General features: G+C 32.3%; 6 protein-coding genes across 10 annotated transcripts in view; 3 read left to right on the plus strand and 3 right to left on the minus strand.

Moving 5' to 3' along the window:
- Positions 1–354: 354 nt before the first annotated feature.
- LOC129898771 (E3 ubiquitin-protein ligase RHF2A-like) lies at positions 355–5,317 on the plus strand. The gene is made up of 9 exons (XM_055973441.1): positions 355–451; positions 1,156–1,287; positions 1,369–1,415; positions 2,444–2,506; positions 2,603–2,711; positions 2,804–3,177; positions 3,594–3,701; positions 3,814–4,151; positions 5,087–5,317. The coding sequence occupies exons 1-8, from the start codon at positions 449–451 to the stop codon at positions 4,118–4,120; spliced, it is 1,143 nt and encodes a 380-aa protein (XP_055829416.1). The 5' UTR covers positions 355–448; the 3' UTR covers positions 4,121–4,151; positions 5,087–5,317.
- Positions 5,318–5,900: 583 nt separating this feature from the next.
- Positions 5,901–9,974, minus strand: LOC129899368 (succinate dehydrogenase subunit 6, mitochondrial). Its single transcript, XM_055974316.1, has 3 exons — positions 9,688–9,974; positions 7,643–7,745; positions 5,901–6,253 (listed from the first exon to the last, which is right to left on the minus strand). Exons 1-3 carry the CDS (start codon positions 9,880–9,882, stop codon positions 6,102–6,104), a joined length of 450 nt encoding a protein of 149 aa, XP_055830291.1. The 5' UTR covers positions 9,883–9,974; the 3' UTR covers positions 5,901–6,101.
- A 6,687-nt stretch (positions 9,975–16,661) lies between these two features.
- On the plus strand, positions 16,662–21,213 carry LOC129901240 (protein STRICTOSIDINE SYNTHASE-LIKE 3-like). Its single transcript, XM_055976369.1, has 4 exons — positions 16,662–17,178; positions 19,292–19,567; positions 20,112–20,279; positions 20,663–21,213. Exons 1-4 carry the CDS (start codon positions 16,745–16,747, stop codon positions 21,063–21,065), a joined length of 1,281 nt encoding a protein of 426 aa, XP_055832344.1. The 5' UTR covers positions 16,662–16,744; the 3' UTR covers positions 21,066–21,213.
- An 8,551-nt stretch (positions 21,214–29,764) lies between these two features.
- On the plus strand, positions 29,765–35,742 carry LOC129901420 (putative axial regulator YABBY 2). Of its 5 annotated transcripts, XM_055976586.1 has the most exons (7): positions 29,783–30,023; positions 30,164–30,321; positions 32,402–32,521; positions 32,890–33,025; positions 34,614–34,662; positions 34,763–34,838; positions 35,491–35,742. In XM_055976586.1, exons 1-7 carry the CDS (start codon positions 29,915–29,917, stop codon positions 35,551–35,553), a joined length of 711 nt encoding a protein of 236 aa, XP_055832561.1. In that variant the 5' UTR covers positions 29,783–29,914; the 3' UTR covers positions 35,554–35,742. The 5 variants fall into 5 exon arrangements, with proteins under 5 accessions (XP_055832563.1, XP_055832561.1, XP_055832564.1 ...); XM_055976589.1 differs by having other exon boundaries at positions 29,783–30,321; XM_055976587.1 differs by lacking the exon at positions 29,783–30,023 and having other exon boundaries at positions 32,893–33,025.
- A 6,971-nt stretch (positions 35,743–42,713) lies between these two features.
- On the minus strand, positions 42,714–55,070 carry LOC129900412 (ubiquitin carboxyl-terminal hydrolase 8). Its single transcript, XM_055975385.1, has 13 exons — positions 54,773–55,070; positions 53,421–53,669; positions 52,665–52,806; positions 50,993–51,052; positions 50,820–50,915; positions 49,536–49,871; positions 48,865–49,005; positions 48,568–48,738; positions 47,062–47,319; positions 46,716–46,864; positions 44,380–44,928; positions 43,501–43,774; positions 42,714–43,219 (listed from the first exon to the last, which is right to left on the minus strand). Exons 1-13 carry the CDS (start codon positions 54,859–54,861, stop codon positions 43,103–43,105), a joined length of 2,631 nt encoding a protein of 876 aa, XP_055831360.1. The 5' UTR covers positions 54,862–55,070; the 3' UTR covers positions 42,714–43,102.
- A 16,810-nt stretch (positions 55,071–71,880) lies between these two features.
- The window catches only part of LOC129901296 (protein FAF-like, chloroplastic), a 2,140-nt gene continuing 1,931 nt past the window's right edge, over positions 71,881–72,089 (minus strand). Inside the window, exon 2 of the mRNA XM_055976435.1 lies at positions 71,881–72,089. This exon is cut by the window's right edge and continues 1,706 nt beyond it. The gene's annotated coding sequence lies outside the window, so the exon portion shown is untranslated.

Genomic DNA, 72,089 nt, shown 5'->3' on the forward strand with positions numbered 1-72,089 from the left:
TTAATTTTATTTTTAAATTATTGATAATTTTAAAAATATTTTTTTATTTGACTAATTAAATTTAGATATATTCTGTCATATGATATAATAAGTGGTCTCAAATTCTTGTAGAAGCAAAAAACTCTTAATAAAAAATCAAAAAAAATATTTAAAATATCTCTAAACTTGACGAAAATTTAAAAATATATTTTACTCACAGTAAGATTGGAATTATATTTAAATTTAATTAATTAAATAAAATGTGTTAATAATTTGATAATTTATGCAGAGTTTAGGAGTGTTTTTAATAATCTCACGAAAGAAAGCAAATAAATAAATATAACAAAATAAAGAACAAATAATCAAAAGGAAAGTTAAAAGTCGTCCTCTGCCTCCTCCTTTCATTTTTGTGGTTTACTTCTCGAAACCCAAAATTCTCCTGATCAACTTATTTGATTGAATCTTCTTTATGGTAAGTTGCCAGTAGTTATATAATTTTGTGAATTTGATTAATTCTAGTTACTGGGTGTCTTAAATTGAGCTTCTTTTACTAATTGGAGTAGTGGGTGAACACCTTTTTTCCCCCCCTTTTTCCATTTTTCTGTTCAGATTTTTGAGTATCTGCGCGACTCTGATGTGGGTTTCCATTTATTTATTTTTGTTTGTATAGTGGTCTTGGAAATAAGGGATAGTATAGTGAAAATTTTTAATTTGTTATATGGTGTTTATTTTTATATTAAATACTGTATTAGATTATGGTGGGTTTCTATTGAACTCTTTTCCGTGCTGGGATTAAATTGTTATTCACAACTTTGTTTAAGAGCATGGAAATAATGGGGTTTAGTTCTTTGAGCTGCTGTTGGATATTTATTAATCAATTATGAAACTCTATTCCGGGACCAGCAAACTGGGAAAACAGCTTTTGCTCGATACCGTATTAAGATGAAAGAGTGACACATTGTATCGTCTTTTTAGCATTTGATTCTCACATGTAATTAATTAGTCAATTCCAATTTCCCAGTAAAAGTGAGAGCAAGTAAGAAAATTATTTGGTGTTAAAGGACTTTCGTTAGGTTTTTGTAAATTTGCGAATGAGATTAGAAGTCAAAATGGTTGTTGCTTTTTTTGGTTTTTTAGTAAAGTTGAGTGATGTTTAAAGTTTTGATCTTTTGACAGATGGAGGAGGGCAAGATGTCTGAGGATATTTTAACATCAGCTGCAGCATTTGTGGAAGGCGGAATTCTGGATGCCTGTGATGATGCCTGCAGCATATGCCTTGAAGCATTTTGTGATAGTGATCCTTCTACTGTACGTATTGTTCACATTATCCTGTGTTACTATGAACGGAAAGGGCTCTATCATCAAGTAACATAATGTTTCAATTTGCAGGTGACTGGTTGCAAGCATGAATTCCATCTCCAATGTATTCTTGAATGGTGGTCTAAATGATTCCTATTAATTATATATCTCATGTCTAAACTGTTCTTTTCACTTATCTCTATGATGCATAATGCCTTTTTATGACTTGCCCAAAAGACGACATTTTGGGCACTTAGATGGCTGCCTTAGGGCCTTTATTGTTCCTCTTGTGTTATAAAGATGAGAGCTGTAGGATTTCTTGTGGAAAATGTAGAATTCCCTATAAAGTGCCACTGGTGGGAACCCATAAAATAAACGTAGATTATTTTGACAACGTCCAAGAGCACAATACTGCAATCAAGAATGATTATCTTTTATGTGATATATTACTCTGTTGCCCAACTTTGTATTGCATGGTTTTCTTAGAGGATTATATGCTCCTCTGAGCTTGAAAATGTAAGAGAACGGTGGTGACATGATTTCAGAATTGTGAATTTTTCATATAAGTAGTCCGTCCATAAATAAAATGTATGTTACGTTGGTCACTCACTGCTTGTGATTAGAGGATGTGAAATATAATCACAATTGATGACGGAGAAAAGGGTGTCACACCCGTAGTATCTTCCATGATTTTTGGTGTTTCATTTCATCTATTTAGCTTTTGTACCAGAGTTCCCACAAAAGATTGGTTCCTTGTTGTGTCTGTTACGAACGATAAAAGAAAGCCAAAAAAAAAGACTCTTTTTTTTTATATAAACAATAGAAGTGACTTTTTGAATCACCAAATATCTCCTATTTACCATTGTTCCAACCAAATCCATTTGGAGGTTAAATGTAAGTGGTTTTGATCAATTGAGGTGCGACTATATCCGCTATTTCTGATACTAAAATTAAATAAAGATCAAGCTGGAGCATATTTTTTTTTTTTTGAACAAAGTTTTATTCCTTACAAATTGTAGTTCACTGAAAATTATCAGTTGATAGATTATGATTTTTTTGTATTTTTGACTGTATATGCTGAAAATTCTGAGACTAAAAGGCATGAATGGAGCTTTTGTTTGACAGCACTAATATCCTGAATAATTCTGGAACGTATGTGATGTAGGTGTCAGAGAAGCTCCCAGTGCCCCATGTGTTGGCAGCCTCTCAGCTTGAAAGACCCTAACAGGTTCTGTCTTATTCTCAAATGAGCCAATTGTTTGTCACTCTATGATCTTCCTTAATCCTCATTTTGAGGCTGTTGATAAATGTGCTTCTCTTACAGCCAGGAGTTGTTGGAAGCAGTAGAGCATGAACGAAACATCAGGATGAATCCTCCTAGAAACACCACAATCTTTCACCATCCAACTTTAGGAGATTTTGAATTGCAGCATGTTGGCATTTCTTAAGTCCCCACAATTTTTTTCTTCTTATAAGCTGTTTATGGTCCATTTTGTGACAAAATCTTGTGGCACGTTTCTTTCAGTTACCGGCAAGTGCAACTGAGTCTGAGCTTGAAGAGCGTATCATTCAGCACTTAGCTGCTGCTGCTGCCATGGGAAGGACACGCCACCTTGCCAGAAGGGAAGGTCTGCGAGGTAGGTCATCAGCTCAAGGTCGTCCCCATTTTCTGATGTTTTCAGCTCATCCAAATGCTCCTCCTCTTGCTGCTGCTTCATCTTCTACTCAGAGGAGTGGGGGTGAACCCACTCCTGAAGTCTTGGTAGCTGGTCAGGATTCTGCAATTGTTTCTGAACAACCAGTTATTCAACCATCTTCTTTTCAAGCTGATCAGGTTCCTGCCTCTGGGTTAGGATCAAATGCTGCTGTTAATCAACTTGGGACTTCCTCAAACAATAGGTATGTTTGTGTCTCAAGCTTGGTTTGGAGTTCTGGTGGTTTTCTCTTTTCTTTTACTCCACATGAGTTACAATGTTACACTTACATATTATAGTCATGGAATGTATCTTTCAAAAATACAATGAGTTCACAATTACTACCACAAGAAAGCCACCACCCTCGCAGCCTCGCCCTTTCCAGATAGGGGCACAAGAAAAATGCCTTCTCGTGGATTTTGCCCTTTTTGATGGCTATCTCATGCGCCTTAATTCCCATTCACCATAAATGTAAAGTGGGCAAACAAGATGAAAACATATCATAAATGTTGAATCATAGAAAAGAGGGGGGGAGGGGAAAGTAAAGGTCAAGGGACAAAAGACAAATATGGCTAATATATTCTCTTATTTTTTGCTTATTATTGAGTTATGGTATTGTAGGAGGAATCCTCCTCAATCTTCTCCTAACAATCAAGACAGAGCCGGACCATCAGATTTTCAGTCCTTTTCAGATTCTATTAAGTCTCGACTTAGTGCAATGTCAATGAGGTATATGGAAACTGTAATATCATCTCTTATAACTCTTCAGCTGAATTCTTAAACATCCGATAATTTATTTGCTTGTTAGCCCTATTTACATGTTTTGCTCGTCGTGTTTTAGATACAAAGAATCTTTAACGAAAAGTTCAAGGGGTTGGAAAGAGAAATTTTTCTCTCGTCATAGTTCAACACCAGACTATTGTGCCGAATCTAAGAATGAAGTCAGTGCAGCTATTTCCACTGTATCAAACCTAATGGAGCATTTGGAAACCACTGATAGCAGAGCCAGTGCTGCCGAATCAAATATATTGGAGGACACTTTACCTATCGGACGTGCTGAGCAGCATACACCTGTGATTGGTGATACCCATTCTTTGAACGAGGATACTAGGCAAGCCCCATGTGCTGCAAGTTCTGGTTCGAACTAAGTTTTGAATGACTCATATCACTCTCTTAAAGGTAACTTGTCTTCTTCTAAGAGTTCCAATTCTTTTAAGTTTCTCTATCCTACTCCCTCCTCCCCTCCCCTCCCTTTCAAAAAAAATTTGAAGAAAGAGATAGAGAGAGATCCAAGACAAAACAAAAGGGGAGGGAGAACTGTATGAGAAAAAAGAGGGTTTCTCCAAGAATATAATATGCTGATGGTTTTTGTCATCTCCAATGATTTTGGCACGCAACCACCTAGTGCTTCTGGATACGATGGTAGGAGCTACCTATTGTATTTCAAGTGCATACTGATTAGTGAGACAGAAAAGCCTTGTTGTGTCGAAACAAGTTGATATAGCAGTTTACCATTGAGCACACTGACTGACCTTAGTTGCGCGACTTCTGCCGCTTTTTGGAATATCCACATGACTAGAACATATCTCTATTGTGAGATTTATATTTTCAAAAAATGTGGACAGAAAGAAACCGTAGCTATTTTAAGGTTGAGGATAGACTTTTCTTTCCTTATCTTTATAAAGTTCAGATGTCCGACAGAACTTGCATTTTTGGTAAAGCAAAAGTGCAATGCAAGGGTCGGAACACATGCTAGAGTTCTTGTACTCTTTTCATGTGTAAAGTCCTAGAATTTCATAATCACTTTTCTAACATGTTAGTACCTTCTTGGTTCCAGAGAGATTAAAAATATATATTTTGCTTATAGAGAAACCGAGAGAACTGTGATCAACAAGAATTTGATGATGAGGACTAAGAGGACAAAGGAGTTTTAAGTGTGTTCCTATGACTTCCTCTTAGCACTATACTGAATTCTTGTAGTCAACTTACAGAAGATGACCAAAACTTTCTGCACTTCTCTTGCCTTGCATTCTATTGTAATTTCTCGTTATGTTTTTTTTTTTTTTTTTGCCAACGTAGTTATGTTTATTACAATGAATTTACCCCTCCTGCAGGTGGATACCCCTGCCAACATCAGTGATATATATGATTTGCAACTTATTGGTTCTGTGGTGAACGCTAGTACGTTGTAGTTCAACACTGAATGTAGCCTGCTTCAATAAAATTGGAGGATGGATTTCATCATTTGGTCCAAGCCGTATATATGTATGATAGTACAGATGTAAATTGGCCTGTTCTGGGTACTGAAAAGTACTGATGAATACAACTGTTTTATTTTAATTTTACATGAACCCTCCTTTATAATCTTCGTTAAAAATTGTTAGATCAATTTTTTTCTGGAATCTAGTTAACATTGCACGTTCACTTTTAACACAAACCTCAATCTTGAGTAACATTGAATCTGTTACATTGATTAGTCATTTTCTAGGTGCCCTTTCTTCTGTAATGTTTATATTTATGATTTGTGTCATATAATGAGCCTTCCTAGCGTTATAAGCACTAAAGCTTATCAAAACTTTCTAATGGTTTCATTCCTTTCTCTTGCTAATTTTTTGTTGAGACATTTGTGTATCGGCTTGCAAGTGGTTACACAAGATAAAAGGCAGATGAAACGACTGGCAAATCAAGTGTTGGCAACTTTATTTTTTGCTTTTTTGTTTTGAAGCGCAAGAAGTACATACGTATTGGTAGCAATGACGACCCGTATAGCACAACCAATGATGTTTACTTCGTTGTTGGTCGCGTAAGCATGCTCTTATTGTCTCAGACAAGCAAACGCAGCAACCCTGGCATAATTTAATAATGGCTGTTCAGATGCTTAAATTTCGAGTTGGAGAGAAATAAACACCAACTTTGTACACATATTGATCAATTTTGTAAAGAAAACTGGCAGAAGCTGCATTTCTACTGTAACAATTCAGTACGGAAAGATAAAACAGGTAATCCCATAGCGTCACTGGTTACAATTTGAACACTGCGATTGATTCTTATTCCTGAACGAAGTTCATTGACATTTAACACCAAAACCAAACTTGAAACTGTCCTTCAACGCGGGATAAGATACGAGAATTACTGTCCTTCAACCTTGTTCTGCCACCATTCCATGAATTTAACCTGAGCAGCCATGGTGTCAAGCCTATATAGCTGCAGCCAGTGGTTGGCAACTTCCTGTCCAAAGGTCCAGCCAAAGACAGCACCAGCTCCAAGAGACAGTGCAGTACCTACCAAATGGAACATCAATAAGCAACAAAGTCAATCATCTTAATCAGTACATTACCCCAACCCATTCTGTTTCATGTTCTCTGCAAAACTTATGGTATCAAATCAGTGATATCAAAAAACTGATTTGAAATCTCTGCAAACTTATTTGTACTTGAACATACATCAGATTTCAACTTTGACCAAAAAGAATCATAATGATTAAAATAGTCGCAGGGACATCAAATCAGTTTTTTGAAGGCACTGAAAGTATAGAACCTGAACTGTATCAACTTTGACCAAAAAGGATCAGAATGAATAAAATAGTCAAAATACTACATATATCTTCCCCAAATATGAAATTGTGTGACAGTTGGTCCATGCAAGATCTGTTGCTTTCTTTGGGCTGACCATGTTTGTACTTTGTTCACAAGGAAAATAAGGAGGACATAATCTATCCTTACTGTTTTTCATTTGAATATGGGCAAAGATGAGCGAAGAAATCAAAAAGTAAGATCAGAAGTTGCCACATCGGTGGAACATAGTAAAACTTTAACTGTAAAAGAAGACACAACAGATTTGAAGATGGCAACAGTCAATTTTAGCCCACAAGTATGCAGTCAGAGGTAGTAAAGAACAGAGCAAGAGAATCATCACGTGTAAAGGTTTTCTTATGGGGATCAACACACTTAGGGAAGATGAAATGGAATCTAATATACAACTTTCTTTCGTTTTGATTGGTGGAATCTGACATAGAACTTAACACGTCAAATGTTCTTCAACTCGAACATTTCAATACGAACACTTAGCATCTCACATATACGATACCTAGAAAATACTTAATCTATTTGAAAAGACATCATTGAAAATCATGTGACAAAAGCTTCTTGTAAAATCAGATTTACCAAAATATTTATGAATGAAGTTACAATCCAAGGTAGTTTCCTGGAGCCTCTGGTATTTAAAAGACTTCAATGCTCAAACATTGGGCAATGAATTATCACGTGTAAAGGTTTTTTGATGGGGGATACACTTTGGGAAGACGATGATATGGAATCTAATATATACAACGTTTTTTCCTTTTGATGGGTGGAATCTAACATAGAACTTAACACGTCAATATTCTTCAACTCGGACATTTCGATATGAACAATTAACACTCTAATATAGACGATGCCTAAAAAATACTTAACCTGTTTGAAAAGACATCGTTGATAATCATGTGACAAAAGCTTCTCGTACTATCAGATTTACCAAAATATTTATGAATGAAGTTACCATCCAAGGTAACAAATTCCTGGACCCTCTGATATTTAAAAGACTTTAATGCTCAAACATTGGGCAATGCATTAGTAGTAATATTATGACAGCAATGTGGGTGGGGGTGGAGTGGGGAATTAAGTTCAACATACCATGCAAACTCCTGGAATACTTCCAAGTTACACCTGCAGTTGAAACAGCTCCAATAATGCCTCCTACAGCACTAATCTTCACCGCTTCCCTAGCAGTCTTCAGCTGGAAAAATGAAAAAAAGAACAACAGCTCGAATTGGTCAAAAGGGAAAAAAATTAGAGGAACCGTTTCGTCCAACAGAATCGAAGCAGAAACAGTAGGATTATCAGAGGAAAGTAACACAAAAATATGCAATTTCTAATCATCTGACATTACCAATATACCCAACACCCTCCTGTGTAAAATGACAGACTGACCAACAAGCAGTTTACATGCACGAGAGAGAGAGAGAACAAATGTCAATTTCATTCAGGGTAGTGGTAATACATCAATAATAGTTTGAAAACCGTGTCCAGCAGCTCAAATCGAGACATAGAGATGAACAGGGATTAAAGCAGATAAGCTGAGGTTGGGGACAACTTCTCTTCTTATTCCTTAGGAGGCGCTGGTTGTGAGGGGGGAGGAGAATCAACAGAAATTGGGGATAACCCTCCAGAAGCATACTGCCAGAAATATTGAGACTAGTTTCCATCTGTATGCCTACTTCTTTTTCTCATTCCCCCTCTCCCTGACTTCTCTCAAACTATTTGGAACAAGGAAAAAGAAGACAAACAAAGAACAGTTTCAAAACTCTTCTCCTTTTTGTTTGCATGGATTGAAGAAGAGAAAAGAAAATCAAATAAAGGAAGTTACCTCAACAACCTAAAACTATATGTGAACAAGATAGACATAGACAAGACTTTATGTTTACAAACAACATACCAGTGTAGTCCCACTCAAGTGGGGTTTGGGGAGGGTGACATGTACGCAGCAACAACTTCATGTTTCTCAAACTAAAGTAAAAGAAGTGTTGTTATTAACTTTTTTCCTGATTAGTAGTATTTATTATCTGCATATGCTCAAAAGAACTATAAGGAAACATGGAAGGAGCCTGATAATGAATGCCCATAGCTGGGATACTCTTCTTATCTACCAGCTTATGAATTTGGAGCACCAGCAAAAAATAGCACATTCTTGTGTGACCTTGCATGCTCAGTGGTGCAGTTATGTGGACTTATATTTCTTCTGAAAGAGATAGACAGGGCAAGAGTGATGGTGTCTGAAAGCAAGGGGAACTGTCTATCTTTTTCAGAAGAAATATTAGTGGTGTAACGTGTAAGGATTTCCATAGTGGTGTAACGTGTAAGGCAAGATTTTTTTGAAAGAAAAGATGTTTGACTTTTAAATGATAATAATAAGAAGAGAATGACTGGAAAATCATGGCTATAGAAAATAAACTAGGAAGACAGCGAACGGAGAATCATTTTACCAGAGGAACTCTATATTTACCAGCCAAAGCCTTTTCTGCACACTCAATTTCACGTGGGAACACCATCTGCCATCTGAATTCTGAGCATTAATGGTTTAATACACACATATTTGACAACTTAAGGTGTTCAATAGGTCACAGCTAGAGTTCATGTGTCTAAATGAAAAATAGTGTTAAGTATAAAGGGGCCGTCAATCTACTAGGACTCTGGAGAATCTACTCCAAGTATAATTTCACCAACTATTAAGACAAGCTAAATTAGTATGTGACTGCAAGAAAAATAAAAGGAAGTTTTTCAATAAAAATTTTGGCGATTTGAGAATGCAACAAAGCCACAAGATTCTCAAGGACACCACTCAATCCAAGAGTAGCCCTGAGAAGATTACCTAAGCTAACTTCAGCTAGCACTAGGAAGAAATGCACTTCAAATTCCAGAGAAAGCATAAAGAATATAATCACAAAATTACCCAACCAATCCAAATTAGGAAATAACCAGGAAAAAACTGCACAACAATTGTGTCAATCGAAAATCTAACAGCAGAAACCAATTAACCAAAGGTATTAGATCAAAAGAGACGAATCAAAGAGGACCCAGATGGGTAAGCGCCTTTATATATATGTGTGTGTAAAAACACACAAAATCAAATGAAATGTAAGCACATGAGAAAGATTTGAACATAGAAAAAGGGAAAATACAGTGGGTCCGTGAAGTGGGTCGGAAGCAATGAACTCCTCGACATCAGAATCAGACCAACAAGGAAGTGGCTTGTCACGCTTGATGAACCTTGAATAGTTGTCCAAAAAGGAAAATCTTTCGCCCCAAAACTCCTTGTATCCTTCCCAATGTCTCCTCAGGAAGGATTCGGATGATGATGATGAATTCTCACCCATTGTTAATCAATGATTTCTTCTTCTTCTTCTCAAAGAGTGCTCCTTCTAGAATTATTCCTAGGTTGGTGTGATACAACTGATGGTGATTCTTCTCGCTCTTCTGCTTTTGACACACCCGACCCGACTCCTGATACGTGGATAACGGTTCGCTGGTCCCGGGTCGGCCCACTATCTGGTTCTCCACACTACACATGTCATTAAAATAAGTAATTATCTTTCTTAAAGTCATAACTCATGGCATTAGTTTCAGTGAACTCAGAGCCAGATTCAAAATTTTAAATTTTTGGGTGTCATGCTATTGATGTCTTGCATTATAAAAAAAGTATTAAGAAAATATACTACACAGCAAGGTTTAAACTTGCAATCCTATGGTGGTAAATCTGAGTTTTAACCACTGACACCATAGGACTTATTATTTCTAAGGGTGACACGTTTAGTATTTTTACTTTCTTTATAAATATATATGTATATAGAGATTTTCAATCGATATCAGGAGATGGTGTGGCACCCCCTCTGAGCTACGTAAATTCGCCCGTGAGTGAACTTTATCCTGTATAACAGGGTTTTAAATTATACCAACTATAATGTTATATTCTGTATTTTTGCACATTGGACTATTCATGAGCTTAACGGACATAAATTCAAGGACTTTTAATTTTAAATTTTAAAATGACACGATTTGATTGTAAATGACAAGTTATATGGATAATATATGTGAAGTTAAAGACAACTTAAGAAGGACCCTTGAGCCAAATCAAAGTGGAAGCCATCAAATATTTTTTTTTTTAAAGTCACGTTTTCGGGTAGGCTGACTTTGGGAGGCCATAACCCATTTAGTATTTGAGTATTTGGGAAAACTCTCAAAATGAAAGTTGTAGACAATTGAAATAGCTTTCCAACCATAGATTTTGGGTCGAGAGGCGACATTGGGATAAGAAGATATGGACGTTTTAAGAAGAAAAAATTACTTGATTGAGTGCTTTTTAAAAATTAATTACTGATTTTAGTGATATTTTTTATTTATTACCATTTATAGCAATATATAGCAATATTATGATAAATCTATACTTGTATTAAAAGTGAATTATGCATACAATATAAATGTATTATAAGTGTTTTAAAATATATATTATGTTTGTGTAGTAAGAAACTAACATAATGTATTATAAGTCTATTAAAATATGTGATAAATGTATTATCCATCTATAAAAACTTGTATTATATATGTTTTATAAATAGTTCTCTGCAATATGTATTAAAACTGTATTATAAATGTATTATAAGTGTTCAGTGAAATTATTTTTTTATTGCTATAAATGGTAAATATTTTCTTAATATTGTATATTTATGTAAGTTTCCCTTTTAAGAAAGAAGGGTCAAGCTGAACAGTGGATTCAGCCCAACCTGACTCCAACTCGGGCCAGGCCCAATCCCACACCCTTTAAGGGATATTTTCAGCCTCCCTTCCCCATTTCAGACCAAGAGTACCCAAAAATTTCCGGAGAGAGAGATAGGGGAGAATCCTAGAGAGAAACATCAATTTCGACCAAAATCTAAGCCCCGAATCCCGAAGCTCATGAAGAGAAAAGTGTTGTACGTCGCATTGCCTTCAATTCGAGCTAAAAATCAACCAAGAAGAAGAGTGTTAATGTGGTTGTTGCATACTTAAGGTAATATTAAAGTCCATTTTTCATTGTTAACGAGTTTATTTAGAATTTTAACGGATTAGAACGGAGAAAATAGCGTTATAAACTCGCTTGTCATTTTGTTGAGATTTATGGATTAAGAGGCTATTTTGGGTGGATTAAATTGATGGAATTAGTTGAGTTATGATGTATAATAGTTGTTAATGTTGTTGATGAGTTGTTGTTCTTGAATTTGGAAGAATAAAGTGTATGAAGATATTGTATATATTTTGGAGCGGTTTGTTATAATATTTGTGGCTGTTTTGCAATGATGTTTGGGGACTATTTTGTGGTTATTACGAATTATTTTGTGGGCTGAAATATAGAAGGATTGGATGTAGTTATTTTTGTTGTTATACTATGGGTATATAGAAATAAAGGAGTGAATAAAAGCATTAACATTCGAATGTATATTGTGTTGTTTTGAAAGTAACTTAAGGATGAATTTAATTCTATATTGATATGAAATTATTGGTATTGTTGTTGTTGATATTTTAATTGGTGTGTGGCTAAATTGAAATTTCGAGGATTATTACATTTGCAGGGGAAATGTTGTCCAAATTTTGTTAAGTTTCATTTGTACTTGGCTTAGTTAGTAAGTGATGTGGATATCTAATTGTGGACTATGTTATCTTAATTTTAGACCCACAAGCTCGAGAAGTAGACGTTGGACATTTAGATAGAGTTCAAGGTATGTAAAGCTATCCCTTCTTTCTTTTTGGCATGCCTTAGATTTAAGTAATGAATTATATGAGGTTGGGGTAATTCTATTCATAAATTTCGAATGTAATTCACGATCCTTAATTAATTCTTGATGTTAGAGCTCCTAATATGATTGAGCTATTGCCCCTCAAATTCTCTATATATCGAATAGTTGCTGGTGTATAAAAGTCTCTATTTTTACAGACTTTATCATAATTAGCATCCTTAACTTACAATAGTTGTTTGCGTCATCGTGTTGCATTACCCATACCAGGTCCGCGACACGAACTTTTCGCCGACCACGCTGTCTAGCAAATATATTCAAGCTTCAGTTTTGATCGATACTTGTTCTAGGTCCGCAACGCAGACTTGTCGCGAACCACACTGCCTCGCAAATTAAATTCAAGCTTCAGTTTTGATCTTTACTTGTCCCAAGTCCGCGACGCGGACTTGTCGTGGATTATACTGCGTCGCACTTGAATTCTTAATTTCTCTTGATTTATTCTTCATGGCCATGTCTGTGATGCGGACCTGTCGCGAACTACATTACCTTGGCCAATAAATTCCATACTTTAGACATTCGAGTGTTACGTATTCTATTGAGTCTCAGATGATGATCTAATTGTATATGGTTGCTCATGATATTCTACTTGTGCATACTGTTATTACCTCTTTCACCGAGTCCCGGACCGGATATGTTATCAACTTATCATGTACAGTTTTACCATATTATTCACCGAGTCCCTTACTAGATGGCTGGGTATGGTATATGATGATATGATGTTATGATGATATGATTATGACACCGAATCCCATAATGGGCCGGGTACGATAAAGTGCACACTACTCTATTCACCGAGTCCCTTGCTAGAGGGCCGGGTACGGTATATATATATACATATGACGATATAATGATATGATTGTGACACCGAGTTCCATAATGGGCCGAATACGGTATATGATGATGATACACATGATTTCATTTCATAAGACGCAGGTACAGTGGTTTATTAATTATTATACTTGTCTCCTGAATCTTTATTTCAGATGTGATCTCCTTTATGGTATTTTATGTTTTATATACTCAATACGTATTCCGTACTGACTCCATTTTTTCGAGGGGCTGCATTTCATACCCGCAGGTACAGATACTCGTTTCGGGAATCTGCCAGCTTAGGATTTCCACTCAGTTATTTTGGAGTGCTCCATTGTATCGAAGCCTAGATTTTGGTACCAATCCTCTTGATGTATATATATGTTTATTCAAGGGTACGACGGGGGCCCTGTCCCGACATATGATACTGTTGATATTCTTAGAGGTCTGTAGACATATGTGTGGGTTGTGTATAAGTTTGTTCAGCTGTGTCTATACGATGTGCTGTGGATATTGATATGTAATGACAGCCTTGTTGGCTTGCATGTCTTTTGATGATATGATTGGTGGTGAATCCCCAGGAGGCAAATGATAGGGACGTGTTTATATGAAAATGTTATGAACCATAGGAGTTCTTATGTAAGTTATCATATTGTTCGTAGTTCAGCTTGACTACATCTTATAGGTATGTATATGGGTGTCCAGGTCGGGCCTTAGTCACAGCCTACGGAATTGAATCGTGACATATAACGACAAAATAATTTATCATAGTAACTTTACCATCATAATGAGTGACTTTATTATTATCACAAGTGGATATAGTGTGCAAATTATGGATTCACTCCAATTTAATAGCTGTGATGTAATATGTATATAAGGATTTATTAAACAATCATAAATTTCAAATGCATTAAAGTAAATAAATTGTGGTAGAATCACTAATACTAATTAGTTTTCGATGACAACACTTGTTGATCGGAGCTCGCTGGCTGATTGAAGACTAAAATTAGGGGAGTAGGTAGCTCATACCAGCCAAATAATAGGCATTTTTTTTCATATTCAAGTGTTAAATTTTAGATTTGTCTTTCGATGTTATAGTGAATAAATATTGATTACTTTAGTGTCGTGCAGTTAGGATGGCAATGGGGCGGGGCGGATTGAAGTAATTATTTTTAAAATTAACGTGCGGGGGGAGGGGAGATGTCGTTTTATGCGGGTTTAAGGTACCAAATAATAATCTAAAGAAAATTAAATCTTTGTAATGACTAAAAATTAAAGATATAAATTTTTATATTAAACTTTGACTTTAGTTTTAATTTTTTTTAAAATAAAAATAAACTAGACATGTCCAGTGTGTGTTGTTAGTTGTTGAAATCTTAATTAGAAAAAGTTAATTAGCGATTAAGAAATAATTGTTGAAATGTTAACTAGAAACAATTAATTAGTTGTTGATGTTGATTAACGAAAAATAAAAAAAGAATTATGAATTTTATTTTTCATATTAAACTCAATTAAAAAAAACTTGAAAATTTATGTGGCAGGGTCTATGCAAGGCAAAGCGGGGCAGGTCGAAAATGAAATAAATCGCCCCGCCCCATGCCATCCCTAAATGCAGTTAAAATTGTTTCTTTCATCCTAATTTATGTAGCTTTATTGAAATTTTGAAAATTAATTATAAAAAATTTAATTTAAATTTTCCTATATGCTTAAATTTTTTTATATGTAATACATTATTAGTAATTTTTAAATATATAAATTTTCTTTCAATTGCAGGTTATTGCTGACAAAATTAGGAGATCTTCAGGTCAAGCATGTATAGCAGGATCAGTAGGGCCAAGTAGTTGAAGCCCTCGCCAAGGAAGAAATTTTTTCATAAAAAAAATCTTGCTAGTTCTTTTCATATATGCAAAGTTTATTTAGAATGGTGGACATAAGGGTTAGGAGATGCGTGTTTATTTTAGAGAACCAGTTCGGATTTATGTCGGAACGCTCAACTACAGAAGTCATACATCTTATGAGGAGACTAGTAGAGCAGTATAGGGAGAGGAAGAGGGACTCGCATATGTTATTCATCGATCTAGAAAAAACTTACAATAAAGCTCCACGAGAGATACTATGGAGATGTTTATAGGCTAAAGTTGTATATGTGGCGTACATTAGGGTGATCAAGAATATGTATAAGGGTGCCAAAACCAGGGTAAGGACAGTAGGAGGGGACTCAGAGCACTTTCCAGTTGTGATGGGGTTGCATCGAGGATCAACCCTTAGTCTATTTTTATTTGCCTTGGTAATGGATGGATTAACGCAACAAATTCAAGGTGAGGTGCCATAGTGTATGCTTTTTGCGGACGACATAGTCCTGATCGATGAGAGTCGTAGCGGAGGTGACACTAAGCTGGAGAATTGGAGACATACATTGGAGTCTGAAGGGTTTAAGCAGAATAGGACCAAGACATAGTACTTAGAGTGCAAGTTTAGTGAGACACCTCAGGAGGTTGGCGCGAAAGTTAGGCTTGGTGACCAGGCCATCCAAAAGAAAAATAGTTTCAAGTACCTTGGGTCTATCATGCAAGGCAGCGAGAAGATTGACGATGATGTCACACATCATATTAGGGCAGGGTGGATGAAATGGAAGCTCGTTTTCGGTATGCTATATGACAAGAAGGTACCACCACAACTTAAGGGTAAGTTCTACAAAGTGGTGGTTAGACTGGCTATGTTATATGGGACGGAGTGTTGGCCAGTTAAGGTCTCTCACGTTCAAAAGATGAAAGTAGCCGAGATGAGAATGTTAAGATGGATGTGTGGGCATACCAGGAGCGACAGGATTAGAAATGAGGCTATTCGGGACAAGGTAGGAGTGGCCTCGGTGGAAGACAAGATACGAAAAATGCGACTGAGATGGTTTGGCCATGTGAAGAGGAGAGATACAGATGCCCCAGTGCGGAGGTGTAAGAGGTTCATGGATGATTTCAGAAGAGATAGGGGTAGGCCGAAGAAATATTGGGGAGAGGTGATTAGACAGGACATGGTGCAGTTACAGCTTACCGAGGACATGACCTCAGATAGGAGGGTGTGGAGGACCCATATTAGGATAGAAGGCTAGTACGTAGTCTCGTTATTCTTCAGTATTAGTAGGCGCATTAGCGCACTATAATTTCTTGTGCTCTGACTTCTGTTATTATCTTTCTATTACTTTTTATACTTTGATTACTCTATTTTATCTGTGTCGCTTTCATTATTTGCGTTATTCGTTATTTGCTTTTGCATAACACTTTGAACTTCTTAGCCTTATCTGACATCTTTTTATGCTTCTTTCGAGCCAAGAATCTCTTTAAAACAGCCGTCCTACCTTGGTCACTTTATCCTCCCCAGATCCCACGTTGTGGAATTTCAATGGGTTGTTGTTGTTGTATGAAAAGTTTATTTTTTGGACAAACATCACAATTCACAGGGACTAGTTATGTAAATTTTATTTCAATTATTTTTAAAATTCCATATTTAAATTCACAGTTAAAATTCCCCAGTTCATTGCAGGAAGAACAAACCCCACAGTATTTAAGAATCCAGAATGTCGTTTGGTGGCTAACTTATACAGTAAATGAATAAGCACCCTTATAGTAAACACCTTTCAAAATTCATACCCACAAACAAATTTTGGAACTCATCTCAAAAATTCAAAGACACGAACTTTTTTTTTCCGGCGATGAGGCCGGCGGGAGTATTTGCCGGAGTATTTCTTCTGGTGGCATTGTACTGTGCGTTTGACCCTTTTAAGCACAGTGCAATTTCTGAAATCAAAGACTTTAAAGCTTACAGAGTTGATCCACCAGCTTGGTCTGGAATCCCAGTAGATAAGGATACCCAAAACTTGCTTCAGAAATCAGAAATCAAATTCTTGAACCAGATTCAGAGCCCGGAAAGTATCGCATTTGACCCAAAAGGTCGTGGGCCATACACAGGCATAGCTGATGGAAGAATTGTGTTGTGGGATGGAGAGAAATGGACTGATTTCGCATATACCTCTGCTAATAGGTGAGTCTATTCCTTGTTTTCCTCTATTTTAATTGTTTTGTCGGATTTTGATTTGATACATAGTTTAAAAAAATATTTCTTTTGAATTTTACGGTGTTAAACTAAGATCATCATGCCATATAAAAAACTGAAATTAAAAAGTTGTTAAAAAGAGAATGAGACATTTTATTGATCCTGTAGAAATGTGCTAATTTTTCTAGAAAAAATATGATACCTCAACATGCAGATGTTGTTTTATTTTACATAATATGAAAGTTTATTTTGATTTTATGATAGTTGATTTTTGAATGCACTCAACTAATAGTTATTATCTCAAATAGTTAATATTTTTTATGTCAAATAGTCACTTTTTTGTTGAAGAAAATTGAAATAAAGAAAAAAAGATTACTTTCTGAGATAATAAATATTAAATATTGACTGACCATCTGAGAAATCAATCCATTTTAAGGCTGACCGGATGTATTTGTCTATGGAAAAAATTGATGAAAGGAAGTAAAGACCAGCATCCTGTTTGAAAATTTAACGTTCTTTTTAGTGTATCTTCTAAGACACAGAATTTCACCAAAGACTTCAAGTTCAACTACATTACAAATTTCATGAACATTTTCTTGTGGAATAGATTCATTAAGTTCATCCACAAGCTAGTGTATTCCTATTTGCAAAATATTTCATGCTCTTAATGAGAACCAGCAACATAAGTATCCTTTTGGGCAAGTGGTTGAATATATAACATCCTCAAGTACAATTTCTTTTCAGTCTCCGAGGGACATTGAAGACTTGGAACTACATCGATAGACAAAGCATTAGGTAGGTATTAGATCTTCACTACTTCTAAAACAAATGGAATGAAAGAGGATATTGAGGCTTTTAAAGAAGTGGACCTTAGTGTTGAGCATATGCTGTGTTCATTCACTAGAGCTTTTCTCCACCTTATCTTCATCGTAGAACAAGCTATAATGTAACTTAATAACCTTGAGTCAGATTGAGGAAGTTACAGATAAAATGAATTCCGTCTATCAATAGGTTAGAAGCTTATTTACCTAATATTGACAGATCTCCAACATAAGTTTAATGATGGAATGTTGATTTCGATGAATTTCTTAGTCGAAACTTCAGCTTTTGACTCAAATTGTGGGTGTTTATGATTATTCAATTATCCTGTTGACTCACTGCTTGTCACTTTATTATGGTAGCTTACCACTTGGTTTAACAACTTCTAAAGCATGATTCACACCTTATTACAATGATATTCTTTGTTGCTATGCCCTTTTGATGATAGCATACTGTAACGATGAGATATGCTGCATTTCCCTATTAATTTATGTCGTTGCTCCTAACTATTATGATTTGGCTTGATGAATATACCCATTACACAAGCTGCCAGAACCCAAGCCTCTACCTAATAGATATTCTCTAACTAAGTCAGATAAAGCACGATCTTTATTATATGACGTAGCATATTTAAGCACTGGAATCAGATTGGAATCAATCTCATTTTCAGAAACTTTCTTGCTTTTAGTCAATTCAGGATAGCATGTGAGCACATCAGGAAATGATCTTCAGATTCTAATAAGAGGAAGTGAATTTCTAACAAAAAGCTACAAAATGTCTCAGTTTTCTAAGCTATCTGGCTTGAAGTTGTCAGGAAAGCTGAAAGGACCATAAGTTCCTGCTCCACAGAGAATTAGTATTTAGTCCTGGACCTAGCATGAAGAGTTTTCATTTCTAATTTGACAATAGATCTGTGTCAGGGGTATGGCTATTGTTTCTTTATCTTATCGTTAATCTGACTTAAGTTCTTTGATCCTAGTATATTCCGAACTTCTAATCTAATTGAAACTGCAATTGTGATGTGTTAATGATGGTCGATCTTCCATGCTAAAATTCTGTTTAATCAATTCTTAACATGTCATAACTTCTCTTGCCCTTGATGAAATTATCTTCTATAATTGTGCTGCATAGTCATCCTATAAAAAAAGGGCAGCCCGGTGCACTTAAGCTCCCGCTATGCGCAGGGTCCGGGGAAGTCTCAAATTGCTTTTTACAATTCTCTTTTTGATTCTGGTCTACTTTCTCTGATTTTCTAATGCATTCTGGTAGTCTTAATTTTCAGGTCTGGCCTTTGTGACCCAAAACCATCACCCCTGAGCTATTTAGAAAATGAACACATCTGTGGTAGGCCTTTGGGGTTACAGTTTGATAAAAAAACAGGTGACTTGTATATTGCAGATGCATATTTTGGGTTGATGAAAGTAGGGCCTGAAGGTGGACTAGCAGAAACATTGACAACTGAGGCTGAAGGAGTACCTCTGGGATTCACAAATGACCTTGACGTTGATGATGAAGGAAATGTCTATTTTACGGATAGCAGCACCAAGTACCAACGAAGGTAAATTGTGAGTTTACTGTTTCTTCGGTTTTATGTAGATCTCTTGATATAGTTAACCTTAGATCCCAACTCAAGAATAGTATAGACTTCATCTTAAATGCATTGGGGTATTCAGAAATTTAAACGCCTAATGTTTGGCAAAAACTTGAAATTGACAACATGATTTGAGAATGAAGAATTCCATTTTATTATTAGTTCTGATTAATGCCAAATGGGAGACAGAGGGCTCCCTATCTTTAGTGGGGAGAAAAAATGGTTTCTTTTGAAAAACAATGCATCAAGGACAGAAAAATAAAAATTAATGCCCTACTCTGATAACATATAGTGAATAGATGATCATCGAGAAGCTTAGATTTTAACATGGTTATGTGGTTGCACCTAACTTTGCTAACATTTCTTCTTTTTGATAAATACCCAACTCTGCTAACATATAGTGAAGATGTTTATATCTGATTCGGAAAAACTTTGCATTACCATCATAGTTCAAGTGTCATGTGTGTTTCTTCTTTAATTAGAATATTAATACCCACCCCATCTTTCACAGGAATTATATGCTGCTGGTTTACTCAGCAGAAGATAGTGGGAGGGTTCTGAAGTACAATCCTAATACTAAACAAACCACTGTTCTTGTTCGGAATCTCCAATTCCCAAATGGTCTGTCACTAAGCAAGGACGGTTCCTTCTTTGTATTCTGTGAAGTGGCCAAGGGCAGGTATGCTTCTCAACCTATGTATTAGCAATTTAGCATGTTTACAGTATTAAATAGACATACAAGGATCCAATACATAGTCCTAGTGCAGCTCCAGCATCAGTGTTCTCCATTCTAGAAAATGTTTTGTTGTTTAGGCATATGCATGCCAAGTTCTAAGTACATGCATATATCTTTATATTTGAATTCATACTGACAACATATATAATATATCCAACTTGGTAATAGACATGATGGAAGAACCAGCCTATTTTGGATTGGCTTTATTCAAATTCTGAAATATCGAAGTTCCTGTCTTCTTTGCCTTTCTTAAAGAATCATGTTGCTGACTTCACCTTAAAAGTTGTGGTATTAACATATAATGGAACGATGTGTTTCTCTTATAGGTTACAGAAGTACTGGTTGAAAGGCGAGAAATCGGGGACCTCAGAAGTGATGGCAATCCTCCCAGGATATCCCGACAATGTCAGCACAAATGAGAGAGGTGAATTTTGGGTAGCAATCCACTGTCGCCGTACCATTTACAGCTATATAAATTCCATATACCCGCTACTTCGTCTATTCTTGCTGAAGCTTCCTATACCAGTAAAGCTCCGTTCTTTCTTGCACCTTGGAGGCAAGCAACCCGCTATTGTTGTGAAGTATAGCCCTGAAGGTAAGCTGTTACAGATATTTGAAGACGAAGAAGGGAAAGTAGTTAGAGCTGTAAGTGAGGTTGAGGAGAAAGATGGGAAGCTTTGGATGGGAAGTGTGTTGATGCCTTTCATTGCTGTTTACCGACTAGAATGAACTAAAGACTTATCCTTTTTCTTTCTTTCTTTTACTTTCTTTAAGGATTGAGTTGGACAAAAAACTCTCTTATTTAGTTCTTCATGGTTGTTTGTAGCTTCTATTTTGTGAGAATAATTCAATAAAACTCTCTTTCTAGTTCCCTATAGTTTTGATATTCCTGTTGATCATCATGACAAGAATACTCATAGGAAGTCTTCTTTAGTGGAGTCTCGTTACTTTGATATGTTAAGAGAATTCAAGTCTAAAATGTTTCCACATTTTTTCTAACTCTTGTAAATGTGTTTTCGTACAGAAAATTGAGCATTTCTCACAGATTATTTGCTAAAGTTCTTGTATTGTTTGAATACTTGATAAACGGGAATTTGTTGAAATATAGCATGCTACAAGTGAATATTTACAACAAGAATGGTCCTTAATAGAATAGCTCAAATGAGTTTGAATTAATTAATCATACAAGTATTTTTCGAATAAGACATCTCAAAATAAGTGGATATTGCGAGCTTGACCGAATAAATTGTAAATTATAAATCTAATATACTATGCACACTTCTTTTTGTTGATGACTATTTGACAAGAACAAGCATAATCAGAATGTTCTCTCTTATTCCTAGAAGATATCACTATTTCTCTATATTGGGAGTTGCAATTTTCTTTTTAAAATAGATTTACATGTAGTGTAGAGAATACATACGAGCCCTAGTCTAATCAATTGAAGTAATCATTACTTACAAATTCTTTTACTTTTCAGGTGACGCGTGCACATTGACTGTAGTAGTTGACTTTTGAGGTTTGTTTGGTAAGGAGAATTTTTTTCTACAAAATATTTTTTTTAAAAATAAGTGATTTTTTAAATTTAAATTTTGGTGTTTAGTTAAAAAGAAAGAAATATTATCCTAAAAGCAGTTAGATATAATCTGACAAATATTATGACATCATATTCGACTCCTAAGCCAACACAAATCAGATTTTAGACCCCATTAAAGACCTAAGTACTGACCTTTTAGAGATTCAACTCCTAATCCTAATCCTGATCTCAACTCCTGAGTCCGACGCAAGTCTTGATCCTCTCGATCTCGATTTGATATACAACTTTTAATTTCCAGTATCGGTATCGATTCGAGACTTGACCGTGACAAAGTTGGGGTCAGGAGTCGGATCAGAAATGAGAGTCGGATGGTGAGGTTGAAAAAGAAATTTGAAAAATATTTTTCTTTTATTTTACGAAGAGAAAAAAATAAATATTTTTAAAAAATATTTTCTAAAATATTTAATCCAGCTAAACATCAGAAAATTGTAAAACATTTACTCAATACCAAACACACATTGTGTAAAGGTCCTCTACAATACCCATAGCTTGAAGCTAGTGATAATGAATTAATCTGAGGTCATTGTTATGTAATCAAATACTCAGTACATCACTAATCACTATTCATTACTCTCTCCGTTCATTTTAGTTTTCATTTTTTTACATGTTTTTTGAGAAAATATTGATTTTATTTTTTTATATTTTTTTAAATCTCAATTTAATATATTTTTTCACAAAATTAATCTCTTTTAATATTTATTGAGTAAAAATAAAAAATGAAAATTAATATTTACTTTTAAAAAAAATAACAATGATTTTGAATCAGTTATTTTTAATAAACACGAGGACTAAAATGAACTTAACGGAGGGAGTACAATGTCCTAATGTAATTATGTGTAACAGTCTTCCTTACGTGAACTAAAAGGGTCCTACCTATTAGCCTACTTCAACTGCAGTACTAAGCTAGATTTTAGCTCCTTTTAATTAATGGTCTTCACATCATTAATTGTTTTCTAGTGTTTCTTTTTTCTTTATCATTTGAGTAAACAAAATCATTTGGAACTTGGAAAATGTTTTTTTATAATAAATATATTACTTATAGTGTTAGTTGGAGCAATAATAAGTATAATTAATGTTAAATATAGAAAATGGTATATGTTCATAAGTGCGTAGAAGTTATTTTCCTCCTGATGTGAAATGTTTACGTTTATTTACTTTTTAATGAAAATCATTTTCCTAAAAAATGACTTTAATCTCACTATCATACCAAACAAACCAAAGTTCTAATCTATAAACTGAAAGGGGATGATATTTTCCAACTTGGCTATATACTCGGCACAAATTTAAATTAATTAATCGAAATGTACGTCAAAGCGATACCATAACATATACATCATCATATATATGACGATGCAAAAGTGGTTGCAATAGTGATGTTTTATCGATTAGTGTTTAATATTGTGCGTGCAAAAGAATTTTATTGATTATCAGTAGCAGAATGATGCATTAATATTCCCAAATGCACTGCACTAAAATCTTCTTTCTTACCATTGTTTTGAACACTGACTTTTCATGCTCAATACTAACTTACAAATAATCATTGAGCTTTGTCACCTTATATATGGTAAATAAAATTGACACCTTCTTTTCTTTTCTATTCTTTATTTTATTTTTCTCGGAGCTAGGGATGATAATGATGCGAGCCGGTGTGAATTTAGACATATTTAGACATACGCAACGCAGTGGGGGTGGGGCGGAGTGGGTGAATAAATATTACTTCCTTCGTTTCGATTTATTTTTTTTGGATTTGCGTCAAAGTTAAAAATAAAAGTAAAGATTACTTTTGAATCTTATAATCTTATAGTATTAAATATATGTCAAATGTACCAAAATGATATCTAATCATGTGGTCTTAAACATGTCATATGAAAGATAGGAATTAAAGAGTTACAGAAAAAAAAAGACATTCTTTTTTAAACATACTAAAAATGAAAATCGAACAAATAAATTGAAATGGAGAGAGTTTAAATTTTTACAAAAAGGAATTTTTTTTAGCAAGGTGGGGCGGGGCGGATGGACGCGGGTGTGGGTATAAGGCGAATAAACCGGAGTGGAAATGCTATGTAGGGCATGGTGAGCTGGGTTGAAATTTTGCTGGTCAAGAGAGATCTAGAATCCACATCACACTCACGTACATCGTGCCACATAGCTTGCCATCTCGAGCCGTACTACAATAAAAATTACTTTTAGCTGCAACTAAGCTATATATTGCCGTTGATTAATTGCCGCTGATCTCTTTTGATTAATTGTCGCTAAAGATATTTTTTGTATAGTGCCGAAGCTATATTTTTGAGAACGAATTTTGGTTTAAAGCAATTCATGAGTATTTTGTGCTTGCTTGTTTGTTAATTTGTAGTTAATTAAGACTAAACCTTGATGACTTGGTTCCATCATGTGAATAATAAATAAAAGAAAAACTGAAGATGGAAAATGAAAAATTAAGAAAGGTAATCTACTGGGCCAAACATATTGTTGATTCTTGGAAAGTGTCACCATCGTAATTTCCTAATCTGGAAACAAGTTAAAAGTAGGGAACTCAAATTGATCAAAGTTCAATTTACTAATGACTTAAGAAGTAGTACTTATTAATTAGGTTTTCGTAATTAAGTTTAAATGGACTCAATTTGAGTCTTGAGAGTATTTCAATTTATTAAAGGTGGTTGTTTCTCTAAATTATTGGCTTATTATTCTTTTGTTGGGCATTTTAGAATCAAACATGCAACTAAGTATGTATTTGGACATGCGATTTGAGATTATAATTTTAAATTATTGTTTGGACATGCGATTTGAGATCATGATTTCAAATTCCCCCCCTCCCCCCCCCCCCCCCCAAAAAAAAAAAAAACAGGATTAGAGATTTCAAATTGTAATTTCAAATCTCAAATTCTCCCCCCAAAAAAAGGATTTGGGATTCCAAGTTGTAATTTTGAATTTTTTTGAAATTATATTTTATATAAAAGACTCATCATTTTAAACTTTGCAGAAAAAGACTCGTGATGAGTGAAGAGATTGTTTGTATCATCATGTGAAAGAATTATATTAAAGAATAGTTAATTAATACTATTGTGACTAGTAAATCTTTATACGATTATGTGTGTTTGAAAGTTTGTAAACACAAAATTTACTTATAAAAATAATTTACGTTTAACCAATTAAAATTAGAGGTACACTTTTATATATATATATATATGAAATTAAAGTCAAAGTATTGTTAGATGAGAGTCTTTATCTCCGAATTATGTGTTGGGATTTAAGAAACAAAAGAATTTCTTTATTATTTTAAGTTCTCATCCAGTATAGTATTCGTTTTGAAGCTTCAAATCCTTAACTATCTTAAAGTTGCGCCACTGAAACACATTAAAAGGAGAAGCACTCCTGTCCAAAAATTTTGATACCCAAAATTTGAACCAGATTTTTTCATACTTATCGTTAGTCTTCCCCACCGATCCAAATACTTTATCTATTTATTCTGATGTGATAAATTTTATTTGAGAAAAATAATAATCTCAAGTTGATCAACCGACAAGAGAAAATACACTATACATGTGGTAAATTGTACGGATCAAGATTTTTGTTTTTTGTTTTCGTTTAATATCTATATTGAAATTCGACTAAATCTAGATTTATGTGTTGCAGAGTCTATTTCTGAGGATAGCACTCGCTATAATTATTTTTATTTTTTATTTTAATTAAAACACTCAAACTCGAGAAATCTAATTATGATGGAATGAACTCAACCATCCCATCACAAATCGACGTAGATACGGATGAAGATATACAGTAGGGTTAGTTGCATTTTGGGGTTAAGGTAGAATATAAATGAGTACCAAAAGACTTGTTGTGGTCCAAATAATGCTGGACAGTTTGTAAGCAAACCACTGGCCACTAGTTCACTGTATCTATGGTCCCTTTTTAAACAGTCATTTGTTTGCTATCGTAGGAACAACCACGAGAATGTTGCGGGAGATCGATTAGATTGTAGAAAATATAATTAATTTGGAAATCTTTATATTTATTTGAGAGTCATCTATAAATATTTGTTTTGTTTTGTTTGTTCATGATGACTAGCTAATTAATTAGCAGGTTCTATCAAACTCAATTTGGTCTATAGTTAAGGATGTTTAATTAGGTCTTAAACAAAATTGCAAGGACTCTAATGAGATGCATATATTAGGAGTGATAAAATTAATTAGCTCATGAAAATATGATATATTTAATCCGTTTAAGTTTGAACGAATTATCTTTTATCTATTATGATTTGTACAATTCGACCTATTTTACAGTTGAGCTGATTTCCGCTAAATATGTGATGACATTTCTACTAACATACTATTAAATTCATTGATATATAACATGCATATATAGGTTTTCGCCCTCTTATTTTTATTTTTTTTTGTTACTAATTAATTTGATTCTAATTTTTCTTTAAGATCTGTTTGAACAACTGACATTATCAAAATATCCCTCATGTTAATCAATGCCTTAACTTGGGTACACATGTTGAGAAACATGGGTGAAATTGTTTTTTTTTTAATGATTAATATTAATTGTGCTGATGAAAGGTATGGTTCTCATTCATTTATCTATTTTGATTTGATATAAAAAAAAATTAAAAAAAGAAGAAGTAAATCTCATGATCTTAAACTTAAATTATGTGTAATATATTAAAATGTTCATTGAATCTTAAATTATGTGTAATATACAAAAATGTTTATTGAATCTTATTCTTTTAAATATCAGGTAGAATGTAATTGGGTGTAAAGAGGTCTAAATATTAAAAAAATGTGTGTTAGTTTTTTAACTAAAATAAAATAAAATAAGAGAATAATAAGTATTCGTTTCTTGTTATTGTTGGTAAAGTACCGTTATAGTGTTGGTAGACGTTGTACATATAAACAAAAGTAGAGGGGGCTTATGCTAACCTCCATAAAGTACAAATAGTAGGTTGTTAACCATTCAACCAACAAAAAGTGCAGGATCTTTATCGTACATCACTTATTCGATGAAATAATGGAGATATACACAATTTAATTTATATATCATTGTTATAAGTAAATGCATAGTTACATTTAGTTTTTGAAATGATTAATTTTCGTTGATGTGATGACATTTCTATTAACATACTATTTATATTTTGAGATGTTACTCTAAATTTAATTCGTAAAAAAAATAATTTATTTAAACAATGACAATTATATAGACAATTTCAATTTATTAGGATTAAGGCGAGTTTGTGGGGATCTTTTTTTATTTCTCCATTTGATTAATCTATTTTTTGTTTACTCATACCATTTGATTCTATAATTGTAATAATTTTTAAAAAATCTTCAAAAAAAAAAATACAACACAAAATATTGATATCTTTGACCATAGATTAATTGTACATCAACTTGTCAAGTTGCTCCCATGAAATGAACCTCACAACTAAATGACATCAGCTTAAGCCAAAATTGTGGATAGTACTGTGGCAACTATAAGGCCACCACCATCACTCTCTTTCTTGAAATTAGTAGGGGAGGTGTATTGACTTTACCAATCTGTTTAAAATTATTTATTTTGAATTTATTCTAAAATTAGTATTTGATCATGATTTAAGTCGAATTTGAAGTTGTATTTCAAATTTGAGAAGTATATGAAGTATGGACACTATTTTAAATATTCGTTGTAAAATATAATATAATAAAAAATAACTATGTCTCCAATTCAATACATTTCAAATAAGGTGAAACTTATTTGAAACATATGGACAAGCGATTATTGAGCTTGTATTTGTACATGCGATATGAAGTCATGATTTCAAAATACTGTTTGAACATGTGATTTTGAGATCAAGATTTCAAATTCTCCAAAAATAAATAAATTGAGGGATTCCAAATTGTGAATTAAAAAAAATAATTAAACGTAAAACTTGATCCATATTACCATATTTAAAATTTTCAAAAAAAGATGTATGCTTGATGTGAAGAGAATGTCCGTACCATGTAAAAATGTTATATTAAAGAATAATTAGTTACTATAATTATTGATTAGTGGATCTTTACGAAATTATGTATATTTAGAAGTTATTAAAGGAATATAGAGATATGTGATTTATGAATGTGAAGTCTTATTATATTCTAATAACTTGTTTATAAACTATGATTTGCTCATTTAATAAAATTGAATTTTTTTTTGATAATTTATAACTCGTGGGCTTTTAATTGAGAAAAAATTATAATTTAAATAATACAAATTACATAAAACTTTAATTTTAAATCAATCTAATTTCAGAGCGGGCCTAAGTCCTTGAGGTAGCTAAACATTCCAAAAGCATTAGTATATCGCCCCCCTCGTCCGCTTCACATCAAGCAGAGTGGTCACTCAGCCAGATGCACTCCCACCCACTCATTCCTTCAATCATAATACCTCCACCCCAACCCCCAACACCCCACACTCCCAAAGTTAAAGAATTTAAATTAGATAAGATGATAAAGTTTTTCTTAGTATAATCCATATAATTTAATCTTTTTTAACCAAGTTAAAATTAGTGCATTTATCATGCTTATTTAATTTTCACACTTTTTATAAAGCATATTAGTATACCTCATGTTAAAGAATGAAATCATGTACATTGTACGGCTAAATTAAAAATTTATGATTCTTGATCTCAAATTCATATACATTAGCAACTAAATTTACAGTTATATGTTTATAAATATTCAATAAATATTTTAATAATATATAAAATACAGGCAAAAGCTATTCAATTTGATTATACCCGTAGGTTACACGGATCCACCACTACTTAATTCGAGTATCAATTAGGCAAACATTTATTTGCACCAAGTATTTATAATGACCAGACAATTTCATAAATATCACTTAACTACTACCTTCGTACGTCATTTTAGTTTTTTTAAAAAAATTCTATTTTTTTTTTGTCATTTTAGAAATTTAACATTAATATTGATCATTGTTTTTAACTATGTTCTTAACATTTAAGAAATAATTCTTTTTAATATAACTCAATTCTCAAAAAAAATCTAATAAATAGGAGTAACTTTTGCATGTTCAATTTAAAAAAACCAAGAGATAATTTAATGTTTAGTTTCTAATTTTTCCTTATTATTAACTATTGTCATTTTTTAAAATATTGAATTTATTATATTCAAAGAGTGATAAAGTGAAATTTTCATCCTATTTATTGTTTCTTTAAGGGGTGTGTCAAGTCAATACTATTACTATTAACAAGTAAAAATGAACGGAGGGTGTGTAACATTGAAATTTTATGTGACTCTACAAGATGAGCCCACTTTCAGTTAGGGTTTTACTCTACTGTAAACCCTAGTTTCCTCCTATATAAAGAGTAATATATCCTCTTGAAGAGACATCTCAAAATTTTCATTAACTCATGGAATACTCACAAAGAGATCAAGATGTGATCATACTCTTTCTTGAAAGGTACGTCCCATCCTAGTCGAGAGACACGTTGCTTCAATCCCCAAATTACAAAAAACACAGAAAAAGATGGAGATAAACAATTTGCATTTATAATTTTGATGGATGAAATCATTCTTTTTATTTATTTTATAATTATAGTATATTTTTATATTTAAGGGAAAAATTACAAACAAAAAGTATTTATTATTTTTCTTAATGAAAATGAAATAAGCTAAATTAAGAATTAATTAAAATGAGAGTAAGAAAGCTATAAACTTGTATATGAAAAGACACACATCTTTTATCTATTTAGTGGGTGGATATAAGAACTTTCTCTAGTTACTAATTCTGCATATTAATTACACTAGGTATAGATATGCATGACAACAATAATACCACTATATTATATATGATGAAGATGATTCACTACTCCCACTACTTCCTTCACTCACTTCTCATCCTTCACACCCCCATCCCCCCACACCCCACCCCACCCCACCCCTCTGCCCCTATACCGACCAGACCAAACCAGTACAATCCCATCAATCTCTTCACCTCTAATATGTGTTTGTTTTGTACTCTTTCTTTCATTCATCTCTCAAAACCTCATACCTTATTTATCATCTCCCCTTTACTAGCCTTTTCTTCCCCTTTTTCCTCATCTTTTCTAGGTCTTTTCAACTCTCTAATTAGCTACCTAGTAGTATTTCATAACATGACGAACATTACACATATTTCTTGATTTAGACTCATCCTTTTTCTCTTTTTTACCATCTAATTTTATTTAATATTCTTCTTTTTTTTAGTTCAGAACTCGTCTTTGATCTGCATCTTCTTCGATCCGTGATTCCCGGCCTAAAAAGAAAAAAGAAAAAAACTTTTAAAAAAATGTCACTTGACATGACATATTCATCTTCCTCGGAACGTGTTTGCTATGTTCGCTGCAACTTTTGCAACACAATTCTTGCGGTACACTTCTTTAATTTAATTTAATTATTTGATTTGAAACCCTTTTTTGCTAGTTTTGAAATGCATGTTGACAAACAAATTTAGATTGAATCATTTGAAAAAGAAGTGTATTTTCTATATATGATGATGAGTACAAGTTCAAAGTTTAATTGTTCCAATTTTGTATGGATTTTTTTTATAGCAAATCTTGTGAAATTCAACAAAATCTTGTTAAAATGAACTCTTCCTTTTTTAGTACAAGCGATAAGGTTTAGAAATATGTGGAGATGATTTCTCTGATGGTCACTCACATTAATCATAATATAATTATTATCTCATAATAAAGTCATCTTTTGTTGAAAAAAAAAATGAAATCAAGAAGATAGACTATTTTTTGAGATAATAACTAAATAGTTAAGTGACCATCTGAGAAATTGACCCAAAAGATGTGATGGTTGGAGAAATTTTTCATCAAGTGTTACAAAATTGTAATATTTTATGCTAATTTTCAATCAAGTGTTTCATTATTTTCCTCTTTTCCTTGCTTGATTTTTTGAAGGTTAATGGAAGAAAATATGAATTGAGATGAGATCCAGTTAATTTGTTCCCAACCCTATCAAAAAATAATATAGTACTTATATACTACTCTCTAATTAGTTTGACTAGAAAAAAGCTAAGTATTTAATTTCATATACTCTATAGGACTAGATCTCTATTTATAGGACTAGGGTTTCTTGTGAATAGTTTTTTTTTTCAAGGATTCAATTAACTAATTAATAATCTACCATTTAATCCTAATAATTTAGTTATCATTTTCCTTTTAATTCTTTTTCCAATTTATTTGGTCGATCCTCTTTTTCCTCATCAGGTTCGTACTATATTATACTGCACACACTGATCATAAATAATTGTACTAATTCTTGAAACAATCAAATTCTTTTTCCTGAAAATAAAATAGGAGTATGCATTTGTCCACTGAATAATTAATATGATTCTCTCACAATAAGATATATTTTTCCTCCTCATTTTGACCATTCAGTGATATTATTATTAACATTTTTTCTATTATCAAGATCTTTTTCGTCCATTTATTAAAATGTAGTTACGTTGCTTGATTTGAAGAGACAAAAAGAAATTGATGATGCTAGAGTGATCAAAGTTTTACTGTTACATCAGAAATTTTATTTTGGATATCACATTTTTTAATTTTATTTACTAATATAAATTATTTTAAAGATATTTTACTCATTATGTGTATTTCATGATTTCTATTGTGGTCATGTCATTTTCCTAGTTTACTCACTTTTCTGGTGACTGAGCAAATGGTCAGAAAAAGTCGATGAGAGAGCACCGAAAGGAAAGGAAAAGAAAAGAGATGAGTCCAAGGGGCTACTTTAAAGGAAAAATCCTTCGTAATTTGGGATTTTCAATACAAATTAGAGGTTGATTTTGTTACGTGGTCATTCAACTAATATTTATTATTTCAAAAGTTATCTTTTTCGTGATTTCATTTTTATTCAATAAAAAATTAGTTGACTGACCATATGAGAAGTCTAACTCCAGAAACGTGTGAAAAAATCGTTTGGACAAATATGTTTTCCAGGTATAGGAAGTTCCATGAAAAGAAAAAAAATTATTCGTTTATAAAATACATAAATTGGAGTTGAGGGCTAGCTTACTTGGAGACCCTCCATCCCCCTCATATTTTTGTAGTTGAACCCCATTCTTTTCAAATCTTAGCCTGGTCTCTCTTTCTCAATTAGATAGCAAATTTGAATCTCATCAAATGTGATATACATTCTTGAATTACTTGAATCCCCTAACTACAATCCGGCCACACAGCTATATTGAGACTGTCACCTTACTATTACTATCAAAGCTATTGCTAACTCGTAAGTCCAAATTGCACAGAATTTGTGTTTCAATTTGCCAATTCATGTAACTGCAAATAGTAAAATCTTGTTAATTAAGTACTCTTTAAGGATCCTAAATATTAATTTTTTATTTTCTGGACAAAAGTGAGCATTGCATGATGTTATGTTTGTCAAGAAAATAGTAAATTAAACTCAGTTTTGTTTTGGTTGTTGTTGTTGTATGACAGGTTAACGTTCCATGCAATAGTATGATGACAGTAGTGACAGTAAGGTGCGGACACTGCTCAAATTTGCTTTCTGTTAATATTGGACCTTCCCTTCAGTCTCCTCCCCTTCAGAATATACAGGTAATATATTGCTTCCTCCTCCGTTTCAATTTGTCGTAAAAAGATTATCTTAAATGATAGATATGTCAAATGTATCAAAATGTCCTTTAATATTGTGGTCTTTAATATGTCATATGGAACAAATAAATTGAAATATTATATAGTTAGTCCAAAATCTTTTTAGTGTTTGCCTTCTCCTTATTTAGTTAAGTTTTTCCTTTGATGGTCAAACAAGAAGTGTGCATTCTAACCGTTTAACTTTTAGATAAAATGATCACACAATTCAATAGAGACTTTTATATATACGTGGTATATGCAAAATATATGTAATAATCGTATATTTATTACTTGATATATATAGCGTAATGTGTTATTTTGTGTTGAATTAGCAGAGACAAAATGATTCAAGTTTTGAAGATGGGATAAGTAGAGGCTATGGGTCATCATCCTCTTCTACAGATTCATATCACAGATTTTCTCCCATGCCTACTGATCATGATCAACCTAGATCCCCTCCTATTCGCCGTAAGCGCGCCTCCCTCTCTCTCTAGTTACTTGCTCTTTATAAGATAATAAATTTGTGTTAATTAAATAGAGTGACTTCATGAAGAACCTAGCTAACTCACATGCGTATTTAATTCTTTTTAATGGTTTGAATTAAAACAAGTTGAGTTCTTTGATACTATTGATTTTGATCCTCTTCAACCAAAGAAGAGCAATTTATCCATCTGAAAGCATTGTGTACCGTCTTATCAGCTGGGGCCAATTGTGTGCAATCCATCAGTTGATTGTGACATTTCACCTGTACCCAACTCATCTCTAATACCAGTATCTTGAAACATAGGTTAAGTACTTTTGTATTCCTTGTTGCACCCTTTTTCTCTTAGGTCCGTTCTTGGAATTAATAAAAAGGTATAGGCATGACTCTAGATTAGTCAGTTTGGTGGTTTTCGAACAGTAATGAAGCAAGGAATTCATAAAAATATTAGTGTATTGTCACACCTAAGATATGAAACATTGACCTAATTAAAATTAAAACAATTTTTGAACCTCCTTTGCCATTGTAGCAAGAATCTTCGCTTGTGCCAATGGGATTATACTATTGTTGCAATACAATTTTATGCGAAAGGGGATTCAATTCTCCTTGCCTCCCTTTTGGAAGGCAACAAGAAAGTTGCTATTTATCAATTAGTTGAAATAATCTCTTCTCAAATACCGGGTGCTAGATGGTTAAACCAAAAAAAAAAGATTTAGAACTAACAATTAAGAAAATTACACAATGTGAATAGATTTTTATCTTTATTTTATGTGTATATATTAGATGTTGAATCTTATTTAATACAAGAATAGTTGGCAGAGGGGCCTCAAAAATTGATTTAGGTTATGAGTTAGAATTTTGCTGAAATGTTTATATATAGGTATCTGAACCAAGAAAAATATATATTTCAACACATGATAGTGTGAGCTTAAATTAGGTTTTTAAATGAATTTGAGATTACTAATTGAGGATGGATAGATACCAAACATCCACCGTAATCCATATCGGTAAGAGGAGTACTTATGCTGGTTAAAACATCTCTAAAAATTTTGGACACTCATACTTTGTTGATTAAAAGAAAAATCTGACCATCCAATCACCAATCCAAAATCTTGAGACACTGAATGAAATGGTCCAAGACCACACTATAAATTCTTTTATAAAACCTACACAACCAATTAAGGACAAATATGTATTTTGTCACATGACTTAATAGAAACTAACATATATCTCATCAATTTCAACCTTGTTATACCTAAATAACATACCTAAATTTCATGGTTTTCAGACAATAAAATTATGTCACTGGAAATAACAAACTAACTCTCTAACTCAATAAAGGCAAATTCATAATTAAAATATAATGGCATAAAACAGCTAGCTGAAAAAAGTTAGCTATCTAGCTAGCGCACAATGACTTTCTCTAATAGGGTTTATTCCTTTAAGTTCCATCCAATCCATACAAAAAGGTGTTGCGCGCTTCCTCTCAGGACTACGTGCTCCTCGTTGCCCCCTACTTAATTATGAAGGGTTTTGAAATATTATATGATCAAATGTTTGTTTAAAACTTTGCAGCACCGGAGAAAAGACAACGTGTTCCTTCTGCCTACAATAGATTTATCAAGTAAGTAAAAAATAATAATAATTTTTAAGTAGCATATAAAGTAAGAAATGTGTGAATTAGATATATCTATGATCATGTTGTGAATTAATTCAATGTGTAGGGAGGAGATCCAAAGGATAAAGGCAAGCAATCCTGATATTACTCACAGAGAAGCTTTTAGCACTGCTGCCAAAAATGTAAGCTATATATACCATACATAAAAAAGTAAAATAATAAATGAATAAATAATAAATTTTCATAATACATGAGAACTGAAAATAGTTATTTCAGCTCAAAATAACTTTTGCTATGTGGACTGAGCCATATGGAGAAATTAGAAGGAGATGAAAAATGAAATTAAACTATATTATAACTGTATATTAATATTCATAAAGTAAATACATGAAGAACGGGATGTAGGGTGTGTTTAATAAAAAGGAAAATAAGTAGGTTTTTAAAACTTATTTTCTTGGTGTTCTATGAGTAACAAAAAAATACTATCCTAAAAATATAAATATTTATATATAATCCAAACAAATACTATAACATGTGAAAGTGAAGGTAGGGTGTTTTGAAGGTTAAGGATGACACAGTCAATTTAAAATACCACTTGTAAAACTTTTTTTTTCTTCCACTAAAAAAACAATTTTCCTCAATTTTAGCTTCCCTATCTAGTAATTTTAGCCCTAGTATGTGGACTTTAGACTTTCCAGAAGAGAAATCTATGGTAGGTACAAATAAATAAACAGAAGAGGCACTCAATAGAATAGTGTGACTAAATAGCTTTATATTATATTTATGTGAAGATTTTAATTACCTTTTTTGATATTTTACTGTATGTTTTTGCAGTGGGCACATTTCCCTCATATCCACTTTGGACTCAAGCTGGATGGCAATAAACACATTAAATAAAAAAATATGATCTACCTGTATTATGATCATAAATACATTATATATTATATTGGTGAGATATATAAATCTCTCCATACTAATAAACTGTTTTAGCTCTTGCCTTGGATTCCTTGTTTTTTTTATTCGTATTATAAATTGTAAGGAACTATTAACTGTGTTTACTCCAATAACATACGCTTATTACTATTACTATTATTATTATTCTTTCGTTTTTTTGTGTGAGCACACTTAAGGTGTGTTTGGTATGAAAGAAAATTTTTAATACGATATTCATGCTGATGATCTTATATAGCATTACAACTATTTGTTATAATATAGTTTTTAAACTATATAACTTAATCATAAATTATATCAATCTAATTTATTGCAAATATATTAATGTTATAATTTTATATCCTAATGCTAAATTATGTTTTTGATCGAACCCCCCTACTCCCCTCTGTCTCCCCCCCCCCCTAATCTAAACTAGAAAATGTTACTTGAAGTTGGACGTGTTCTTCTAATACATGTTACTTATCAGTTTACTCTGTAGACTGTAACACTTATGACAGAGATTCAGTAATTATCTTATAAATCACTTGATTCTAAAATATATATTCCTAATTAATTTTATTTTAGGGGAAAGGGAGGGAGGGAGAGACTTTTTAGTCATATGGTATTCAAACTAATTCAGCGATGAGTATAGCTAGCCTACTTGAGTACGTGTTCACGATTTGATCAAAAACTGATTCAAATTAAAAATTAATTAAATTAATTAATTTTTATTTAGTTTCGCTTGATTTTGTTTGGATTTAAGTTTTAAAAAATCAATAATATTTTATTTTGTTTGATTTTATTAAAAACAAATCGAACTAAATCGATAAGTTATATACAAATATTTTATAATTATATATATATATAAAAAAAATTATTTTATATAAATAAATTTTATAATTACTTCGTAATTCGTACACTATTTTCATGATCTTAAAAAAAATCTCTAATAGGCTGAAACAATTATCAGATTTACCTGCATATATTTTTTTGTATTTCTTATCAATTTTTATTTACTTTATTAAAGCTTATAAATGTTAAGAAATTTTTCCATCACGGATTATAAGTACGAAAATGATCAGAAAAAAATAGAGAACCATCGATTATTATGTTTCTTAATTAAAATTGAACCAAACCGATGAATGCGAGCCAAATGGAATCATGAACAGCCTTAAGGCCTACTATTGGCAAAATATAATAATATATGTTGAAGCATTTATCTACTTTAAAAGCTTAAATCGGAGAATTCTTATTAAGAATAGAGAAATTTCAATCACCTGATCAAACGCAAATACATCAGTAGCGGAGCCACTTGAGTTTAGAGGGTTTAATCGAACCATTTTCGATAGAAAATTATACTATTTATATATAATTAAAATAATATTTTATGTATATATAATAGATGTCGAACCAATTCAACTAATTTGTATGTCTACTCTTCATATTTTGAATCTCTTAAAAAAAAAAATTACTCCACCGCTACGAATGCTGACTGTACACCCATGAATGTACACTCACTCACACACACATGGAGAAAGAGAGAAAGAGAGAGAGTTGATAGTAACATTTCATGTTTTGATGAGTCAACGTCAGATTAATTAGATGAAAAATGAAGGGATGGGACCAAATAAGCTAAACTAATATAAAACCTCTATGGCCTTAGCTTTAAATACACAGCAGCTTTAAACGAAGGTTTTGTGGCAGCAAAAGTCATGCACGCCATTACTTACCATTTAAGGTATGAATGAATATGGTACTGAAAATACACTTACAACTATTTCGAAATATACGTCACCACAACAAATTACTCCATTTTTGGAATATGTCATTCCCTCTTTATTTATTTCTCTACTAGTCGATCGATCGAGTCAGTCCCGGCCTTAGTGTGAAGCAAGTAAAGCAAATGCTTTAGGTCCCTTATTTTTTGGAACATCATCTTTTAGTAATAGTAGATTTATAAATTATTTTTTTAAAAAAAAATATTTTATAGTAAAAAAATGAATAATTTTTAATATATTTTTTACAAAAATTTAAAATTAATTTGGATAATACGAAGCATATGAAAAATATTTTTAATTTTTCATCTAGTGGTAAAAGAATACAAATCACAAGGTCAAGAGATAAACAAACAAGTCTTAATTATGAAAATTTCTTAACATAATTTTACTCAAATATTGATAGTTTAGACTAATTTTATAATTAAAAGTAGGAAAAAGGGCTTGATATACCCTTCAAGTTTGCGATTAAAACTGATATAACCATTGTTACAACTTGTTGCATAAATAACCCAAATCATATATCGAAAATGGTACAAATAAAATATAATATTTTAATTGATATACTCAATAAGATTTAACAAAAAAACTTCACTAATTTCCAAATTTATATATTGCCTGTAACATAATATTAATAATCCTTGTAACAATTGCATTTTCGGAAAGAACTTTTCAAAATTAGAACTCACAAAATTTACTTAATATCAATAATATATAAATTATCAATTGAAAAATCAATTATAAAAAAGATTATAAAAAGGTTATTAATAACTATACATCTAAAAAAAGTTTTTTAAAAAATAAAGGGATAATACACAAGTACCCCCTCAACTATAACCGAAATTGCTAGGACACACCTTAACTATACATGGGTCCTATTATCCCTCTGAATTATTTACCTATATAATCACTCACATGAAGCACTCGTCTCCACATCATCCTTACATCGGCACCACATCACTAAATCGTCAGATCTAAAAAAAATCATCAAATCTAAAAAAAATATTAAAAATCGTTAAATCTAAAAAGAATTAAAAAATCTTCAAATCCAAAAAAAATAAAAATTCGTTAGATCTAAAAAAAAATTAAAAATTAATAAATTGTTTTTTTAAAAAAAAGAAATTTAATTTAAATTGTGTTCACCATATATTGCCTAAATTAAATCTCTAATATGCAATTTTTTTCTCGAATTTCATGTTATGTGTTTGAGTAAAAAATAAAAATAAAAAGATAAATTCTTCCGATATTATACAAATTGATAAAATATCTGAAAAAAGATCACCGGCAATTTAAGTATGTTGTGAAAAAAATATTTATATTTCTAAAAATAATAAAATTGGGTTCTATTTCATAATGAAAAAAAAATTAATTAAAAAGATATCAACTTAAGTTTTAATGTTAACTACTTATGTGTATTAATTAATAATGCAAATATCCAATTAAAAATGGATATGTGTCCAAATTAATCAGATTTTAATACTTCTTTTTCGTCTCTTGCATGCCTCCAAAAAAGTGAATACACTCTCTGTGCCACCTCACACTGAAGAGTGTGTTTCTTACACTTTAAAAAAATTCAGGAGGTAATAGAATTCATATATAGTTAAGGTGTATCCTAGCGATTTCGGTTATAGTTGAGGGGGGTACTTGTGTATTGTTCCAAAAATAAATAGACTTCATGAACATGAAATATTTAAGGCCTCTCATTACGGGTTGGCTTTAGGCCACCAATTTCGTTGAGCCGTCCCTGGATCGAGTCATATATGTGTTATATGCTATGACCGGATTAATAATGGAGTGTAATGTACGTAATATACATTGTCAGTATAATATTATTTATTTATGTTATAGCAGGTAATATATATATATATATATATATTCATCTCATATTAATTATCACATTTTTTCTTTAGACATGTTTCTTAAAAAATTGTAAATAGTTTTTTTTACTACTTTATCTTAATCTTTCTAGTAAATTGTACGTTAGTTTTTCTTTTTTTGATTTTTCACTCGATGTACTAAAAATAAATGAATAAGTGGGCTGATTAATATGGACAAGTGAAGATTTCCTAACTTTAATTTCGAGTTATCGGAATAAAAAAGAGATCTAGCAAGTTTAAGTTTAGTGATGTGGTACATAATGTTTAATTGGTAGTACTTAATTTTTTGAAGCTAAGTGTAATCATGAGAGACTACTCTCATCAACGGAGAGCCCTAGCTATGGCTTTAAGTTTTGCTTAGTGACAAAACTGTCTTTGAAAAAATATCTATAGCACAATGGGCAATACATGTCACCTACTTATTGGTATCTTATTAAATAAAAATGGTGATAATGTTCCTTCATTGATTAAAAAAATTCAATTTTTAAAAAGTATCATGATCGTCCAATACAACAATAAAATTTCTTCGAAAAGGTTAGGCATCATATATCTTCGTATACGAGTATTCTCTTTTTGAATTTTAATATACAAGGTAGAGGCCGTCTAATTAAACCCCATCATGAAGGTGGCTTTGAATACAACAACAATAAAAATACTAACGATAAAATGGGATAAAAGTTACTGATCTTTATCTTGATTTTGTAAAATGACAAGTAAATTAGAATAAATATTTTTAGTAATTTTGACAATTAATATAAGATGGAGGAATAATATATAAAAGTTGCTCCCCCCTATTGTAATTTGGATGATATAATTTAACTATGCATGAAATTTAGGAAACACATAAAAAATAAAAATAAAAATACTCTCTAAGTTTCATTTTATGTGGCACTGTTTAACTTGGCATGGTATTTAAGAAAAAAAATTAAAATTCGTGATTTAAAATAATTTAGATAAATATGTGATTATAAATTATTTCATTATGGGTAAAAAAAAAATTAAAAATTAAAATAATTTTAATTATAATAAAATGATATATTTTTTTGAAACGGATTAAAAAAAAGGGCATCACATAAAATGAGACTGATGGAATAATTTAAACTTATGGCCTTTAGATATGATTACTTTCTGAACAGGTTAATAAGGAATAAAGGAAATAATGTCGACGTGATATGAAATAAAACGGAGGGAGAATTATTTAAATTTCCTATTTCATATAACTACATTGACTAGTATTTTTTTAAAATTTATTCCGGTTGTCCTAATTCTAACACTTCAAAATAATATTTCTAAGCTAAAGAAGAGTAGACCAAATAAAATGTTTTAGACTCTGACATGCGTGGACAAAATTAACGTGGTCACCAAATTATAAGCCTAGCTTTTCATTATCATTATCATTATTATTATTATTATTATTATTATTATTATTATTATTATTATTATTATTATTATTATATAACCCTAGCTCTAGCTAGCTACCAAGATTTATGTGCTTAGTAAGCTTTCAGGAAATGAAAAGACCACGTACTATATAAAGTGTCAATGACTTCTGAAAAGATTAGACACAATCATGGAACCCTCAACTAACTTTTATTTCTTTTTGGCCCTTCTTTATCATTTTGTTAAACTCAATAATTTGAAGAATTTTTATGCTTGCAAATTTTGTTGTGTCCTATTACTATTTCTTACGTTTTTTTTTTTTTGTTATTCTTTTATGACTACTTATAAATTGAACCCAATATGTTGACTTTTTAGAACTTCTATATATAAAAATGATAAAAATAAATTTATAAAAGAGGTACAAAACAAAATCAAATTTCTCTTCAATTTAAAAAAAAAGATATGGGCATTAAGTCTGCAGAATCTGTAACGTCAAATCATGTTTGTTGGTATTTTGGAAGTTAATGTGGAGTGGGGGCTCTAGTACTGATTGGTAGGTTTCTGAGGTATACTTGCTTTGCTCTTCATTTTCTTGTAACTCATATTAGTCTGTCATGTCAAAACAGTACTATGCCAAAATTAAAGGAGTAGCTACCTAGCTTTTATCAAAGCATGGTTAGGCACGAAGCATAAAGGATAATAATTCCGAAATAATAAAATGTAGAATTATGTGCCGATTTGATGCAGGAATCAATACTTAAGCGTTAGGCGATCGAAATGTTCCTTTTGCTTCCACTATAGCTTGGATTGGAATCTATAGATATATGCAATTTTTCATTTTCGTTATAGCACTGCATACAACCCCCCACTCCCTTTTTTATTTAACCTTCTAACGGAGTTGAAATTAATAAACTTAGTTAGGGAATGATGGCTAATTAAGAAACAAGTTATTCAGTGATTGTAATACAATAATTAATAATGCATAGAGAAATTCTCTAAAGATGAACTTAGAGAATAAAAAGGGGGTTGTGTTTGATTATATTTTTTGCAAAAACTATTTGAAATAATAATATACTTAATTACAATTTTAAAAGTGAAAAAATGAATTGAAAAACAAGTAAAAAATTGCTTTCCAAATTTAAAAATACAACTTCAAATTTCAGACCAAATATTAATTTTTAAGTAGAGTAAAAAAGATTATTTCAAAAAAAGTAAATAATTTTTATGGCCAAATGGGTCCTTAAACTCATTAGTCACTACCAAGAAGGGGTGAATTAAGTAGCGTTTCAATCTAGCTCGCGTTCGTTCCTAAATGTTTACACAAATGTAGAATCATCTGCCTATTTGGTAAGCTCCACTTCTACCTGGAGCTAGAATGTTATAGTATGGATATGTTAATGTCGGGATCATGTTCCGACCATAACACAGTTGTATATGTTCTGTATTTCAGGAGAATTTCGAATATCAAATAGTTAAACAAAAAGAAATCTTCAAATTTGTTGTTAGTGATTGAAGTAGCTACTACTCATCTATGATACTATCACCTCATACCGTGAAAATAGTTTAAAGGACAGTCAAGAAAACTAAAGAGTAGTGCCTTTTGGGGGTTTCCTATTATAGTATAGACCCACCAGATATTGAAAATAAATTTAGGTTTAATGAGATTCAACAAGAACCACCAATCTAGCTGATGTTTACTCCCTTTCACATTGGTTACAATAATATAGACATATTTATTGGCATACTTGCATGTCTATTCCCTCTTTAGAGCTCAAACTCGATATCTCTTATAATGATCATATCCGTCCCACCACACCTCTTGGTAGTACTCCCTCTATTTCCAAATCGTATGTATACCTAAATTTTACTTTATACTAAAATGACCTTTTTATACTAAAAAAAAAAAGTAAGTAAAGCTCCATTTTTAGTAACAAAAGATGCACATAGTCGCATTCTTTTATTTCTATTGCAGGACTCACTATACCATATATTTCACTTTAGTTACAAAAGAAGCACAAAGAGTTGTACGAATGTGAAACTATAGATTAAAGGTGGAAACAGAAGCTACAACCCCAAGTATAATGCACAGTGAAAATCATCACCAAAATTGCAAAATGAAATTAATGTAATTTCCTATATAATGACATTCAATAACTTCATGTCATAAAAGACCTTACCTTTTTTTTGCTTCCTTTCCTGTGCATAAGCAATCTGTTCCGAACTAGTTTCTGATCTGTTGCGATGATAAAAGGAAAAAGTATCTTCTATTAAAAACGACTATGGAAATAAAAACCTTAATTTCTTTCCCTCTTTGCTACACTGCTACATAACCATGGTCACCACTTCACTAGATTCTTTTTGACTCAAAACTACAACTAAATTAGATGATGCCAAAGGTCAGAGAATGTTGAAACCAAACCGATTCCTGTAAGGCTTTGCGAAAAGATAAATCAAGCCTTGATGTTTAGTAACTATCATCTAATGTTAGGTTTCTTCAACTCGTCTATAAAACAGAACATAGGCCGCCGAGGTTTTGATCTTGTCTTTGCTGATGGGAGACACATGGCTGTCATCGAAGTCATACCACCGATCAGCACCTTGCTACATTATTAGAAGAAAAAGAAAAACTAGTTAGAATATTTGAATTAAATTGGGAATACTGGAAAGGTCCTTTCTTGCATATTCTTGATGATGCAGATGATAACAGAATGAAGTTGCATGACTAAAGTTTAAAGTTCAATATACAATGGAGACACATGCAAATGCATATGCTGATCTTTAGTATTCTAATTTTATCAGGTTAAAAAGTTCCCATTTTACATTAGAAGAGAATCGAAAGAAAGCAAAAGAAGCAAGGTAATTAAAGTAGTAGCACCACTTACATGAACAAACGCAGTGTAGTGACCCCCTCCCATGCTTCCATAATGGTTGCTAATTGCATAAAGCATATACTGATAGGAAGATTTTCCATCCTTGTAGGCCATATATGAGGATAAATCTAGATCATGAGTGGGGAAGTCAACATATGTCTCCAACTTGTTTTTCAGAAACCGGCTATATGAGAACCTCTTCAGGTGGATGACCAGAATTTCCGGCAGTCTCCAAAGATCCAACTTCTTGGTGGCTTGGCGATGCTCCTTACATCCAGGGCAGAACCTAATGTTGGATATGAAACAAAAAACATTAGACAGATCATATTCATACTAAGAATGTTAGGCAGATCATATTCATATTTCCCAAGTGAATGGCGCAAATAAATGAATGTGACTGTCATTGCCAGAAGTGGCCCCTGGTAAATACTAACTGAATGTTATTATCTAAAAAACTGTGCATGGTTGCTTTGAATATACAAGAAACAAAGAGCTACACTTGAAGCACAATGTGCAGAAAATTAATAGAAGTGTTATATGACAGCATCAGCGAATGTCTTCATTTCTTTAACATAACTGAACTAGAGGTTTGAAGGATACTGTTCATGCTATGTTACAAAGTCAAGGTCCAATTTGGTTGAGGCTAATAAGAACGGTTTAAGCACTATAAGCAATCAAGATGTGGAGGAGAATATTGACCTAATTAAAATAAAATTTGTATCATTGGGAGAATACAGTTACGTATTTACAAATGTTGAGGATTTATAATTGTTAGCACAAACCAAAACAGAAGCAAAAAGAGAACCATTTCAAGAAATCTTATAATTTATAAATAAATAACTTGTGTATAAATGGAGTATAATCACAGAAGTGAAGGAGCTGCATACTTACCACATATCTTCTGGCCCTAGAGGCTCTTCCTTCAGAAACGCCTCAAGACATTTATACAGGGAGACAGAATCTTGAGGTCGTTTGCCAAAAAAACCAGATTTGAAAACTTCTGGCAGTGAGCTGAAAAGGCTTGTATTGTATTTTTCAAGCATTTTTGGTGACCAATTTACAAGTACATTTAACCGTCCAGGGATATCTGTGGACTGTAATGGCTCATTCATTACAATCTCAGGCCCTTTAGCGATTGCCTTATCATCTGATATGTAAAAATGAAATTCCATATCCAAATGTTCGGCAACATTTTCCTCAGCAATGCTTTCTGGAAACCCATTAACTCTTTTGTCATCAGGTTCCATGTCTATACATACTTCAGTAGAACTTCTATCAAAGTTATGTTCATCCGCCTGGGCTCTATTTTGGACTAAGAATGGTGTAAGTAACTGCAGATAAAGACTACAGACATCAGATCCTTTAAGAACTCTATAATGTGCGGCAAGTGGAATACCAAATGCCTTCCAATTTGAAGTCAGCTTCCCGTATGTGTAATGCCTGCACATGCAGTCCTTATTAGATTGCTAGAATGGGAAAAGGAAGCAAGGAAAAGATTTTTTTTCCCAAGAGAAATATCAGCCATCTTATTTAATAAGCTGCGGTCCATTATGAGAATCTTTCCAGCTTAACAGATCTAAAGTTAAAACAGCAAAACAAAACAAAAAAAACATTTAAAAAAAACAACAGGAAATTCCACAACATGAAAAACTTCAGTAGTTAAGATGCATGAAAAAAGCAATAGTTTCCCTTTTGCATCTTCATGATTGTCCACATAATCTAGAAGGATAACACACATCATTTCAGCTACATGTTGCTCCAAGAACCATGCACAATGATAATTTGTAATGCATTCAGGTGAAGTGAGTTAAGACCGAGCATGTTCAATACTACTAGATATACCACCTCACTTTTACTTTATACATGATACAAGTATATGGCAACTATCAAAAACACTCTCTACCCCACAAAGGTAGGGGTAAGATCTGTGTACACTCCACACTCCCAATACCCCACTTGTGGAACCACACTGGGTATGTTGTTGTACAAGTATATATGGCAACTAACAACCTTCTCTTTCAACTATCTTGAGTTAGAGTTACCATGATTAATCACCCACTCTCCTAAACTAACAGATTGCGAAAACTTTTTTGGAAAAGGCAATTCATAAATATCCTAATCTTCACACCCCGCTTAGTTCAAGTGGCAAAGATTGAGAGACTTGTGGCTTATGTCACAAGTTTGAACCCCGTTCTATACGAACTAAGCTTGGTATTTACGTGAGAATGGTAGGAAGAGGGGCCCATTATCCTCGAGTTCAAGGGTTGTGGTTGGTCCTAAGGGTGGCTCCAGAAGGAGTTTTCCATCATCAAAAAAAGGAAAAATCTTAATTTCACTCAGCTGGCTAAAATGTAAAAAGGATATTTGAAGAACAATATTTTAGTTCTTGGCCATAGAAACACCAACATTGAGACTAGCTGAAACAGTTGAAATTGTTCGTATGATATTATAGAATTTTCAATATTCAATCAAAAGAGTAACAGCTATTTTTCCTACACTCCTTAGTGATGCTTACAAGCACAAGTATAGCGATCCCAACATGATAGATCATACCAACATTTCAATGCTTTCCGAAGTTATGATAAAGTTGTTTTGTTAGACTGTTCAATGGATCTTTTTTATTTCAACTTTTTGGTAAGTAGATAAAGTAGTCAAAATTTGAGCAAACATGTATTCCTAGCAGCCGAGAGGGCCAACTACCAGAAACAAAACAAGCTTCATTATGATCTTAAGATAGTGCTTTCTACTCGACTACTTCTATTTTTTTCTCACAGAAGACAGTCTGAAGTGAATGCTCCTTCCTAACAAAAGACTGGTTGTAATCGCATTAACTTAAAACTGAACACTTTGAAATACAACAAATCAGACATCACTTGCTCTAAAATTAAGGTAAATTCGATATTTTGGCAAGTAATTCTGTAACCTCATAATTGTCATATATGCCCTTTTTCAAAGGATTGGTTGTGAGAATAACGTTGACACATTACTACATTACTAGTAACAACATATATTTTCTGCAGAAAACATTTTGTCAATTCTTTTAAGCAATTGTAATCATAAAGTATACCCACAACCAAACCCTGCCACCACAGTCGGAGTGCTTTTTTTTTCTAACTTTGAAACATAGCTGTGCATGTAAGACACGTCCGTAAAATGACTAGTAAATGTTTGATGAACTTCAAAGGAAAAAAGATAATGCCCAAATTATGAATAAAGTCGGGGCATACTCATCAATCTGTTGATGTGTAAACATAACCAAGGGGGCTTCTTTGGTACCCTTGTGCAACCGATAAGCAACAAGTCGGTCACCATCTCTTATTAAAGATAATGAATCGGCTGGCTCCTCAAGATAACGTATAATGCGGTTGTTGTATATCTGTGACCAGTAAATAGTGTAAGAGCTAGAAATAGAATTTTATTTTGAAAATAGAAAGAAAAAAAAAGGAAACTACTTGACTATCCGACACACCGTATATAAGAGCTGGAAATAAGTTTTATTTAGAAAACAGGAACCAAGCAACAACTTGGAATACATAAGACCATTTCTCATCTTGTTTGAAACTATGCACTAACCTCAGCCACCAAAAGGGTCTCATCAGCCTCCAAAGAGCATGCAGCACTCAAAGCACGAATTAGATCTTCAAGCTTTCCATCCTTGGGAACAGTGATTGTAAATGTAGATATCTGAAGATCACTGCCACTTTTTATAACTGTGAGAGTCATCGACCTCATAGATGTAGATGGCAGAGGCAGTGACAAATACATGAATGGATCAAACGTGATGGAGACCTTTTTGCAAACAGGACAGACCAATGTGGAACGATATTGACCCTGCAACAATTGAATAAGCTCTGAGAAATAAGACTACAAGAAATTTGTACAAATGCACAGGAAAAAAAGATTCAGATGAAGTAGATGTCTAAATGCTCCTAAGGGTCATAGGCAAATCATGACCTGCTGGAAAACATTAACTCCAGGCTAGCATGCAAGCACCTCGACTAATGCCACGAGGTACCTGCTACCTGCCACTAACACAGGTACCTGGTAACACTATCAGGAATCACCTTGTGTTTTTGCTTTTGCAGGGATTAAAACATGATACCTCATGGTTCTCAACTCACTTTATTGACCACTAGGCCACACCCTTGGGTGCTAGAGTCAACTTTATTAATATAAAATAAAAAACTTAAATAATAAGAAAAGACAAGCTGTCCTCAATGTGTTGTAGTTGAAAACTATCTTAGAAGTGCAAAGCTTTATCTCACAGCTGATTGGTCGAAGATGAGTCTAGAGATTATATACCGACATAGACCACATAACAAATAAAAAGACCAATTCCTTCCAAGCACTTAATGCCTATAGACTGCATAAATGTTTAGCACAATTCAGAAGGTTCAAATTTTCATGGGTTTTCCGGATAAGGTAGGTTGTTCGAGATTTCATATAATTAAACTTGTAAAAGAACATACGTTTTACTTTCTTTTTTTTTTACTGCAGTTAAAAGGCTGGATATTCTTCTTATTTCTTTTTAGGGACATTTAAGTAATACTCACAAAGACATTTAAAGGAAAATGCAGAGACCATTTAGAGAAAAGGGAGCAACACATATCAAACTAATGTGTTTTAATATAAACCTGAATCCAAAATTCATATCTTTGTTCAGGATTTCATTCTAGAAAATTTTCCTTTTAAGAAGATTTGACCCAAATTTTTGCATCAACAAATAGTATAAGAATTCACCATAAGTATAATATGTTTGAATCTCAAGATAAATTGTGTCGATTTCTTTTGGATGAGATAAAGAGTTTTTATTGATAAATAAAGCAGAGAATCTAGACAAAATATCTAGGGCATTTGAATCAAGCTTTAGGAACACTGTTTAAACTTCCCCAAACAGTTGTGATAACATTCAGTATAGTTCCAGATAGTAATCACTCTGCTTGCTTTTCATGTCGATATTGAAATGAAATCAACGATTTCCAACTTTTGGCAGTGAGAGACAAGAGACCTTTGGGTGCTAGTGAGATAAAACGTTTACTACTTCTAGTGAGATATGAGAAAGCATCGTGTGTTACTCACTTGGCACACGTCCACTATGATGGAATCATTACGAGCCCGATGATAGTTCCAGTATTCATCAGCGATCTCTTCATCTGGACGATCATCTCCATCCTTAGCTTCAACATAAGGTTTATTCTTAACGCGGTTCAGATCTTCATGGAGTCCATCCAATAGAAAAGCTAAGACCTCCTGCAGATATACACAAGGATAATCAGATGTCAAAAGATGCCCACAAAATGAGGGACACGAAAAGAGAGTATGAATAAATGACCTGAACTCGGAAACTAAATCCAACAGGAAGGACTGAAATTGGACCTGAGAATCATGCTGATTGAAGCCGCTGAATTGAGGAGCAAAATGAGCGAGCTGTACTTTGAATGCTCTAGGTGCCACAGGACTCGCTCCAGGAGCCCATAATTTCTTCAGAAGCTCACCAAAAGCAGAGGCAATTTCTCCCTGAAATAATTTAAAGTGAGGAACTTAGGCAAAAAAAAATGTGTAAGGAGACATAATAGAACACAATGTTTGGTTGGGGTGAATTGAGGTGGGAAGGAGGAGGAAATGTAAAAGAGGTAACTTTATTTTCCCGTGTTTGGTAAGAAACAAAAATTGGAGAGATTGAATACCTTCCGAGCCAAATTTTTTTTTAACATCTATGAAATTGAATGGAATGGATACGTATATCTTTTTTACTTTTTCTCCAAGATAACCAAACACGGTTGGAGGAAAATAATGAATTCTTCACTTGTGGGATTACACTTGGTATTTATAAAAGTAAAAAAAAAAAAAAAAATTAAAAAAAAAGGATTACACTGGGTATGTTGTTGTTCGCCTTGGGAGTAATCAATTGAATTTCTCTCTTTACTTTTCCAGTCAAACATAAACTACGATAGGTTAAGGGATCTTAACATTGAATTATTCATAGAGAACTGAAGAAAACATCTCAAGCAAGCTGCAATGATCTTGAAATGCTCAAGATTGCTTACATTCATTCCCAATGGGTTGTCATGATTTATTTCTCTCTTGTAGTCCCCGAGAAAGTAATCAACAAGCTTTGGTGTATGTGCAAGGCACTGAAGAGCACTGTTCATGAAACAGGTGTTCCCTAGGTTTTGCAATCCAGTCAAACCCAAGGTACCAGCTTCACATGAACCTCCAGAAAAGGATGACGAACTGCTCCTAGTGAGATTAGAGGTTATACCACTGCCAGAACCATTCATCAGAAGAGAAGAACCATTAAGGTATGGCATTGACATCTCATCCTTTTTTGCTTTATTTTTAACAGAATCTGATAACCCATAAACCTGCAACTCCAAGAGCAGCTGCAAAGCAAAAATATTAAGACAAAATAAGAAGTCTGTCCAAATCATTTCTTGCTTATTGACGGCACAAACCATTAAACACATAATTCTAGAGTCACTAATAAGACTGTAAGATGAACAATAACCAACTAATGCCTTGAAATTTGAATGATAACGGATTACTACGAAAGCTTAGGTAACTGGTAACATACAAGGAAAACAGAAAAAATAAAACAGCAAAAACTTTGGCATCCTTCTCAATTGTTTCACAGGTACACAATCAAAGAAAACACAAAACTAATCAATGATGATGAAGCAAACTGGTAATAAATTCCACAAATGGAAGAAACAACTACCAAATAGTCCATGTTTTTGTAATCTTATATCCAGCTAAAAGCAGCACAAACTAATTACTCATTAGTTCGCCGAACCAAATGGGTTTATAAGCGGATTGTTAGACAAACAGCCTCGTTTTTTGTGTTTTTCTCTTTTCCCACAGTAAATTAAAAGAGCTAAATCTTCTTAAGGTGTACGTCATTTAAAGTACATGGAAAGAGCACATCTACTGCTATTGGATGAATAACTCCCTTGCACCCCTAACAGATGATCAGTACGGCGGTAAATTTAATGGGCTAAGAATTGATCCATGCTCAAGAAAAAGCAAACACTTATATAGAAAACCAAATCATCTCCCAGTATGCTGGAGAAACTTTCATCACTTCAATCCTAGATGGAGTTTGAAGTGAGCATATTCATCCCCTTTATCACTGTAACCCTTTTCATGAACAAACACTGGATGAAGAAATAGAATAATCTGCTTTAAAAACTTAATTAGAAAACAACCAGAGAAAAGTTTAACCAAATTTATTTCCTAATGCAAGACAGAAAAAATAATTACAGATGCTGCAGAAGCATTGGTCGACTTTTAATTGGTTAGTCATGAATTATGACAAAGTTGGAACTACATACATCTTGCTCGGACTGTTTCTGAGAGTCTTTGATCATCTTATTATTTTCATTTGAAAAAAACAACGCTGTCTGCCCAGATAAATCCCAAATCCTTGACTGCAGAAAAAACCAAAATGCCATTAATCTTCTCAAACAGACCCTTGCAATTGATTAACAAAAATATTGGAACTTACGGGTTCTGTATCCACACTAAAAATTCTGCAGGCTCTTCTAAAGCATTCGACTGTATTGTCCTGAATCAAATGTGAGAAAATAAATGTAAAAACTAGACTCTAAAGGATATAAACCAGTGCAACTGAACTCCAAAGCATAGGTGAGGATATATTGCAAGATAAAACAAGAAACATTGTCCAAAGAAAAAACTGCAAACGTCTAATATGCAACACTTACAAAATGTAATCAAGTTATTCCAACTACTTAGTAAAATGAGGTACTTTTGGAGGCTACATTTTTGTGAACACAAGCTGAGGCAGTAAAGGACAAGTTGACAATAACGTGTTAAGAGAAAAAGAGCTCAAACTAGCATCAACATTTGGGTGGATGATAAATATGAAGTAGCATGGAAAGACCATGGATACACAAAGAAATTTGTCTTAACTGTAAGAGAACTTTGTTCGAACAAACATAATTATTTTAGTCTATCTTCACATGTGACCCTTTTCTCTAATTATTTCCCATTAGTTTAATAAAATATGAAATTCTCTAGCTATTTTACTTCTTCACTCTCCGATGTAGTTTCAATACACAATCCTCAGCTGTATCAACTAGAACAGTTTATTCAAACCATGGTTGCAATGCCACTGGCTTGTTACCATTTCCTCTTAGCCTATAGTGATCAAGATTGATAAAGGTGGACTAAGTCAGGGAATCCTTGAGTTATGGTATATAGTCCTTCCAAGCTATTTAGGTGGTTAGATGATTCTGCTAATACTTCAGATTTAAATTAAGTGGATAAACCTGTTTGAGTCTCCTATGTTATCTTAAAACTGATTGATTCCCAACCACATAATTTCTTCTGCTCCAGACATGGGAAAGGGAGGGGGTGTTTGTATCAGTATACTAATTTCAGGTCATAGCTAGAGACATACAAAAGGATATATTTGCACATCATTCTGAATATCACACTGCCTTACATTGTTCGCACCTGTCTATGCAATTTAACTCTAGAGTAATTCACTTTGCTAGAAAGATAACATAATAATGGAAAAGTGTCCTTTCTTGTATCATTTTCACAAAGACTCTACTCTAGAACTCTCGTTGTGGTCATAATTTCCTGAAGAGCAATTTTGGAATTGGGAATTACAAGCATCAAATGCTTCAAGTGAATTATATAAATAGCAATAGGATTAATATCATTGTTAATGCATGCATGTGAAATCGAAAATTACCATGCAAAATTTATAGCCCACTATATCAGGAAATGAATATATATCAAATCAACGTACTTCTCATTTATTTGCATAACTCAACACCACAAAGTGTATGTATTGATTAATATTTAACTATAAAACAAAAGTGGGAGAAGTTTAACAGCTATTTCCCTTCCTAGTATTTCATATGAGGATGACAATAGAGGAATTCATGCATAACCCTTGTTCTTAAAGTTGATATATTGGGCATGCCCATCTTAGTTCCTTCTGAAAGTTTCAACAATCAACAGTAACAATAAAACTGAAGGATGAAAGATGATGAAGCAGCTGATGAAAAAGAAAGCCAGCTTCTTGAGGGGGTAGCCAAGGGCAATACCGAAAAGATCATATGATTATGCACTCTATTGATATTATGGTAGTACAAATCTCATTGGAATGATAGAGAGAATTAGAAATTCAACAAGTTATTGTTTACCTTTTTGCTTATCCTGACTCCTAAGGAACTGGTTTCCCGCGAAACAGAAAGCCTCAGCTGTAAAGGATAGACATCTGCAATATCCTCATCTGTAGCTGAAAAGCTTTTTCCATTCTTAGCAGCAGCTTTAGAGTTACTGTGCCTGAAATAGGAGGGAGCAATTCCAATCAAACAAATCAGCACTCTATAATGAAGAGATCAACTTTTACCTTTTACATAGTTCGAGACGCATGAAATTATTAACGTGATAAATATCCTGTTACTGGGATCCAAAGACAGATTCCCTTTCTTAAATGTGAAGAAACACCAAAAAAGAAAGTGAAATAATCAATTACAAATTACCCCACCACCACCTCCCAAATAGAAAAGAAAGAAAGAAACAAAGGAAATAAGGAAGAGGGTTAATTGAGTGAGCTTAGCATTTTAAAGCTGAAAGAACAAATGGTGGTTCTTCCGGAGTGAAATTATAAATGCTTTATATAATGAGCTTCCGTATACACTAACAAGGCATTTAACAATATATATTTACAAATGGGAATTATCATCCAACTAGAAACCACAATGAAGTCTCGAAACGCTTGAGGCCTCTTTAATGTGAAATGAAAAAGTGAGTGGTGCCAAAAGCAGAAGAAACCAACAAACTAACTGCAAGTGGTTCTCAGAATGATCAACAACTTTAGTGTAAATCTCAATCAGAAAAGGTTTCATCATACGCATTTCAAGGAATACAAAGAGAACAGAGTTATAAATACTAACCATTTGAGTGCCTGCAACCATATGTCGCCAGGGACCAACGCATAGTCCCGGCCTGATACTCCAACTTCACCATTCTCCTGATTCTGTGACAAAGATTCATCCTCTCTCCTCAAGTTAAATGCGACGTCTGGGCTAAATATGTTGCCAATGAGTTTCATTGGCCCTCCATAAGATGGAGCTGGTGCTACTGCATACAAGATCGCTGACTTCCCATCTGATGGTGCTGAATCCTGTGCCTCCTTCCACCACCTGTATGGCAAACACACTTTCTCAATGCAGTGGTCTAAATATATATGTGCCTGTGGAGCTTGTGATACATGTATGTGTAACACTTTGACCCACTCCATGGAAACACATGTAGACCAAAACAACTTACCCAGAGAAGACACTTCAAAAGATAACTTCTGCAAATACCGTCTCCAGGCTATTTACCCCATCCTGCCTACTAAAACATTCTCTTTCTTCTTAACAACCACTCTCAAGCATCAATTTTCTTCTTTTCTTTCACGCTCTCCTCTACCCCCACTAACCACAGAGCTTCTTCGTCCACTGATAAGAGCTTTTTATAATAAAGAGAAACAACATTTCAACTGACAACATACGGTGCGATAAACCTATATCTTATGTAGATGGAACAATTTGTCAACTTCTTTTGAAGTTGACTACGCTATTAAACAGTCCCTGGTAACCAACATTTTCAGATCTCATTGGAACTTCCCGATACTACATCTCAACTATTAACAACATAAATATAACAAAACCCAAAATCCAAGGCCATAACTTTTTGATGCTAAAGTTCACACACACACACACACACATTCGATCCAAAGGCTAAGAGGTGAGCAAAACCAACAACATATATTAAAAACCAACAGAATTTCAATGTACAAAGCTCAGACAATCACCAATCCAAATGAAACTAAAAAAAGAAAAAGAAAACCACAACACGATTTGATCCAGCAGATAAGAAGTGATTAAAAACCTAAAACATCTCAATGTACTAAAGCTAATACAGCTACCAATCTAAACAACAAATACATAAAAAAAAATAAAAAAAATAGCAGCACTTGTTTCAACTTTCTCGTTATCTCATGGATGCAGATATATCTCTGATTCAGATTCGGATTCGGCTGAATTGGATCAAACCCACATCGTAAAATCAATTCAGAAAAGCAAAACCGGAGAATTCAATTAATTTATTTTGAATCCTTTTATGTTACCAATTCAGAAAAGCAAAACCGTAGAATTCAATTTATTTATTTTGAATCCTTTTATGTTTGTCATATATATATATAAACAGTTGCATGAGGAATGGGTCAAGAAGAAGAAACAAAATGGGGAAGTGGGTTTACCTGTAAGGAACGAAATAAACTCGCTGGTCATCTTTTACAGAAGATTCGGTCTGTTGCTGTTGAGAAGAATCCTCCGATGGGTTATCCATTTGAATAGACGGAATTCTAGAGAGAGAAAGAAGGTCAGAGAGAGAAAGACTCGGAGTTACAGAAATGGCGGTAGAGATTTGCAGCAGAAAAAATGTACATCATTTTATAGGAATGAGGGAATGGCGGATTTTGCAGAGAAACAATTGGAGCTTTTTTCTGTGAAGAGGATTCAGGGGAAAGAATATTTATGAAAAATACACCAAATTATTGAATGCTTATATATTTTCTTTTTTACACTTAAATAGTTTACTTAATCAAATAGTTTTCCACAGATTTGTTTTTAATTCAGAATTTAACAGGAAAAAAAACTAAAAAAGACAGATCAGATTGATCTTGACTGTACATGTGTTATCTTAATACAGCTAGTTCTATACTGTGGTCTTTTTTATTTATCTAGTTTTTCCGTCTTTTGTCCCTTATTTTTTTTTTAGAAATGCTCAAACATGTTATTGAATTTTGAGAAAGGAAAAAAGGCTCAAATATGTCATTAAATTTTGAAAAAAGATTTATTTATGTTATTCGTTAAAAGTTTGGCTCATTTATATCATTTTCGTTTGAGAAAAGGTTCATTCATGCCATTAATTGCTAACTAAAAATATTTTTCTTTTTGCAAAACTATTTTATACACGTGATCAATTATGATTTGGCCAAGACATTAATTAAATTATTATTTAAAATAGAAAAGGTTTAAATATGCTATCGAACTTTGATAAAAGACTCATCTATGTCATCCGTTAAAAGATTGACTCATCTATGTCATTTTACTTAACAAATAATGGCATGGATGAGCATTTTCTCAAATGAAAATGATATAAATGAGCCAAACTATTATTTCGATAATGTTTAATTCTTAAACAATATCTGATAAAAAAACTTAATAAAATATATTTAAGATTTTTTTTTAAAAACGTTAAATAAATTAAAACGATACTTATTTTGTGATGGGAAGTAATGCCTTTTTTTTTTCTAAACAGCTTAAGGGTACCTTTTGAGGTACTTTTTGTTTATAATTAACAAAAAGTTTATTCAATTTTCATTTGACTTGAAAGGTCAAACACCCTCCAATCAAAATCTAGCCTTTTAAGCCTTAAATAGGTTCTCTTTTAATTTTCTACTAGCTTAAGACATTTTTTTTCCTGGGCTATCTTTTCAGTTATAAATACTATTTCAACTAATAATTTAAGAGAAATTAATCTAGATAATAATTTTTTTCTACATTTAATGTATAGTTAAGATATTTTCAAAACTACTCATATAATTATAATATCTTATAAAGTCATGTAAAAGTAAAACAGAAATAACTCAATATAATTGATGGTCTAAAATCAAGTCAAGAATCTTAATTTTCATTGAAAATTTTATATAATTTGTTTGAAGTATGTTCTTTTTACTTTTGTAAAATGCAAAGTTGTTAATTATGTAATCAAAATTTTATAATACATTTTTTTATTTGACAATATAATCAACTCATTTGATCTTTTATTGGAATATTATTATTCATGGTCAAAGATTTCATTAATGTTTATTTTGAGAAACTTCTTTCAAATACATTCCTGGCTATCAAAATAACAATCATGCAACATTTTATGTTTATAAGAATATTAAATAAAATAATTATAATATTAAGCATTTCACGATCTAATTGATGAGCTTGCAACGTTGCTATAGAGGCCTTGAAAAAGAAAAATCATAAAAAAAACTAAAGTTCTACACAAAAGTTATTCAAGCAATTTAAACGGAAAGAAACAGTAAATAATAACAAATAATTATCTTTTATCATAATTTCCACAACTAAATTTATAAAACAATAAAAATAACATAAATTATGGAACTATGAGATCAATGTTTGGAGCAACTTTGGGTGTCTAAAGCATAAGCTTTTGTGACTATAAGTCGGTCTTGATGTATAAGTGAATGTTAATTTGGAAAAATATTCCTCAAGTAATGATATCTATAACATTAAAAATCACATTGTCCATATAATTTCAATTAGTGTTTTATAACTTCTTTTAAGCAAATTTGTCCATATAATTTCAATTGGTAGTGTTAATTGATATTTAAAATAAATAAATGACAATTTAGAATATTATAATTAAAGTATCTTTTTAAAATCAAAATCTTAGAAGGAAAATAATACAAAATGAATGTAATACTACTTTGGGCTCGTTTGGTATACAAGGATACCTCATGAGATTAATTATCCTACCTCTTATATATGATATCTCATTTCCTCATTTTAATGTCTTATCAGATTTTTATCCCTTATTCCACCAATTAAAAATGAAGTAAAATAATCGATTATTTTATTTTGAGATTCTTATTAATGTAATTGTTATCCCCTGTTGATGTATCAAACAAAACCTAAAGGGTTATTTTGAGGATAAAGGAAGGAGGACTCACACATCTAGAAGCGAACAACCCTTTCAAATAAAATCTAGTCAAACTTGTAACTGAAATTAATGACACGTAATAATGATTTAAACTAGCACCAATTAAAAATGAAGTAAAATAATCTATTATTTTATTTCGAGATTCTTATTGATGTAATTGTTATCCCCTTTTGATGTATCAAACAAAACCTAAAGGGTTGTTTTGAGGATAAAGGAAGGAGGACTCACACATCTAGAAGCGAACAACCCTTTCAAATAAAATCTAGTCAAACTTGTAACTGAAATTAATGACACGTAATAATGGTTTAAACTAACAACATTGTTTTGGAAGCATGCATATGTAGTACACAACTTCTCTTTCTTTTTTTGGACCTCTAGTGAGTTGCACACAGAGTTTCAAACGGTCAAATTTTTTTATGGTTTTCCCATCTAGTACACAACTTCTCTTTCTTTTTTGGACATCTAGTGAGTTGCACATAGAATTTCATATGGTCAAGTTTTTGATAGTTTTCCTATCTATGAATGAATCACGAAAATTTATAGATAACTATTTAAAATTCTTTCAATTTTTTAATTCACTCCGCCACATGATATTTTATCTTTGATTTTCAACCTTAGAGAAAACCAAACATCAATTGTGTAGGAAAATGCATTAAAATTTTACGATAACATTTTTAATTTAAGTTGCTATCTAGGTATATATATGCTATTACACGAGAGACTTTTAGAATTGGAGATATGATAAGAAAATATGCATTTAATGTATTTTAATTTAGACTTTCCAAGCTGATTTTTTAGAAGATAGAATCACATTTTTTAGATTTGATGATACGATTTTTAGTTTACTTCTAATATTTGATGATAATTTACATAATAATAAGCATTTAAGTTATATACATTAATAATGTAAATATATATTTTACCTATCAAATGTAGAGTTTATGTGTGTTTTTAAACTTGGTTGAAGGAAAATAGATTATTATTTTTTTGGTTTGCTAGGCTATAATGGTTGGCTTATTTTTGGGAGGAAACGAAAATTTAAGCATTCATTTATAGTCCATCTTTAGACATTAATTCATGTGTTTTCTTTTGTAATTCGAACTTGAATTAATTTCCTTCCAAAAGACTTGTCCAATATTTGATTTGGCAACTAGTTATTTAGTTTAATCTAATTATATATATAAAGTTGTAATTAATTTTGGTGAACGATCAAATAATTAAGGGAAAATTTCATAAATAACCACTATAATAAACTTAATTAGTCTCTTTAGCTATAGTTTGCATATTTACGGGTTGTACCTATAGTTTAAGCTGACTGATTTGTATAATTTGCGTATTTTTAAACTGTTATACAAATTATATTATACAAATTTTGAATTATACAAACGTGCGAATTATACAAACTCGAACCGTAATTAACATTAAATGTTAGTGGCGAATTGTAAATGAACTAAACTATAGCTATATTAACTAATTAACTAATATATATTTACTTATTCACGTAAATTTTCCAATAATTAACTTTGCCTTTTTTTAATTATTATAAGTCCAAAGAGTGGAAAACTCTTGCTATTTTTACCCTCGAATACCATTTTTTCTTGGAAAAATTACTTGATTGAGTGCTTTTTAAAAATTAATTACTGATTTTAGCGATATTTTTTATTTATTACCATTTATAGCAATATATAGCAATATTATGATAAATCTACACTTATATTAAAAGTGAATTATGCATACACTATAAATGTATTATAAGTGTTTTAAAATATATATTATGTTTGTGTAGTAAGAAACTAACATAATGTATTATAAGTCTATTAAAATATGTGATAAATGTATTATCCATTTATAAAACTTGTATTATATATGTTTTATAAATAGTTCTCTACAATATGTATTAAAACTGTATTATAAGTATTCAGTGAAATTATTATTTTATTGATATAAATGGTAAATATTTTCTTAATATTGTATATTTATGTAAGTTTCCCTTTTTTCTTAGTACATTGCCAACTGGATCCAAGCAAACACAGATGGAAATTGGGCCCGTAGCAATTTCTGTTGCTTTTGTCTAAGTCAAATATCAGGCCCGTTTAGTATAGTGAGCCCACCCTTTCTATTGGACTATTTGCTGGACTTCATTTTAAACTTTAGTGCGCAAACATGGGCTGGCCCACACAGCAATTTGGTACTCGGAACTGATTATAGGGAAACTTACATAAATATACAATATTAAGAAAATATTTACCATTTATAGCAATAAAAAAAAATTTACTGAATATTTATAATACATTTATAATACAGTTTTAATACATATTACAGATAACTATTTATAAAACATATATAATACAAGTTTTATAGATGGATAATACATTTATCACATACTTTAATAGACTTATAATACATTATGTTAATTTCTTACTATACAAACATAATATATATTTTAAAACACTTATAATACATTTATATTGTATGCATAATTCACTTTTAATACAAGTGTAAATTTATCATAGTATTGCTATATATTGCTATAAATGGTAATAAATAAAAAATATCGCTAAAATCAGTAATTAATTTTTAAAAAGCACTCAATCAAGTAATTTTTCCTTTATTAAATATGAATTCATGTATTTTAGGGTCCATTTCTGAGGACAGTGTCCTCGACAAGATTTTTATTTTCCAGAAGCTCAATCCTGAACCTTCTAGATAAGAATGAAGAAATTTCGAACCATCTAGACGATCCATATGGGTCATTTTGTGTTATCTCATGTGCATCGTATAATTCAAAACCATTAGAAAATATTACTGTACTATATTCAAATAATAAGCTGATGATTAAGAAAACATATAAAATAATTCAACATATAAAAAAAATTTAGTATTTGAGTTAAGTTCTAGTATTTGAAAAGTTTTAAATGTTTAAAAAATCTTCCAATCTTTTAAATTTTATAAAAAATATCATCATTTATTTATTTCAACTAAAATTTACCTACCTCCTCCAAAAAAAAGTTTGAGTTATAATTTGAGTGACAAGATTAAGGGAAAAAATAATTTTTTTTAATGCATTATAATTTCAACTGAATCAATGAAAAGTTTGAGTATGCGATTAATGTATTGCTTTTTCCGATATTATTATTTTCTTGTTGTTAGTTATTATCAGTTATGTTATATTCATTATAAAATGCTAATACAAATTTATGAATATTTTAATAATTTTTAGAACTTACGAGTATAAATTATATATCTTTTAATAGTCAAATATTTGTAAGAAAAATTGTTGAAATACATGGTGAGACTTCACTAGTCAACTACGAATGCAATAGAGTTAAAACAAATTTATTTTCTACCACTAGATTAATAACACATTTCGTTTATGGATTTCCAATTCGGAGTTCTTATATATTTATTGTATTTCTCAGTACAAATATAAAACTCATGCAAAAGTTATTGAGTTTTCGAAAATTTCAACCCAATACTATGAATTCGCCTCTATCGATTGATATAGTGTATTTAAAATTAAAAAAAATTAAGCATGTAATAGATATTTTTATCATCAATATCTCATCTCATTTTCAATTTACCCTATAACCCAATTATAAGCAAAACATTCTTGATCATAATCTAATTGTACTTTAATTATCCCACCTTTTCGTGATCACAAATCAAATATTTCTTGACTAGGGGTGTAACTAGTGGGTTTTCTAACATTTTTTTCTTGGCAATTGCTAGCTCTAATTGGATCTTCATCATTCCTTTTTCTTTCTTAGCTTTAAAAAGAAAAAAAATGTAGGTTAAAAGAATCCCACTCAGTCAACGTAGCTCTAGTTGGATCTCCATCATTTTTAGTCACGCTTGTTTGAATCTGATTTGAAATCATGTTAATTTAAAATTAAATTTTATTTGGATATATAATTTAAATTTCTTAAATTATATTTTTTTCTTTATACACATAAAAACCTATAATTTGTAAACGGTTAAAACTATCAAAACTCTTATACAAATTTACCTAATGAGCAAATTATAGTTCATAAATGAGGTATCGGAATATCATAAGGCGCCGTAAATAAATCGCATATATCCATTTTTTTTATAAAAAATATTTGTAATTACATGCAAACCTTTACACACACAATTTTGTAGAAAATCACTAGTCTGAAAAATCAACATAATAGTACCTAACTCTTTTTTAGAATAATACTTATGCATGGTACGTACAATCTATTTATTCACTGCAAGCATGAGAATTTTTTAATTTTTTTACAAAATATAAATTTATGGGTCAAGTTTTATATTTTAAAAAATGAAATATTGACTAAAGGTCTAGTTAGTCAAGCTACCATGGCTAATTAATGATAGTTAAACTGACCAAACTGGTTAGTTGATTGTTAGAAACTAACTAAGTAGTTGTTAGTTAGTTAGCAATTCAGTTAGGTGTGTATATGTACACAATACACAATTAAGTAGAAATATATATGTATATGTACTAGTTAGCTTAACAAAAAAAGATAATGAGATATTTCTCTTTTTTCTCTCTCTCTAATTCAGATTCCTCTCCTCACTCTCTCTCTATCGTTCCTTCTCCCCTCTTCTCTTTTCCTCCATTAATGGACTACTGAGAACCTCCATTAATGGAGTATAAGCATGGTATCAGAGCCTGCACTACGATCTACGAAGTACTGCAACCTACTATTGAGATTCAAAGCCAAGGAGCACTAGAATCGGAAGTCAACAGCTAAGAAAAAACAACAACAAAAAAAAGAAGCTCGAAGCTTGAAGAAATGACCATTACAGCTGGATTTGAAGCTGGATCTATGGAAACCAGGAACCTAAACACAAACACCACCACCGAGGCAACTCAATTCAACACTCCGGTGATAGATCACAATCATCTGCTCTATCTTCAGCCTAGTGATACTCCAGAAAGCTCTCTAATCTCCTTGCAACTCACTGGCTTAGAGTACTACGCAATCTGGAGTAGGTCCATGCGTATTGGACTGCTAGGTAAGAGTAAATTAGGGTTCGTGGATGGTAGATACCCTAAGTCAAAATTTCCTTCTAAATACTTTGATATTTGGGAAAAATGCAATGATATGGTTTTTTCCTGGATTATGAACTCTGTTAGACCAGGCTTACTTAGTAGTGTAGTATATAGTGATGACGCTCATAAAGTGTGGTGTGATTTAAAACAGAGGCTTGATAAGATAAATGGAGCACATGTGTTTCATCTTCATAGGAGATTCACAGTTTAAGCCAAGGAACACTGTCAGTGACTGATTATTATACCACACTTAAGAGTCTGTGGAATGAGTTCGACTCCATCATGCCTTGTCCAAGATGTGCCTGTGATGAATCTAGAAAATTCAAAGAACATTGCGAGTATCAAAGGCTACTTCAGTTCCTAATGGGATTAAATGAATCTTACTCAGCTGCTCGAGGATAAATTCTGCTTCAAACTCCTACTCCAAATCTAAACAAAGCTTTTTCACTCATCTTAGATCATGAAAGTCAGAGAAATCTAGTCCATACCAGTTCGAATGTCTCTCTTCATAAGACTATTGAAAGTGTAGCCCTGTTCAGTCAGAAAGCATATACTCATGGAAGTGGAAACTTTAGACATCAACAAGGAAGTGGTGATGTTCATCCAAACAGAGGACACTATGATCCTCAATACAAGCCACAGTCTCAGAAGCCTCAGAAAATTATATGTGAAGTGTGTGGATACAAGGGACATACTAAGAAGCAATGCTTCAAGGTTAAAGGTTATCTTGTGGGGTGGAGATCAAAGAAGAAAGGTGGAGGCACAAGCTCTTATGCCAATCAAGTTGAAGTCTCTTAATCTACTAACACTGGCCTGTCCACTCTGAATCCTTCAGCTCCACCAACGACAACCTTTTTCAAAAAAGATCAGTATCAACAAATCATCCAGATGCTGGCAAAAGAAAGTGAGAATGCAGAGGAGTACTCAGCTAAAACAGTTATTGTAGGTAGTACCTTATCTGCCTTAGTCTCCAAATATATGCCTATGGACTGGATAATTGATATTGGAGCCACAGATCATATGATAGCTAGTCTTGATGTGCTTGATGCAGTTCAATCTGTACCTAGCTCCGAGAGAAAAGAAGTTCACTTCCTACTGGTAATGTAGTATCAGTCTCATACAGTGGGAGAACTAAAGTACTTGGTAGTCAAAGTATTAGTAATGTGTTGTTTGTTTCAGACTTCAAGTGTAACTTACTGTCTGTGTCAAAACTTACCAAAAAGCTTCAATGTATGGCAACTTTCTTTCTTGATTTATGTATTTTTCAGGATCTCTCAAATGGACTGGTCAGGGAGATTGTTAGAAAAGATCAATGTCTCTACATCCTCAAGGCAAATCTCATCAACTCAGTCCCATCCTTGCTTCCTTCTGCACACTCAACAAATACTTCTTTTGCTCCAGTAAGTCAAGCTGAATCTGACTCCTTATGGCATAGAAGATTGGATCATGCCCCCATAGACATAATAAAAAGTCCACTGATCTTGATATAGTTCATACCACTGTACATTTACCTTGCACTGTCTTCCCCTTAGCTAAATAAACTAAACTACCTTTTCCAACTAGCTACATCAGTGTTTGAGCTGGTTTATTATGATATTTGGGGCCCTCACAGAGTACCCACTCATTCTGGAATGAAATACTTTATTACCATAGTTGATAATTTTTCCAGGTTTACTTGGTTGTTTCTTATTTCTTCCAAAGCAGTTACTATAGTGGTGTTGAGAAAGTTCTTTGTACAAGTTCATAATCTTTTCTCTACCACTGTTAAAACTTTCAGGACTGATAATGGTAGTGAGTTTTTTAGCCTTGACTTCCAATCTCTACTTTCTAATCTTGTTGTCCTTCATCAGAGTACATGTGTCTACACTCCTCATCAAAATGGGGTTGCTGAAAGAAAACATAGAACCATCCTAGACATGGCTAGAGCAATCAGGTTTCAAGCTAGCATACCTCTAAAATTTTGGGGTGAGTGTGTCACCACTGCTGTGTACATTATTAACAGACTTCCTTCCAAAACTTCTTCATTACAAATCTTTCTTTGAAGTACTCCATTCTTCACCCCCTTCCCTCTCACATATAAGAACCTTTGGCTGCTTGTGCTATGCAGCCTGCCCCAAGATCTCAGACAAATTTGCCCCTAGAGCTATTCCTGCAGTCATGATGGGATACTCTATGTCACCAAATCTATGATTGCATTCCAAATCTATGTTTTTAATAGAAATGTAGTCTTCAAGGAGGATATTTTTCCTTTCAAAGACTTGCATGTCTCCTCTAATCCCTTATTTCCATTTCTTACTCTACCTCCACATACTGTTGATCCTCCATCTGTGCCACTGTCTCCTTTGTTACCTCAATCTCCTCCAGCTCCTCATTACTCCTGTCCTGTCCTTCACTCACCTTCCTCAGACCTTCTTCCAACTCCAAATATTCCTCCTCCTAGGAAATCCTCCAGACAAACCAAACCTCCCTTGTGGCTTCAGGACTTTGTCACTGCACATTATAATACCTCTTCTTTATATCCCATATCTGATCATCTATCTTATGCTCATTTGTCTCCAACTTATGCTCATGCTTTGGCTGTCTACTCAGCTGTAACTGAGCCTACCTCATATTCTGAAGCCTCACTTGATTCAAAATGGATCCAGGCTATAGAACTAGAGATAACTGCCCTGCAAGATAATCACACTTGGAGTATGGTGGACTTGCCCCCGACAAGAAATCCATTGGCTGCAAGTAGGTATACAAAGTGAAATACAATGCTTCAGGTGATATTGAAAGGTATAAGGCCAGATTGGTAGCCAAAGGGTATAGCCAACAAGAGGGTCTTGACTACAGTGAGACCTTTAGCCTAGTTGCTAAGATAGTCACTGTTAGATCCATTGTTGCTCTTGCTATTTCCAAAGGCTGGTGCATTCATCAAATGGATGTTCACAATGCTTTTCTCAATAGTGATCTCTTAGATGAGGTATACATGACTGTTCCTATTAGCTTTACAAGACAGGGGGAGCAAGGTAAGATCTGCAAACTCCACAAGTCACTCTATGGCCTCAAGCAGGCTCCTAGACAATGAAATCTTAAATTAACAGAAGCCTTGGTACAACTAGGGTTTATTCAGAGCCATTATGACTACTCACTGTTCACTAGACAAGCTGAGGGTGATATTATGATTGTACTAGTCTATGTAGATGATCTCTTAATCACTAACAACAAACAAAATCTGATAGACTGCACAAGGAGTGACTTACAAAAGCAATTCAAGATGAAGGACCTAGGAGAACTTAAATTTTTCCTTGGGATTGAGGTTGCCAGATCTAGCAAAGGCATACATCTATCTCAAAGGAAATATGCACTGGAGCTACTAGCTGAAACTGGTCTAGGGGGAGCCAAACCTGCAGCTACACCACTTGAACAAAATCTAAAATTAACCTCTGTCAAGTATGATGAAGCTGTTGGTCCAAAAGGAAAACATGAAGATCCTGTACTGAAGGACCCTGACAAATATCAAAGGTTAGTAGGAAGATTTCTCTATATTATCAAGACCAGGCCTGATCTTGCATTTTCAGTTCAGAAATTGAGCCAATATATGCATTGCCCCAAGGAATCACATATGGATGCAGTACTCAGAGTAGTCAGATACATCAAAGAAACTCTAGGACTTGGACTCTTCATGCCATCAGAAACCTCAGAGCAGCTCCTTGCCTACTGTGACTCAGACTGGGGTGCATGCCTAGAGACCAGGAGGTCTATCACTGGCTACCTGGTCAAATTTGGTGGAGCTCTCATATCTTGGAATTCTAAGAAACAAGAGATAGTCTCAAGAAGTTCAGCAGAAACTGAATTCAGTAGCATGGCAAACTGTGCAGCTGAGGTAACTTGGTTGATTGGTTTATTCAAAGAACTTGGCATTCAAGTTGATCTTCCCGTCAGAATGGTGTGTGACAACAAATCTGCCATACAAATTGCAGCAAATCCAATATTTCATGAAATAACCAAACACATAGACATAGATTGTCACTTTATAAGGGAAAAGATATGTCAAGGTACCCTGAAAACTGAATTCACACATACTAAAAATCAGCTAGCTGATCTACTCACAAAGAGCCTTGGCAAAGCACAACATCAACTAATTCTAAATGGCTTAGGAGTCATGGATTTGTTTAAGCCATGAGCTTGAGGGGGAGTGTTGACTAAAGGTCTAGTTAGTCAAGCTACCATGGCTAATTAATGGTAGTTAAATTGACCAAACTGGTTAGTTGGTTGTTAGAAACTAACTAAGTAGTTGTTAGTTAGTTAGCAATTCAGTTAGGTGTGTATATGTACACAATACACAATTAAGTAGAAATATATATGTACATGTACTAGTCAGCTTAACAAAAAAAGATAATGAGATATTTCTCTTTTCTCTCTCTCTCTCTCTAATTCAGATTCCTCTCTTCACTCTCTCTCTATCGTTCCTTCTCCTCTCTTCTCTTTTCCTCCATTAATGGACTACTGAGAACCTCCATTAATGGAGTTTTAGCATGAAATTACAGTTTAGAATTTAAAATCCCACTTTTTTGAGAATTTGGAATTTAAAATTTAAGTTGAAAATTTGTACAAGTTCTATAAACAAATGTTGATTTCAAATCAAAACTTAAAATTGGGATTCCGAATCATATGATCAAACGCCTATTTATTTTTTTTTCAATTAAAAAAAAAACAAACTAAAACGACACTTAAAATTCTGTCTCCACTTGAAGCACAAGTTTGTTAATGCTCGAGTATATATGAGTCTGTTCATTTACTGTTCGTAATTCGAACATAAGTTTTGATAGGCAAATACTTAATCTTCTTATTCATATATATGAATAATCTCCGGTCTCATATTAATTGTCATTTTTTTACATGTTTTTTAAAGAAATTATAAATAAGAAATATAGTTTTACTAATTTATTTCTTATTTATTTATTTGAAAATTTACAAACTTGTTTACATTTTCAAAAAGAATCAGTTACTAGAGTAAAATAAATAAAAAACCAATTAATTCTCTCGTAATTTTAAAAAGTTATTTTTAACGAAGTGGACAACTAATTAATATGAGACGGAGGAAGTATAACTTAAGCCTGATCAAATTTCGATGGTTTAATATTTAATGCACGTGCCTTTCGAATACATACTAAGGTGCTGGTTGACCCCAAGTAGCTTTTGAAAAAAACTTGGAAACTAGTGTTTGGCCATATAATTTGCTATTACTTGGCAAATATCCCAAGTTCTAGAAAAAACTAGAAATTGTGAACGTGAGAAGTTTTAAAAATTTAAAAACTAGCCAAACTTTTATATTTTATAAAAACACCCTTCATTTATTGTCGGGTAGAGATTATTCGTAGAATATGAAAAGATTTTATAAGAGAATAGTTTTTTATTACCTTCTCCGGAAAAGAATATATAGTTTGAGTGAGAAAATTGAAAAAAATAATAATTTATTTTTAATTTGATTAATGTATTGCTCTTGCCCATAGTGTTATTTTTTTGTTCTTGATTGTTACTCCCTCTATTCCATATTAGTTGAATTTTTAAGGTAATGTACACATATTAATAAAAGCATTCAAGGACAAAATTTGAACCATATTTTTCTCTATTACCCTTTTGTTTAATCAACCTCATAAAGAAGATTAAATGTGAAATCATAAGTGCAAGGAGTCCTTTATTGGAGTATAACTTTTTAAGTGGTGTAGTTTAACTCTTAGAAAATTACAAAACTTCATTAATGGAAAGGTGAAAATATGGAAAAAGTTTCAAACATTTCTCTTGAACTTTGAATAATTCAACTATTTTGAACAATAAAAAAAAGTTTAAAAATTCAGTTAATATGAAATAGAGGGAGTATTAATTATGTTTAAAGTTTTTTTTAACTGAACATATTCATTATAAAATAATAACACAAATTTATGAGTATTTTTTAATAATTTTTAGAACTTACGAGGTATAAAATAATATTTTTTGAAATAGTCAAATATTATTGAGAAAATTTGTGGGCAAACGCATATTGAAACTTCACTAAAATTCACCTAAAAATTATTTGCCAAGAATATTTGAAAACTTAGGCTAAAAACTGCTAAATTGCAAATTAAAACACGTAAATCATGTGTCTAATATATACCAAGAGAATGTATTTAATTAGTTATATAATGAAGATAGATAAATATCCCAAACTTTCCTTGACAAAACCTTAAACAAAGGATTATGATGTTTCCAAAAACAAGATCAAACAGACAGACAAAGACTCTTGGTGAAATGACAAAAAGGAAAAAATATGAAAAGAAAGCATTCACACTTGATGCTAGAGACAAACAGAGATATGACCCCTCCACCAAGTCATAAAAATAACTCATGAGATTTTGTCTATCTTCTAGCATCATCACCTAAAATATAAAGGCTTCAAAAAGATGAATAATTGAATATATGACTCCATTAATTACCACCACATCATATGGTGTAATAAATGAGACTGTTTATTTTTTAATCAAACGTCTTAAATTTAAATTTTGGATATAACTTTTTTTTAATAAGGAGCGTCTCCCTCTAAATAATGTCCTAGGCAGTGCGAATTCGAATCATCGGAAAACAAAAGAAAAAGACTCCGTTAATTAAATTTCCCTTTTCCTTTGAAGCATTTTTTTTTCCAACAAAAGATCATTTGCAAAAAGGTTGCATGCAGCTAGTGGTGTTACCATTGAAGTTTGAACAAATTATTGTAACTTTTCCTTATACCAAAATCATGGTTAGCGATAATTAATTAACGATAATAGCTTATTTATTACTAAATATGTATTTTTAGTGGAAATTAACACTCTTTGCAAATATTATTAAAACCTATAGCAATATTGAATCTAATGACAATTAACTAATGCCGATAAAGACTTTAACACTCTTTATTAATGTGTATATTTATTGCCACTAAAAATTATTTTTGTTGTATTGTTTGCCCTCCCGTACCTTATTACTATACTGAAAAGTTTCATCACTATAAGCTAATTCAATAAGGGTTTCAAGAAAATCAAACACCAAACTTCATTCCTCTTCAAGCTAATGTATAATATATAAAAATAAACAATAAATCTGTTTGGCTATTTCTGTGAAGATCCCTTAATTTTAACTAAGATAATAATTTTCACTCGCAATTTTTCAGAAAAAAATTTCCTTGTGAAATTCATACACAAATACCATATAAACTCATTTTCAACTTCAAGTTTAAATTCTATTCTTTTTTTTTCCAACTTCAACCAATTATTGTCCAAACACATTCCATGCATGTTAAGTGATATTGATATTTTTAAGGGTGATGAACAAAATAATATTTTAAGATTTTTTTATTTTTTTTAAGTGGTGCTATATAAGTAAAAATGGGATAAGGCGCTTGAGGAAAATGACTCTTTAAAAAGAATTATTATTAGGGAAATAAATGACACCAGAGGTTATGGATAGAGAGCATATGGTTCTGTCCACTATCCATTCCATCTGTATAACACAACTCTCCACATCACCTCTTGGTCTCACTGATCAGAATAATTCTTGGATGGAATAAGTTTATAAAATTTTGAATTTTGAAAAAATATATAAATTTTTGAAATGTATTTTCAGAAAAAGGTGAGGGCGACAGAATCTAAGAAAACACCATCATTAAAGATGGAATAAATTTAAAGATTAGTTTAACATGAGAGTCTCTCTAAGTATAGTCCCCATTATGATCAAAGATTAGAAATGGACAATAATGCATCCATTAGAATCTATGTGTATTTGTGTCTTTTAGTGTGTGTCTTGTAGGTATTATGTACATACAGAGTGCAGATTCAAAATATACAATTTATAAATTCCAATAGTGATATCAATGATTCATGATTTAAAATTTATGAATTTCTATAAGATATTAAGTTAATATTAAGGTGATTTTTTTAGAAATTACATAGTGTAGAGGGCTAATTATCATTTTTTTCCTACCCTTTTTCAATTTACAAAAATTCCTTAAAAACATGGTAATCCGGATACATTAATTCAGTAATTCGAATACATTAATTAGAGTTTTATGTATGTACAGGTAAAATTTAAAGCATGATACATTGAACATAGAGATAATTTATGAATCATAATTAATGTATCCGAATGGAAAAAAAAGATTTTTAAATTTTTTTGAAATGAATAGGAGTAATGAAAAATATGGTAAATAAAGGAGTGTAGTCAGATGATTTTTCTTAACATTAATAGCTGATTCAAAATCAAATATTTATAGATATTCAAGAATTGCTATCACAACCCAAGCCCATGACATGTATTTTGTGCATTGATTTGACATACCTCACAAATTAGTCTTTTAATCAAAATTGCGTATATCATGTGAACTTGTGATATGCTTTATAAAAGTTATAATTTTTCTTCTCAATTAATATATTAGAGGTACGTTTTCAGAAGTTTGTCAATCTAATAGTTTGTCAATCTTTTTCTGTAACCTGCCCTCATCACAATAAAAGATACTAAGTAGGTGAACGCACAAATTACATTGTAAATCTGCCCTAAGTATAGTATAATCTGGAATCTTATAATCCTGTATACTTCAAGAGAATAATTTATGTGCAAAGAATACAAGAAATCACGTCCGAATATGGCGTTGTGGATCCCTCATTTTTCTCTTCCAGATTCTTTTTTGTATGTTTGTGAACTGTGTGATGTATATTGAAAGGACAACCGTAGAGCTACAGTACAAACTTAAACTAATATATATATATATATATATATATATATATATATATATATATATATATAATATAATGTCAGAGTCAGAATTTTTATTTAGGTTCAAAATAAGAAGTAAGCACAGAAAGAGGTTCAATATCTATATAAAAAATAATTTTCTTAACAACACATAAACATTATAGTTTTCCATAGAGGGTTCGGATGAACCCCTAGACCCTTCAGGCCTTTCTAGCTCTCTATATGAAAAATAATTTTCTTAAACAATATATAAACATTATAGTTTTTCATCAAAGGAGGTTTGGATGAACCCGTAGACCCTTCAAGCCTTCCAAAAATTTGTGATGCTGAAGTGTTGGGGACCAGAGTTGAAGGATTATCAAGTAGAGCATGCATATTTTACAACTTGAGTGTGATGGTGACTAGGATCTATTTAAAATTTGAACTCTATAATATCGAATTTGAAATACTATCATATTTCATTTGATTTATTCGATTCAAAATCTATTATTTATCGCATTTAAGCCAAAATTATTAAGTTCGAATGAATCTATACCACTAAGTTCGTTCTTGAATGTAGGGACAAGGTAGTAAATGTTATGCAATTCAAATCAAGAGAGATGGTTATAGCAAGGGAATTGAAGTTAATTAATTAAGTTATATATATCGATAATTATTAAAAGTTTGTATTCGTATTGTGTAATTAGCTGTGACATGTAATTAATCTTACTTTTCATGTTATCAATTATTCTTTCTAGTTTCTATATATAATAATGAATTTAAGTTCTACGTATTATACGTGTCGAGTATCTTTAAAAAATAATTTGGAATGACAAAAAGCTTAAGTACAAAAGGAACAAAAAAAAGAAAGGAAATTCCCATTTGATATTGAGACAGACAAATAAATAGACATGACACACCACCAAGTCAAACTTGGCTCATAATTAAGAGTTTTGTCTAATCTTAATTAGTGGTAGCATTATTATTAACTAAAACACACATAAGCTTAAATAAAATGAACATCTCCATGTTTTCCTTGTTCAAATCCTTTAAAATCAAAGACATTGATAGTAGA

Source organism: Solanum dulcamara, chromosome 8 (assembly GCF_947179165.1).
Source record: "Solanum dulcamara chromosome 8, daSolDulc1.2, whole genome shotgun sequence".
Lineage (NCBI taxonomy): Eukaryota > Viridiplantae > Streptophyta > Magnoliopsida > Solanales > Solanaceae > Solanum > Solanum dulcamara.

Coding starts and splice junctions, on each gene's coding strand:
- LOC129901420 (XM_055976588.1), top strand. CDS start 29,765: ATGAAGATGATTCACTACTCCCACTACTTCCTTCACTCACTTCTCATC. Junction 30,024..30,163: donor TTTTTCCTCATCTTTTCTAG/GTCTTTTCAACT, acceptor TTTTTAGTTCAG/AACTCGTCTTTGATCTGCAT. Junction 32,522..32,889: donor CTCCCCTTCAGAATATACAG/GTAATATATTGC, acceptor GTGTTGAATTAG/CAGAGACAAAATGATTCAAG.
- LOC129899368 (XM_055974316.1), bottom strand. CDS start 9,882: ATGGGTGAGAATTCATCATCATCATCCGAATCCTTCCTGAGGAGACAT. Junction 7,746..9,687: donor ACCCACTTCACGGACCCACT/GTATTTTCCCTT, acceptor TCATTTTTCCAG/CTGAAGACTGCTAGGGAAGC. Junction 6,254..7,642: donor GTATTCCAGGAGTTTGCATG/GTATGTTGAACT, acceptor TCCATTTGGTAG/GTACTGCACTGTCTCTTGGA.
- LOC129900412 (XM_055975385.1), bottom strand. CDS start 54,861: ATGGATAACCCATCGGAGGATTCTTCTCAACAGCAACAGACCGAATCT. Junction 44,929..46,715: donor ACACATCAACAGATTGATGA/GTATGCCCCGAC, acceptor CTGCATGTGCAG/GCATTACACATACGGGAAGC. Junction 43,775..44,379: donor CTAGGGCCAGAAGATATGTG/GTAAGTATGCAG, acceptor ATCCAACATTAG/GTTCTGCCCTGGATGTAAGG.
- LOC129898771 (XM_055973441.1), top strand. Junction 2,507..2,602: donor AGCTTGAAAGACCCTAACAG/GTTCTGTCTTAT, acceptor CTTCTCTTACAG/CCAGGAGTTGTTGGAAGCAG. Junction 2,712..2,803: donor GAGATTTTGAATTGCAGCAT/GTTGGCATTTCT, acceptor CGTTTCTTTCAG/TTACCGGCAAGTGCAACTGA.
- LOC129901240 (XM_055976369.1), top strand. CDS start 16,745: ATGAATAAGCACCCTTATAGTAAACACCTTTCAAAATTCATACCCACA. Junction 17,179..19,291: donor GCATATACCTCTGCTAATAG/GTGAGTCTATTC, acceptor CTTAATTTTCAG/GTCTGGCCTTTGTGACCCAA. Junction 19,568..20,111: donor AGCACCAAGTACCAACGAAG/GTAAATTGTGAG, acceptor CATCTTTCACAG/GAATTATATGCTGCTGGTTT.